This window comes from Triticum aestivum, chromosome 6B (assembly GCF_018294505.1).
Source record: "Triticum aestivum cultivar Chinese Spring chromosome 6B, IWGSC CS RefSeq v2.1, whole genome shotgun sequence".
NCBI lineage: Eukaryota > Viridiplantae > Streptophyta > Magnoliopsida > Poales > Poaceae > Triticum > Triticum aestivum.
The window spans coordinates 649859454-649931542 of NC_057810.1; positions in this window are offsets into that span (position 1 = coordinate 649859454).

Here is a 72089-nt window from a genome sequence, read left to right on the forward strand (position 1 = left end):
GAGGGCATTTCCGGCATTAAGCTTAGCTAAACTCTTTCAACTTTTTTGAACCAAGGTGATCTATGAAACCTCGGATATAATCCGGCATTGGAGCTCATATATAGTCTGGCGTTGGAGCTTGGACACAGTCCAGCGTTGGAGCTCGGATACATTCCAGTGTTGGAGCTTAGAAGCAGTCTGACGTTGGTGCTCGGCTGCAAAAGACACCTTGAATACAGTTGAGGTCGAACGCAAGAGGGCACTGCCGCCCGGGAACAACTTCAAACCCGAGGTGTGGCATTAAAATAACAAGGCATTGATAAAGACCGAGAACTTAAAGGGGCTCCTCGAATACCCGACGTGTAAACTCTTCGGATTTACTTCGGCGATTCTCCAGATCAAAAATGAGCAGATTTGTTGAACCAGTTTTCAAGACTGACGACCAAAGATGAAGAACAGTGTGGAAGAATCGAGGAGCGTCCCCAACTTGAAGACCGGTTCAGGGGGCTACTGACGGTGTCCTGGACTAGGGGGTACTCACCACGTCATCCCCCAATCAGTTAGATTGGGCCGAGGCCCCCCATGGCCATATACTCATGGGTCAGTTCAGAGAACCGAAATATACACAAGGAAGATTCTACAAGACTTGGTGATCAAGACAAGGACTCCTCCCCATTGGCATATTCAGCTAGGACTCTTGTTATCCTAGGCCTCTGGTACATTATATAAACCGAGGCCAGGCTAGTCGATAGATTATTATGACATTACTCATCATACCTCTAGGGTTTAGACCACAACATATGATCTCGGGGTAGATCAACTCTTGTAACCCCTATACTCATTAAAGTCAATCAAGCAGCATGTAGGATATTATCTCATCAAGAGAGCCCAAAGTTGGGTAAAATCCCATGTTCATGTTACCATCGATCCTAAGACGCACAGCTTGGGACCCCCTACCTGAGATCCGCCGGTTTTGACACCGACACCCCCACCCTCGTGGACGGTGGGTGTCCCCCTCAGGTATTTCTTCCACTGAATAATTATCATTAATTCCAAAAATGACTTTCTTGGAGTTTCAGGACTTTTGGAGCTGTGCAGAATGGGTCTCCAATATTTGCTCCTTTTCCAGCCCAGAATCCCAGCTGCCGGCATTCTCCCTCTTCATGTTAAACCTTGTAAAATAAGAGAGAATAGCCATAACTATTGTGACATAACAGCCCATAATGCAATAAATATTGAAATAAAAGCATGATGCAAAATGGATGTATCAACTCCCCGAAGCTTAGACCTCGCTTGTCCTCAAGCGGAAGCCGAAATCGAAAAATATGTTCACATGTTTAGAGATAGAGGTGTCGATAAAAATAAAATACGGATATGAGGGCATCATGATCATTCTTATAACAGAAACATATATATATTTTGTCATATGATTTCTTATGCTCAAGTAATAATCTATTCACAATGTCAAGTATGATTCAGAAACTTCATTGAGAACTAACAAACTATAATCTCAGTCATTGAAGCAATTGCTATTTATCATAACATCGGAAAGAGTCAATATAAGAGCTTTTCAGCAAGTCCACATACTCAACTGTCATTTAGTCTTCCACAATTGCTAACACTCACGCAATACTTATGGTTATGGAGTTTTAATCGGACACAGAGAAAGATAGGGGCTTATTGTGTTACCTCCCAACCTTTTACCTCAAGGGTAATGTCAACAATAATAGTTCATGCTAACTTACATCCAATTGGATATATATATATATCAGGATCTTTCCAACACGAGGTGCTTGCCAAAGGATAAAATGTAAAAGGGAAAGGTGAAGATCACCTTGACTCTTGCATAATGTATAAGACATAAAGTAAAAGATAGGCCCTTCGCAGAGGGAAGCAGAGGTTGTCATGTGCTTTTAGGGTTGGATTCACGAAATCTTAATGCAAAAGAATGTCACTTTATATTGCCACTTGTGATATGAACCTTTATTATGCAGTCTGTCGCTTTTATTACTTCCATATCACATGATCGTATAAAGCTTATTTTCTCCGCACTAATAAGTCATACATATTTAGAGAGCAATTTTTATTGCTTGCAACATGACAACTTACTTGAAGGATCTTACTCAATCCATAGGTAGGTATGGTGGACTCTCATGGCAAAACTGGGTTTAAGGATATTTGGAAGCACAAGTAGTATCTCTACTTGGTGCAAGGAATTTGGCTAGCATGAGGGGGAAATGCAAGCTCAACATGTTGGACGATCCATGCCAATATACTTTAACTAAGATGTGAGAAAACATAACCCATTACGTTGTCTTCCTTGTCCAATTTCAACTCTTTAGGATGTCATACTTTAATGAGTGCTCACAGTCACAAAAGATGTCCAAGATAGTATATTTATATGTGAAAACCTCTCTTTCTTTATTACTTCTATTAGTTGCAATGATGACCAAAACTATGTTTGCCAACTCTCAACAACTTTTAATCATCATACTCTTTATATGTGAAGTCATTACTATCCATAAGATCAATATGATCTCTTTTATTTCTTTTTATCTCTTTTATTGTCACATCCCTAATTCTGATCTGACCTATGCTAGTTTCCATGTGACCATCATGTTTAAATTCAAATGAAACTTGAATTGAGGAATTTACAAAAGCCTCAGAAAAACCTCTAAAAATAACCAACATGTAAAACTCATCAAATGAGTCCAAGAAAATGTTCCTGTTATTCTGTGAAACTATTGGCATGAGGTAAAATTCAAACCAATATCTTTGGAGTCACAGAAATTATTTATTTTGGGTCTTTGATTTAAATCAATAATATATTTGGGTTGGAATTATTTCTGCTATATAAGAAATGATGTTCAAATATTTTATAAGTTTTCATGTGACCTTGGACTAGCTCTTTGAGCTCACATAAAAATTTACAGAAAGTTCTAAAATGGTTTAGTTTCCAAACTAAATCAAAACAAAATAACAGAAATAGAAAAGAAAATAAAAGCAAGAGAGAGAGAAGAAACTTACCTAGCGCCACCAACCGGCCCATCCCACCACCGCTTCCCCCCATGTCGTCTTCCTCCCCCGCCAGAAGGATGGAGGCGCATGGCCGCCCCGCACCGGCCACCTCCTCCCTCCCTACCTGCCTGGCTCCTCCCCGGTGCTCCTAGACGATGCCACGGAGACACCACGCACCCCCTGGCCCCCTCTCACTCTCTCTCGTGCCTCTCCCCTCCTCTGATCTCTCTCCCTCTCATGCCGAGTGCAACCGTCGCCGCCGATCGATGTTGTCGTGGCCACCGTGCTTCACTCGCCTCCCCGTAGAGTCTCCGAGCTCTGCCATGATGTCATCATCCTCTCTATCCAGCCATGCCTCGCTGGAGGCCCTGCGTCGACGCCATCTTCATCATCTTCGTCGCCGGCCGCTGGAGATCCCTCTCGCCGCCCGCTCGCTCCGGTGCTTCCCCGAGCACTCCGAGGCCACCTCTACACTCGCTGTGAGCTCCTGCTGCTTCCCCCTCGCTCTCCCCCTCCGTTCCCAGCCCCTAGCTCCATCTTCCGACCGAGCCCGAGAGCTCACCGTCGCCGGCCATGGCACCGCCATAGCTAGAGCGCATCCACGACGCAACTGGGCCCACCCACGTGCTCTCCGAGTCCGCAGGACTCCGTAGCAACCCGCAGCTCATCCTTCCATGCACCAAAATGTCATTTGCGAGTGTGCCGTAGCTCGGGCGACTGCCAAGGTCGATGCTGGCAACAACTTCGGCCACGCCATGCCCAACCGCCACCACGACTCGATGCGCGAGTTCACCAGCAGCTCGAAGATGCCCTCAGCCGGCCATTTGGTCGCCGGAGGAGGATTTCCGACACGCTCCGCCGCGTCTGGCCTCGCTGGCGACTCAACACCGGCAGGTTTGACCCTGCCGACCTGGGTTTGACCCACTTTGACCCCGGCCGGGCCCCACCTGTGTCAATGACATGTGGGGCCATCAGTAACTGGATTAGTTAGATATTAGTTACTGCTAATCACCACTGTTAGGTGCTAATCCTGTCGCTAAACTAACCCTAAGCCACTGACATGTGGGCCCAGCCCTGCTGACATTTTTGTTAGGATTAGTTTAACCCTAATCAACTCAGTTAACTAACTGAGTCACTGACCAGTGGGCCCCACTGGTCAGGTTTGACCTGGGCTGGCGCCTTTGACTTGCTGATGTTACCCCAACGTCATGCTGATGCAGATAATCTTTTCTGGATTTATTTTAATTTAGAAATTCCAGAAATTTGTATAAACTTCAAAAATTCATAGTAATTCAACCGTAACTCCAAATGAAATAAATTATATATGAAAAATGATCAGAAAAATCCAATCTATCCATCTGTACTGGTTTCATGCATGTTAGAACAATTTATGACTACTGTTTAGGACAAATGGAATGAATGGCATTTAAATAACCACATGTGGAGTTTGAATTTGAATCTTGGATTCAAACCAACTCCATTTAACCTACTGCTAGATGCATTAGCTCAAACCACAACATATTGCCATGTCATGATCATGCATCATATTGTGCATTGCATTGAGTGTGTTTCTTCTTTGTTTGTCGGTGCTTGTCCCCTCTCAGTAGATGTGTACTGACGATGTGCTCGATGACACCGATGAAGAGCTATAGTATCTTCAGAAGTGCCACGCAAGCAAAACCCTCTTGTTCATTCTGATACAATTCCACTCTCCCGCTCCTGGTCTCTTTTACTACATTAGGACAACAATGACTCATGTGTTACTTGCTACGGTAGTTGAACCCCTTTCCTCTGCATGACCTGTCATTGCCACAGTAAATAGATGAAACCCACTAGCATGAGTAGGAGTTGTTTGAGCCCTGATGTGCCTACTCATTCATGCTTGTTTGTCATGCCTGCTATTGCCTAGAGTTGTGTCAGGTCTGATTCATCGGGGATGAATTGGAAAGTTGTGAACATGTCCTACTGTGTGTGAGCTAAGTGTGTGAACACAATTTGGTAAAGGTAGCGGTGAGAGGCCATGTAGGAGTACATTGTGGGTTGTCTCATTGAAACCGTCCTCAGGAACTGAGTTCTGTGTTTGTGATCCATGACCAGTTACTACCATGCATTGGAATGCTTAAGTGCCCCTTTCGACTTCTTCACCACCCTTGTCCTCTGTCCAGGAGTTGCAAGTAGTTTCTGGTATTTGTAGTATGCCGGAGGCCGTGGCAAGCGCTAACCCGAGGGGTGGGCTGTGATGCGGTAGGCACGTGGCTGGGTATTGCCAGGCGCCCGTTTGGTGTCACGGAACCCTGTACACATCATTTGGGGCCGTATGTGGAAACCTCAGCCGGACTCCCTGCGGATGGAACCTGAATTGGCGATAACCTGGACTAGAGACTTGAGTGTTTAGGTAGGCCGTGGCCGACACCCTCGCTGGGCTTCCGCTTGAAGGTTGTCGAGTACATGTCGTGTAAACGGCGGTAAGTGGTGAGAGCGTGTGTGTGAAGAAGTACACCCCTGCAGGGTTAACATCATCTATTCGAATAGCTGCGTCCGCGGTAAAGGACCTCTGGGTTGCCTATACAGTTCATAGACAAGTGAAAGTGGATACTCTAAAATACGCAAGATAAGCGTGAGTGCTATGGATGGCGTTCTCGTTGGGAGATAGGAGTGGATCCATAGTGGTGTATTGATATGGTGAATATGTGGACTTGTGTGCGCCACCTCAAAAGAGTTACTTGCAGTCGTAGTTCAGGATAGCCACCGAGTCAAAGCTGGCTTGATGCAATTAAACCCCACCATCCCCTTTGTTGATAATGATGCATATGTAGATAGTTCTGATGTATGTCTTGCTGGGTACATTTGTACTCACGTTTGCCTATTTTATGTTTTTGCAGAGAGACTTCAGTCTCACTAGTATTTCCGTGTGGACTTCGACGTTTAGCTTGTTACCTCAGCTACGATCTTGTGCCCTCGGCAGGATCTTGTAGATAGTCAGGCTTCTCAGCCTTTTTCATTTGTAGAAGTCTGTACTCAGACATGTTAAGCTTCTGCTTGTGCTTTGACTTGTATGCTCTGAATGTTGGGTCATGAGACCCATGTTTGTAATATCTCTCTCCTTGGAGCCTAATGAATAAATACTTGAGTTGTAGAGTCATGTTGTGATGCCATGTTGTATTTGCACATATCGAGCATATTGTGTGTATGTTATTGAAATGCTTGGTATGTGTGGGATCTGACTATCTAGTTGTTTATCCTTCGTAGCCTCTCTTACCGGGAAATGTCTCCTAGTGCTTCCACTTAGCCTTGGTAGCTTGCTACTGCTCCAGTACACTTAGGCTGCCGGCATGTGTCCTTCTTCGTTCCTGTGTCTGTCCCTTCGGGGAAATGTCATGCGGTGTCTACCGGAGACCTGTTAGCCTGCTACAGCCCGGTTTACTGGAGTCCTGCTAGCCCATTTGCTACAGCCCGGATTCACTCGCTGATGACCGACACGTTCGTTGCTGGGTCATGTATGCCTGTCCCTGTAAGTTAGTGCCACTTTGGGTTCATGACTAGCCATGTCAGCTCAGGCTCCTTGTCATATGGATGCTAGTGACACTATCATATATGTGTGCCAATAGGCGCAAACGGTCCCGGGCAAGCTAAGGCGACACCCGTGGGAATACCGTGCGTGAGGCCGCAAAGTGATTGTTGGGGAACGTTGCAGAAAATAAAAAATTTCTATGCTTCACCAAGATAAATCTATGGAGTCATCTAGCAACGAGAGAGAGGAGTGCATCTACATACCCTTGTAGATCGCGAGCGGAAGCGTTCAAGAGAACGGGGTTGAGGGAATCGTACTCGCCGTGATCCAAATCACCGAAGATCCTAGTGCCGAACGGACGGCACCTCCGCGTTCAACACAAGTACGGTTGGGGAAGACGTCTCCTCCTTCTTGATCCAGCAAGGGAGAAGGAGAGGTTGGTGGAGATCCAGCAGCACGACAGCGTGGTGGTGGAAGTAGCGAGGATTCTTGGCAGGGCTTCGCCAAGCTCAACGAGAGGGAGAGGTGTTGCGGGGGTGCGCAGCCCTCCCTCCCCCTCTTTATATAGGGGCCCTGGACGGGGCGCCGGCCCCCTAGAGATCCAATCTCAAGGGGGGGGGCAAAGGGGGGACTTTCCCCCCAAGTCAGGTGGGGCGCCCCCCACCCCTAGGGTTTCCAACCCTAGGCGCAGGGGGAAGCCCAAGGGGGGCGCACCAGCCCACCAGGGGCTGGTTCCCTTCTCACTTCAGCCCATGGGGCCCTCCGGGATAGGTGGCCCCACCCGGTGGACCCCCGAGACCCTTCCGGTGGTCCCGGTAAAATACTGGTGACCCCCGAAACTTTCCCGGTGGCCGAAACTGGACTTCCTATATACAAATATTCACCTCCGGACCATTCCGGAACTCCTCGTGATGTTCGAGATCTCATCCGGGACACCGAACAACTTTCAGGTTCCCGCATACTAATATCTCTACAACCCTAGCATCACTGAACCTTAAGTGTGTAGACCCTACGGGTTCGGGAATCACGCAGACATGACCAAGACAGCTCTCTGGCCAATAACCAATAGCGGGATCTGGATAACCATGTTGGTTACCACATGTTCCACGATGATCTCATCAAATGAACCACGATGTCGAGGATTCAAGTAATCTCTTATACAATTCCCTTTGTTAACCGGTATGTTACTTGCCCGAGATTCGATCGTCGGTATCCCAATACCTTGTTCAATCTCGTTACCGGCAAGTCACTTTACTCGTACCATAATGCATGATCCCGTGACCAACCACTTGGTCACATTGAGCTCATTACGATGATGCATTACCGAGTGGGCCCAGAGATACCTCTCCGTCATACAAAGTGACAAATCCCAGTATCGATCTGTGTCAACCGAACAGATACTTTCGGTGATACATGTAGTATACCTTTATAGTCACCCAGTTACGTTGTGATGTTTGGTACACCCAAAGCACTCCTACGGCATCCGGGAGTTACACGATCTCATGGTCTAAGGAAATGATACTTGACATTGGAAAATCTCTAGCAAACGAACTGCACGATCTTGTGCTATGCTTAGGATTGGGTCTTGTCCATCACATCATTCTCCTAATGATGTGATCCCGTTATCAATGACATCCAATGTCCATAGTCAGGAAACCATGACTATCTGTTGATCAACGAGCTAGTCAACTAGAGGCTCTCTAGGGACATGTTGTGGTCTATGTATTCACACATGTTTTACGATTTCCGGATAACACAATTATAGCATGAATAATAGACAATTATCATGAACAAGGAAATATAATAATAATCATTTTATTATTGCCTCTAGGGCACATTTCCAACAGTGATATGAGGTGTTACATGCTAGATTGGTGTGGCTTTGAGTCGGGGTCCTGACGGCTTTGGTATCAGAGCCTGACTACTTGTAGGATTACCAAGCCAGACTGGTCAAAGTTGAGTCTAGAAATGCTTTAGTTATATGTAGGCGAATTGATTATGGGATGGGAATGTAAGGCTCTTTTTACTCCTTTACCTTATGCCCTTCTGATATGAGTCATCCTATCTTTCCTACGGGGTTAAGGAACTAGGCTTTCCCTTCTTCCTACCAGGATCACATGTTACTAATCCGTAGACTTATAGAATTGTTGGATTTAAGCCTCAGTTCAGTTCCTACTACTTCCGTATGATAACTGTTGATCTCGAAACCTTGATATTGTGCTTCTGAGTGGCTATGCCACCATTTTTGTAGCATGTCTCCAATCTCTTTGAGCATTTACAACCGTTATGTTGTCCGAGTCATCCTAGGTTTCTAAACAATCGGATGCATTTGCAAAATCCTTTCCCTCTGGTTTCGATGTTTTTTGGTCAGATTAACCACACTAGTCAGTGGGTTGAGGTACTTTGCTGCCTCGATATACATGTTGGAGCTATTATTATGACCCTAGGTGTCTAGAGTATCACCTAGTAATCTAGCCATGTTTTGTGTTTCCAGTGTGATCATTCTGGCCTTCATTCTTGAAAGCATCATGTGATGCAATTTAGTTAGTAGGTATTGTATTCCTGGGTTTTTGAACGCGAGATCCACCCTACTCACCTCATGTTGATAGTGTTTGCTCGTTCCTTTAGGTTATTAGTAACCTTTGCATTAGTCCTCGAGGTTCGTGGTATTTCCTTCTTCCAAATACTATGAACCTCTTATGGCAGAAGTTCCTCGTTGAACCGAAAGATCACAACCAGAGTGCTCTTGACGATTTCTCGATTCTATGCTGTTACTCTGCCAGTTCTACCTTTTCTACATGGGTTATTTGGAAGAAATATGTTGAACTCGTTCGACATTCTAATCCATGCATCCACAACTCAGAAAATCATATGTTCTTCTGGGATTGTCCCTCTTTAGTTTTTTGTGGCCCTCGTCTATCAATTGATAGTCAAGAGTAGACGTGCACCTGTGTTATCAATGTGTATTACTCTTGTGGTCCATCTAGCCATTCTATTCCGGAATGACTAGGAGAAAAAAACTCCAGTACCTCTTCCATATCCAGGAATGAGTCAAAGTAGTTGTATTCCGCAGATCAACTGCCAATCCAGCTTTTGCTCTGTTCTACCCTGAAGTATTACCCACTTTATGTTAGGAATGTCATCAGAACTGCACCCTCTCTTATGAATTCTTGATGTAGTGATACTCTTCGCCATCATTATTCGTTCCTCGGTTCCGTGTTGTCGCAACCGGAATGCCGACAAGTGAATCGTGATGTGTGAAATCAATACCCCTAGCAACCATGTTGCTTAGTGGTTAATGGACGAAAATCTCATTCTTAGTGTGTTGGCTATGGAATCATCATTCTAAGATTGATCGTGCTACCTAGCTAGTCCTTATTTCCGGTGTACCCTCAGACCAATGAGTTAGGATTGTATCAATCCCTCGCTCTGTTGATCATATCGTCTTGCCCTAAAAAGCAAGATTGTTCTCGAGCTTAGTAACATGTGGTGGTTCGTGATTTTCTGAATGTCTTCTCGGAAATATCACCAGGTTGTCACCTGACCGCTATGTTAAGCTTGTGATCAAGTTGGATTCTCTATGCACCACACCTTCTCGAAGAATCTGTGTTGGATACCCCTGAGCTAGTTGGTTAAGCTAAACAACAACTTGGAGAGTTGGAAGATAAACGCTTACCTGACTTAGCTCATCTCCAAGGGATATCCTTGTGTGTGTGTGTTGAAGAAAGATAATATCTTCATTGATTGATCTTCATGATTAGTTGATGGACTTATCATCTTCACAAATCTTTGATTTGAGTGTGGGCTATCCTCAAATCAAATCAGAACCAATGATGTTCGTAATGTTGTCTTACTTGTGGATTTTCCACGAGCATACACCGTTATATCTTTTGGTTCTGACCAATGCTATCACTTGATCTCATAATTATGGAATTCCATTCATATGGAAATCACGATGACTTGTTGTTGAGCCCATCAGCAGCATTTTATCTCCTCCATAATTCGTGTTGAACATCCAACTAGTATTGGAAACTTCTATAAGCATTTCTTCATGCTAGCTCATGAAGCATATGTTCGGATGTAAGAAGTGACTTCCTCCAGTTCATGTGCATTTGATGCAAGTTGCTGCCGTGGATTCGAGAAAGTCAATGTTGCTTCCTTTGGAATCATCCCAAATCGGTCATGCATACGTGCGAAGTATTCTGTGGTTCGGAGACTTGCAACCTTCATTCTATATGTATTCCTAGCACACCAAGCCACTGATTGATTTGTTCAAGGAGAAGAAGTTCCTTCTTAAGAGCAAGACTTATGCAAGGACTTCAATATCCTCGATGATGGTTCCCCTCCTGAACTCGATAGTGTTTTATTATAAGACTACTGTGTGGTCATGCTTGTCTCGGACAACGTGTTCACATGTTGTAGCAAAACCAGCTCATGTTATTGAGCTTGCTATCGTAGTCCATTCCCTGAGAATCTCGCAATGTCATCTCGTCGATTTGTGTTGCAAACTTTCCTTTTGTTTCTAGACTTGATGAGTCTGGAATATTCTGACACCAACCAGATCTGAATCTCAGGCAGATATGATGATTGGAACGTTTCCCAAGAACTACAATATTCGTCTCTCTGTAACCCGGTAAAGTGGATGTCATGGCCAACACACCCAACTGGAAGACCCATTATTGTAGTATCTTGATTGAGGAAGTTGGCCACCTCCCCATGAGGATTTCATAGGATTTACTCCATAGTTATTCCTTATGGATTCTTGTGCTCCTGAAGTCCGACCTTTTACTTGATGTTCTGGGTACCAAACCATTTTAATTAATGGGTTGCACTAGCACATCAAGGAGAACATTAGAAGCGGAGTGCTAAATGTCTCTCGGTCGATCATCCAGATTTTGTCCCCTTGGCCTCGCTAAGGTGAAATTTGAGAAGGTGTTGTCCTCCTTGCATCTGCTTCCTCCACCAATACTCATCATGGTAGTATGTTGTGTTGCCAGGATCCTTGACATGGATGTTGGTAGAACCTTGACAAATATAGAAATGCTCAAGTTCTTGAGAGCACGCACAAGCACTAGGTGTTATCATCGGCACTAACTGGGATTGCTCCTAGTTTCCTCGATTATGCTATAAATTTTCAACAGTGGACTCACTCTCGTTTGCTGAGTTCTCTCTAGTTACTAGAATCATTCCCAGTATTTGCATTTGTTCCCAGCTTGCACCGCCATTGTGCCATCCTACGATGGACTACCCTTCACAGTAATTACTGATCGGGATCATCCTCAAAGTGGTCCTACCATGGGTTCCATCCATTTCCGATGATAAGCAAAATCATCCCTTGTGTTGTCTTCAACAAGGTAGTCCACATCATCCATTCTGGCCTGAGAATGTCATTCTTTCGGACTCCTTCAAATGATCGATTTTGATTTGCCTTAGGCTGGTATAAAGAGTTTCAATGATCTCTGAATCAAAGGTAATTCTTTTTTCCACTTAAGGGGATATATCTACGAGTCACCATCCCTAAGGTGTCTCGTTGTGGTATTATGGCAACTCAACTCCTCGCTACATTAACAATCGATTACCACCTACTTAAGTGTGGAATTGTTGTCTACCTAGTGAACCTTCGACATCTGTTCCACTCCATCCCTTTGGATGAATGCTTCGTATCTCAGCTCGAGAGATGTTCTTACCGCTCACTCCATGAGTTGATCTTGAATACTCGATCTTCGAGGAGATCATTTTCTGTAGATTCTCCTTCTATCATCATCGTGTTGGATGAAGACCTCGCAAGCCAAGACGTGAAGATCGATTTGAGTCAACAAATCAACACCCTCGAGAAGACAGTTGGATCATCAAGTTTGTGATACTTAGTGTCCCATTGTCTTCTTACCTCACGTCTTGAATCTCGGGACGAGATTCTTGTTTAGTGTGGGTGAGTTGTCACATCCCTAATTCTGGTCTGACCTATGCTAGTTTCCATGTGAGCATCATGTTTAAATTCAAATGAAACTTGAATCGAGGAATTTTCAAAAGCCTCAGAAAAACCGCTAAAAATAACCAACATTTAAAACTCATCAAATGAGTCCAAGAAAATGTTCCTATTATTCTGTGAAAATATTGGCACGAGGTAAATTTCAAACCAATATTTTTGGAGTCACAGAAATAAGTTAATTTGGGTCTTTGATTTAAATCAATAATATATTTGGGTTGGAATTATTTTTGCTATATAAGAAATGATGTTCAAATATTTTGTAAGTTTGCATGTGACCTTGGACTAGCTCTTTGAGCTCACATAAAAATTTACAGAAAGTTTTAAAATGATTTAGTTTCCAAACTAAATCAAAACAAAATAACAGAAATAGAAAAGAAAATAAGAGAGAGAGAGAGAGAGAAGTAACTTACCTGGCACCACCAACCGGCCCAGCACTGCAGCTGGCCGGCCCAGCCCACCACCGCTTCCCCCCTATCGTCTTCCTCCCCTGTCAGAAGGACGGAGGCACGTGGCCGCCCCGCGCAGGCCACCTCCTCCCTTCCTACCTACCTGGCTCCTCCCCGGTGCTCCTAGATGACGCCACGGAGATGCCACGCACCCCCTGGCCCCCTCTCACTCTCTCCCGTGCCTCTCCCCTCCCCTGGTCTCTCTTCCTCTCACGCCGAGCGCAACCATCCCCGCCGATCAATGTTGCCACGGCCACCGTGCTTCCCTCACCTCCCTGTCGAGTCTCTGAGCTCCGCCACGGCGTCGTCGTCCCCTCCGTCCAGCCACGCCTCGCCGGAGGCCCTGGGTCAATGCCATCTTCATCATCTTCGTCACCGGCCGCCGGAGATCCCTCTCGCTGCCCCGCTCGCTCCGGTGCTTCCCCGAGCACTCCGAGGCCACCTCTGCACTCGCTGTGAGATCCTGCTGCTTCCCCCTCGATCTCCCCCTCCATTCCCGTTGATACGTCTCCAACATATCTACTTTTCCAAACACTTTTGCCCTTGTTTTGGACTCTAACTTGCATGATTTGAATGAAACTAACCCGGACTGACGCTGTTTTCAGCAGAACTGCCATGATGTTGTTTTATGTGTAGAAAACAAAAGTTCTCGGAATGTCCTGAAAATCCACGGAGGCACTTTTTGGAAAACATAAAAAATACTGGAGAAAGAATCAAGACCAAGGGGCCCACACCCTGTCCACGAGGGTGGGGGCCGCGCCCTCCCCCCTGGGCGCGCCCCCTGTCTCGTGGGCCCCCTGAGGCTCCGCCGACCTGAACTCCAACTCCATATATTCCGTATCACGGAGAAAAAAATCAAAGAGAAAGTTTCATCGTGTTTTACGATATAGAGCTTCCGCCAAGCCCTAATCTCTCTCGGGAGGGCTGATCTGGAGTCCATTCGGGGCTCCGGAGAGGGGGATCCATCATCGTCGTCATCATCAACCATCCTCCATCACCAATTTCATGATGCTCACCGTCGTGCGTGAGTAATTCCATCGTAGGCTTGCTAGACGGTGATGGGTTGGATCAGATTTACCATGTAATCAAGTTAGTTTCGTTAGGGTTTGATCCCTAGTATCCACTATGTTCTGAGATTGATGTTGCTATGACTTTGCTATGCTTAATGGTTGTCACTAGGGCCCGAGTGCCATGATTTCATATCTGAACCTATTATGTTTTCATGAATATATGTGTGTTCTTGATCCTATCTTGCAAGTCTATAGTCACCTATTATGAGTTATGACACGACAACCCCAAAGTGACAATACTCGGGATACTTCTCGGTGATGACCATAGTTTGAGGAGTTCATGTATTCACTAGCTATGTGCTAATGCTTTGTTCCGGTTCTCTATTAAAAGGAGGCCTTAATATCCCTTAGTTTCCGCTAGGACCCCGCTGCCACGGGAGGGTAGGACAAAAGATGTCATGCAAGTTCTTTTCCATAAGCACGTATGACTATATTCGGAATACATACCTACATTACATTGATGAATTGGATCTAGTTATGTGTCACCCTATGTTATAGCTATTACATGAGGAACTGCATCCGACATAATTATACATCACTGATCCAATGCCTACGAGCTTTTCACATATTGTGCTTCACTTATTTACTCTTCTGTTGCTATTGTTACAGTCACTACAAAACCCAAAAACATTACTTTTGTTACCGTTACCTTTATTATCATATTACTTTGCTACTAAATACTCTGTTGCAGATACTAAGTTATCTAGGTGTGGTTGAATTGACAACTCAACTGCTAATACTCAAGAATATTCTTTGGCTCCCCTTGTGTCAAATCAATAAATTTGGGTTGAATACTTTACCCTCGAAAGCTGTTGCGATCCCCTACACTTGTGGATTATCACACCTTGATGTTTATCTTAGGGGCGTGTGGGGCCTAGAGCTACTGGCGCCCGATCTGGAGGTCGGCCGGGATTAAAGGGATGTCCTGGGGGCGCTGCCAAGCACGGCGGTGGTGTGAGGTCGAGGGGAGGGCGGGGCGGCGGAGGCAGGGGTCTGGGCCAGTGGTCGGTGGCGGTTCAAGAAAGATCGTCAATAGTGACTGGCAGGAGGTAGATGAAGGCCATCTGCCCGTTCCTTATAGATCGGACGGTTCATTAAAAAAATCGACTAGCCTATTTATTTTCAGTCGACTGTTATCTTGATATGACCACATGTGGTGGTGTATTGGAGGAGTACCTGCATTTCCTATGCTCATATATTACAAAATCATACATAGTAGAATCTAATTTTTTTGCCATGCAATGTTATAGAGCTATCATATGTCTCCTGTCAGTTATTTTCCAGCCACCTGCTATCTGCTACTTTTACAGTGCACTAGTTCTGCACACACTTCACCCATACTCTCACTATTGTGTTTTTATGCAAGGGTATTTCAGAGTCTGCCCCGAGAGAAGCAGAAAAGAAAAGAAAGAAGTCGCTATAGCTTTCTACGCGGGTAGGCACGACATGTTACAGCGCTATAAAGGGTGAAGTGTCGGCAGATGGAGACGGTAAACGTAGCTCTGGAGTTGATGACCTCGCTCGCAATGAACCACCATCCCAGGTGCTTTCTTTAACTTCGCGTTGTCATGTGGTTGCATGTTCCATATGGTGTCTAGCTTGTATTCGAAAGGCCGAAGTCGGTCTTTATTAAGATAAGGAAAGATATTTTTACATGAACCACCATCCCGTGAGCACTAGAAGACAAATAGCTAGTCAGGGCACTGGCCGAGCTAGTGACAAGCCCAGCAAAGACATGCATCACCTGGAAGCCAACTAAAGAGCCACGATGGTGGCAAAGCAGCTCGCCTCCCACCAGGCTCTCAGGTCCTAGATGATCATGCTCACCACTCCAGCTGGATGTCTAGCTTGTATTGCTTCCAATTTGGTTAAATTGCATTTGTTTAGCTTACACATTATACCTTTGAATATGACATGCCTTTCTGTTTTTGGTACATACTAGTACATCTGTGTAATAACCATGTTCTTACGTGAAACTAATGTTCTTGTGTATTCCTCATCAATCACATATGATGAGACACTCAGGCAAGTGGACTACTCCTGATTTAAAGAATACAGCGTCAGCCTCCCGACATGATTCTCAAGAAACAACAAGGCTAGATGAAGATAGTGAACATAGCTCTGTAGTTGATTACCGCATTTCCCCTACACTATCATCGCAGGTGCTTGCTCTAACTTGGTAGCGTGATATGTGGTTGCATGTTGCATATGGTGTCTAGATTGTAATTCTTCCAATCTGGTTAAACTGCATGTGCTATTCTGCTTAGCTTATACATTATACCTGTTAAAGTGACATGCTTTCCTGTATTTAGTACATAGTACATCTGTCTATTAAGCATGTCCTTATATAAAACTATTACCTTTTTGTATCCTGCATCAATCAATATGACGAGACACCTTTAGTATATGCAGCGCGATATTAGTTGCATCTTTCATATGATTTATAGCATGCGCTGCTTCTAATTTTTTGAAATTCCATTTATGATGGGACGCTTTTATCTTGGCAGAGTCATATTGGTTGCATCTTTCATGTGGTGTCTAGCTTGCATTGCTTCTTATTTGTTGGAATGGTTTTTGATTAGTTTACACAAATAGTTGTGAACATGCCATGCCATCCTGTTTTTCGTACATATTCCATCTTGGTATCATGTGTTTGCCTTACATCAAAGTAGTGATTGTCAGTATCATGCATGAATGAGTTCCGAAGAGAGAATTTTATTGCTTTTTCTTGTTGGTTTTACTTGACATTTCAAAATCAACAAAGCGGAAGGAAGGTAGCAAGGCAGCGGATAAAGGTGCTCCTTCCAAATGGAGGGCCTCTACAGTTTCTACTCCTCCATCCCCCAAGATGATTTCCAAGACAACACATGCATAGGCACTCAACGTAGTTGTGTTTATGATGAGCACGTCTCTCCTAGTGCACCATCACCAGTGCTCCCTCTAACTTGGCACTGTTATATGTGGTTGCATGTTATGTGTAATGTCTAGCTTGTATTGCTTCTAATTTTGTTGAATTCCATCTGCTTACTTTACACATTATACATGAATAAGACACGTGTTCCTGTTTCTAGAACATACAATATCTGTCTATCACACCATGTTCTTACATCAAATTACTACTGTTGTGTAACCCACAGCAATCACTTATCATAAGACATGTTTGACTTCAGAGTGTGATATAGGTTACATCTCGCATTCTTTTCTAGCTTGTACTACTAATTTGTTGAAATGGCACTTATGACAAAACAGTTTTAACTTGGTAGGGTGATATTCGTTGCATCTTTCATATGGTGTCTAGCTTTTATTGCTTCTAACTTGTTGAAATGCCTTATCCTTAGTTTACACATCACAAACTGTGAATATGCAATGTTGTGAATATGCAATGGCACTAATGACGAGAGACCTGTAACTTGGTAGTGTGATGTTGTTTGCATCTTGCATATGATTTATTTCTTGTACTGCTTCACATTTGTTTAAACGCCATTTATGATGAGACACTGTTAACTGGGCAGAGCGATATTTGTATCATCTTTCATATGGTGTCTACCTTCCATTGCATTGCTTCTAATTTAGTGAAATGTCTTCTACTTAGTTTACACATCATAGTTCTGGTTACCTCTTCCGTCCAGTTTTTCGTACATATTACATCCTCCTATCATGTGGTTGTCTAACATCAAAGTTCAGTTCGTGTGTATCACGCATCAATTTGTTCTAAAGAACTAAATTGTTATTCGTTTTTCTTGTTGGCTTGACTTAACATGGCATAGAGAAAGAGGAAGAAACACAGAATGGGAAGGAATGGGAAGCGGGAGAATCCTGAAGATTCTACTGGTACTGATGGTGCAATAGAAGGTCAAAATCCAGCGGAAAATTCTACAAATAGGGTATCCCATGCTACATGGGCTGCAGAAAAAGCCAAACAGAAACAAATAGCTGCCACCAAACAAGCAGAGACAACCCTAGTTCTTGCAACACCTTCCACAGTACTACCAGTTGCACGAGTTACTTGTGCATCAACTGAGCTAGCAACATGTTCCCAAGCTCCCTTTCCACCTGACACTACTACCCAAGCACTCTTGACACAAGATGAGTTGGCAAGATCAGATGAACCTTGTGAGCTTCAACAGCAAGAAGGTAGTTGCTGGAGTCAATTTACAGTTGCATGCTTATTTATATGTAGTCTCATAGTTTGATGTACACTAACACTTCCTATGTTTGTTTTTGGACTAGCACCTAGGCGCAAGAGGAAACACACATTAGGGATAATGCTTGATAGGTTAACTAAATCTAGAGGAGGAAGAATGGAGATCCATTTTGAGGCAGGTTTAAAAAGGCCCATGATGCTATAGAGTCAGCCAAGTTAGTATCAGAGGCAACGGTTGTCGTTAGGTGTCATGTACGTATCCTCCCAACATGGATTCAGTATAGGAATGACAAAGACGAAACCCAGTTCAACACCTTCCTCAACCATTTATCTATAAGTATGGTTATGTATGGAAACTAGTAATATCATCTTGCTCTGTCCCATACTTTCTAAGTTGCTGATAATGAGACTCCCATAATTTTCAACAGATGAGGTTCAAGTTGGATAGCCAAGATGATGCAACCAGACAAGCTTGCACCCATGTTTTCAAGTCTTCTCTGCGGCGGTATCGGTATAACTTGAGGAAAACTCACTTTGAAGGCAAGGCTAACAGTGAACTTTCCCAAACATCTCCAGTGAAAAATATATTGGATGAAGACAGGAGGGGCCTCGTTAAACACTGGTCTGATCCGAAGTATCAGGTACATTATATATATGTGACCAGATCACATGTTGAAGTCCTATTTACGCATGTGCCACACAAATCTATCTTCTTGTAGGTGAACTGTTCAAAGAATCAGGTCAACCATACGAAAGTGAAATTCCAACAGACGACAGGATCTCGTAGCTATATTGCACACTGCGAGGTTCTCTTAATTAGCTGTTGTTTCACTCCTTTTGCTGTATCATATTATCAGATCTATATTGACTTGTTCCATATGCAGAGGAAAGCCCGCAAGGACCAAAAAGTACCTGAACCAAGTGTTGTGGAAATCTTCAAGGACTGTCACACCAGCAAGAAGAAGGGCATGACTACATCAGTCAAAGCCGCTATTGTAAGTCCTTAATCCTCATGCCTTTTAACTACTACTTACTCTGACTTGTGCCTTGAACTGCATGGTTTGCAGCCAATGTCTATTAATCTTTTCAATTTTATACACAATTTCTTAGCGTATCATTGCACCTTACAAGGTTTAAAAGAGAGGAGTGATGTTCCTTTGATCTTGACCTGTAATCTAGTTCCATGCTGGACTTGCCCACACAACGTTACAATTGCCTATTTGTCTGTTCTCAGTTGTTTTGTGATATGAATGATGTCATACTATGCTTACCGTATTATAAACTTCGTCTCTTTATCCTTAGCCCTCAATACAATGTGAATAAATAGACAATACATTAGCGATGGTACATGGTCATATGTTTGGAACCTGGTTTTATTGTGTACTCCCTCCGTCCCAAAATAAGTGTCTCAACTTTGTACTAACTCTAGTACAAAGTTGTACTAAGCTTGAGACAATTATTTTGGGACGGAGGGAGTACTTTGCAATAAAATACAACTAATACTTTACATGGGTTCACCAGAATAAGTTCTGTATATAGACCAAAGCTATTTTGTTTGGTTTTGCTGGCTCCTTAATATCTTCTGTTTTGGTACTACTAATGTAAAAACTCAACTTTTCAACGAGCTATGGAAAAAAATGGTGGAACCGCCACCTTCTGAAGGTGGCGAGGCAACTATAACCGCAATCTCAGCTCTTGCTGCAGTGGGTTAGTACTTGTCCACTAACAGTGCCAAAAGCACGTTCCTGCGTAATACTAGGTTGGTTGTTAAGGCAATTGAGGGAGTCCTGGATTAGGGGGTATCCGGACAGCCGGACTATACACATCGACCGGACTATTGGAGCGTGAAGATACAAGACTCAAGACTCCGTCCCGTGTCCGGATGGGACTCTCCTTTGCATGGAAGACAAGCTTGGTGATCCGGATATTATATTTCCTTCCTTGTAACCGACTCCGTGTAAACCCTAGCCCTCTCCGGTGTCTATATAAACCGGAGAGGATGGTCCTTAGAAGGCCGATCACAATTACAATCATAATCATCATAGGCTAGCTTCTAGGGTTTAGCCTCTACGATCTCGTGGTAGATCTACTCTTGTACTACTCATATATTCAATATTAGTCAAGCAGGAAGTAGGGTTTTACCTCCATCGAGAGGGCCCAAACCTGGGTAAACATTGTGTCCCTTGCTTTCTGTTACCAACAGCCTAAGACGCACAGATCGGGACCCCCTACCCGAGATCCGCCGGTTTTGACACCGACATTGGTGCTTTCATTGAGAGTTCCTCTGTGTCGCTGCTGTGAGGCTCGATGGCGCCTTCAATTGTCAAGAACGTGGTCCAAGGCGAGACTTTTCTCCCTGGACAGATCTTTGTGTTCGGCGGCTTCGCACTGCGGGCCGATCCGCTTGGCCATCTGGAGCAGATCGACAGCTACGCTCCTGGCCACCAGGTCAGGTTCGGAAACCTGAACTATATGGCAGATATCCACGGAGACCTGATCTTCGACGGAATTTGGCCTATGCCAGGAGCGTTGGACAGTCACGATGAGCATGGCCTAGACCCGCTGTTGGACAGTGCTCGGGATATCACCCCTGCAGTATCCCCGGACCTAAATCCGGAGAAGACTGCGTGGCCCAAGGACGGGTGGATGGACCCTGCCCCGCAGGCCGCACACTCATCGGCGATAGAGCCGAACCCAGGCCTCACCTCTAGGGATGCCTGTCATTCCGGTCCCCCGGACTCGTATCCGGTTGTAGGTTCTAGTCCGCGCGCTCCTGAGCCCTCCGAGCCTGGTTGGGCTCCGATAATGGAGTTTACCGCCGCGGATGTCTTCCAGAACTCGCCCTTTGGCGACATGCTGAATTCATTAAAGTCTCTCTCTTTGTCAGGAGGCTCTCAGCCGAACTATGTCCGGCTCGAGTGGGAAGCTAGCTATGAAGGAATTCGTTGCCCACCCACCACCCACTTCATAGCCATGGTCGATGATTTGACCGACGTGCTTGACTTCGACTCCGAAGACATCGATGGTTTGGACGACGATGCAGGAGAAGAACAGGAACCACCACCCACGGGGCGGTGGATAGCCACCTCTTCATATGACATATATATGATGGACACGCCTAAGGAAACCAATGGCGATGAGGCAATGGAGGATAACCCCTCCAAGAAGAAAGCAAAGCAGGGGCGTCGCCAGCGCCGCTCCAAGCCCCGCCACAGCAATACCGGCACCGGAGACGAAAACAATCCGGACGGTGCCGAAGATGAATACAACCCCGATCAGCCCGCCTTTGGGTAGGCCGAGCAGGAGGATGGGCAGGATAGTCCAGATGAACAAGCGACGGACGAGTATCCGGAGGAGGACAACTACATGCCCCCCTCCAAAGACGAGATTAGCCTCGGCGACGATGAGTTCGGCGTGCCTGAGGATCCCGTGGAGCAGGAGCGCTTCAAGCGCTGGCTTATTGCCACTGCAAGGAGCCTGAAGAAGAAGCAGCAGCAGCTTCAAGCTGATCAAGACCTGCTCACAAACAGATGGACAGAAGTCCTGGCAGCCGAGGAATATGGACTCGAGCGCTACACGACTGACCGGCCACCTCATGGCCGGGATAAAACGACATATCAGCCCAAATACCAACCCGCACCCCCGCGCCAGTTTACTACGGCCCGGGGCAATACTCAGGACCTGCGACACAGATTGGACAACAACGCAGGACAACCAAGATCGATCTATGGATCACGGGGGCGCACTGCAGCACATGAAGATGACCGTCATACCGGACACACTAACAGTAAATCCGGTTGGGCCGAATGCAATCAACCAGACTTAGTCGGACTGCGTCGTGACATAGCCCATCATAGAGGTGCCGCACACCCCCTCTGCTTCACCGATGAAGTGATGGATCATGAATTCCCAGAAGGGTTCAAACCCGTAAACATCGAATCATACGATGGCACAACAGACCCCGCAGTATGGATTGAAGACTTCCTTCTCCACATTCACATGGCACGCGGAGACGATCTACACGCCATCAAGTATCTTCCCCTTAAGCTCAAAGGACCCGCCCGGCATTGGCTAAACAGCATGCCCGCAAATTCCATTGGCAGTTGGGAAAACCTGGAAGACGCATTCCTCGACAACTTCCAAGGCACATATGTGCGACCACCGGACGCCGATGACTTGAGCCACATTACTCAATAGCCCGGAGAATCAGCTAGGAAATTCTGGACTCGGTTCCGAACTAAAAAGAAACAAATAGTTGACTGTCCGGACGCCGAAGCCCCGGCGGCCTTTAAGCATAATATCCGCAACGAGTGGCTCGCACGACACCTCGGCCAGGAGAAACCCAAGTCCATGGCAGCTCTCATGACACTAATGACCCGCTTTTGTGTGAGCGAGGACAGCTGGTAGGCTCGCAGTAGCACTACGCCACATTCTGGCACTTCAGACGTCCGTGACAATAATGGCAAGGCACGGCTCAACAGACACAAGCGACGGAACAACGGCGACAACACCGAAGACAAGGCAGTCAACGCTGGATTCAGTGGATCCAAATCCGGTCAGCGGAAGAAACCATTCAAAAAAAATAATCAGGGACCATTCAATCTGGACCGCATACTGGAACGCCCGTGCCAAATTCATGGCACCCCAGATAAGCCAGCCAACCACACTAATAGAGACTGTTGGGTGTTCAAACAGGCCGGTAAAATAAACGCCGAAAACAAGGACAAGGGGCTGCACAGCGACGATGACGAAGAGCCCCGGTGTCCGAACACAGGGGGATAGAAGAAATTCCCCCCAGGTGAAAACGGTCAACATGATCTACGCCACTCACATTCCCAAGCGGGAACGGGACGTCTATGCGATGGAGCCAGTCATCCCCAAATTCAACCCATGGTCAGCTTCTCCGATCACCTTTGATCGTAGGGATCACCCTACCAGCATCCGTCATGGAGGCTCAGCCGCATTGGTTCTAGACCCAATCATAGACGGATTTCCCCTCACACGAGTCCTCATGGATGGAGGCAGCAGCCTGAACCTGCTTTATCAGGACACAGTGCGCAAAATGGGCATCGAACCTTCAAGGATCAAGCCCACCAAAACCACCTTCAAAGGTGTAATTCCTAGAGTAGATACCCGTTGTACGGGCTCTATAACATTGGAAGTGGTCTTCGGATCTCCGGATAACTTCCGAAACGAAGGGTTAATCTTCGACATCGTCCTTCTCTGTAGTGGTTACCACGCACTGCTCGGATGAACCGCATTCGCTAGTTCAATGCGGTACCACACTACGCATACCTCAAGATCAAGATGCCAGAACCACGCGGAGTCATAATAGTCAACAGAAATATGGACCGCTCTCTCCGTACATAAGAGCATATTGCAGCCCTCGCAGCGGAAGTACAATGCGGCCTCCTCCGACAAACCACCAATCCGGCGACGACAACCTCGAGCACCGTCAAGCGAGTCCGGAGCACCTGGCAACAGTATCACCAGGCACGCCAAGATCGCGACTAGCAGTCTGGCCTCCGCTCAAGCCCTATCAAAGCAGCATTCATGCTACCCGTACACAATTACGCACTCAAAATACCATGGGCACAGGCGGAGGGTCAGCAGTGACTCAGTCAACAGTGCGGTATCACCGCATACCTTCATAACCCCCCCTTTATCTTTCAGGACATTGCTTTATAGCAGCCTCTTCAGAAGAGCCGGATTGTCGGACTTACATACGAGAGAAAACCAAGGAGGTAACAGGCTCTGCGCACAAAAGGAAATACCCAGGTGGAATCTGTTCATGATCGTTATGCTTGTTTTATATACCTACATGCAGCCTGCCCTTGGATAGGACATGTTAAATAGTCCTATTTACTGCTGCTTAAATGCACCCATTGTAAACATACACTTAAACGTATTATTCATCAATGGGAGATCATATATAGCGTCAGCTTATTATTCCTATCTACACATTTTCCCCATAAATGTTTATTTACTATTGCATCTGTACACTTTGTTACGTTTATTTTTCCAGTGGCTTCCTATGGCGCCCCGCAATACGGCAAGCAAAGTCCGAACACTTTCAATAGTGCGGCACCCCGAACTTATAGCACTATATGCATCAGCTCTGAATCATGTCTTGGGTCCACAGTTGGGTTAGCCCGGCTCCCTTGTTTCGGTACCTTATGTTCCATTGTATCGGCTAAGGTAGCGCATGGAGAACTACTGCAATTGTGTCCCGGTTCTTCCGGACGAGCACCTCAGTACATAAAGCCAAAAACTGACTGACATGATGTGGTGAGAGCTGGTCGCTGTTCGAGAGGTCTTAAAATCCTTAAAGATTTTTTCCGTTTTAGCCGAGGAATCGGCCTCGTCCGACTTAGGCGTATATAGCGCCCTAGTTTGGCCTTCCAAACTCTAGGGGCTTCGCCGAAATTTAAAATTGTAGACTTCTATGGCTAAGTGAAGGTTATAAAGCCGCATAGTCTGATTGCCTTGTTCGCTGCGCTAGACACCTCCTTTAGGGACCACACATTTGGATAAAAGAGTGTCTGGGTTTTCCACGAACACCCCAGTACTAGTTACGTGGGGGCGGAAGCCGACGATTGGCCTACTTTCAGAATTTTATGAACAACCGCACAGAAGGTAATATTTTAAATCAAAAAGCGCTACATATCACAAGTAACTTCGTCCTTATATTACAAACATGACAGAAGTGAATTCATTCTAAAATTGTGTCCTTGGCACATTCATCAGCCACGAGACGAGCTCCCTTCATAACGCCTTCAAAATATCTCTCGGGACAACGATGCGCCTTGCCCTCCGGTGGCCCGTCCTTGACCAGCTTCTCCGCATCCAGCTTGCCCCAATGCACCTTCGCATGGGCGAAGGCGCTGCGGGCACCCTCAATTTAAACGGATCGTTTGATCACTTCAAGCCGCGGACAGGCATTCACCATCTGCTTGATAAGGCGAAGTAGCTGGTGGGCAGGGGTTCACCGGGCCACATCCAAACTATGAAATCCTTCATAGCCACTTCGGTCGCCCTGTGGAGTTCAACCAACTGCTTCAGTTGGTCACTCAAAGGCGTTGGATGTTCGGCCCCAGCATACTGGGACCAGAACAGCTTCTCCGTCGCGCTCCCCTCCTCGGCACGGTAGAACTCCGCGGCATCTGATACGCTGCATGGCAGATCTGCGAATGCCCCTAGACAACTCCGAATTCGGTTAAGTAAAAGAAATTCCTCCTCCACATGCTTGCTTTGCATAAAGAATTTCTTACCCGCCGCTATCTTTTTGGCCTCTTGTTCCTGTTGTGCCTTCTCGGTTTTGGCCTTGGCGTCTTTTATACTAGCAAGGGCCTTCGCAAGCTCGACCTCTTTCACCTTAAGCTCATGCTCCACGGACTCGAACTTCTTGTCGAGCTCCTGGAGCTCTTGCTGTACCTCGCCCACTCTAGCATCTTGCTTTTCACGCTCCTTGCGTTCCAAGGCCGCCTTGTGTTCGGCCTCGGACAACGCTTTCTTCAGAGACGCCACTTCGGTGGTGGCCCTTGTTACAAAATCACGACGCTTCATCATTAGAATAACCAATTTTATCTATCCTTCATAACATGAGAGAAAGGACTCGCTCACCTTTGTTCTCTTCGAGCTTCTTCCTCGTGAGGTTGAGTTCTCCATGCGCCTGGTCCAAATCCTGCTTTAGTCCGGCGATCTCGGCTGTGCGGACAGCAGCGGCAAGCAGCACAGCCTGCTTATTCACATTCACACTTATTGTTAGACTCCCGCGGATTATGATTAACCCTCCATTTGGTTTTTCTTTCCGAACACCAAACAGAGTATCAGGGGCTACTACCTATCGGGTGGTAATTTCACAGATTTTTATTACTTACCTCAAAACCTGTCAGGAGGCTGGTGCAAGCTTCGGTCAGTCCGCTCTTGGCGGACAAAACCTTCTGAATCGCCGCACTCATAAGAGTACAGTGCTCTTCATCCATGGAAGTGACTCGAAGCGCTTCCAGCAGAGAATCTGACGCCTCGGGCGTAGCGGAAGTCCTCGGCACAGACGGCTCGCCCTCCCTAACGAGGGGCTGCCTGCCTGAGTCCGGAACCACTGGAGTTTCCGGAACAGTGTTCGGCTGAGAGCCCGGCTTCCTGTGGCTCTCATCAACACGATCCACGGGGATCTTGAACCCCGCGTGTCAGATGTCTGGAATGCCAACTTCGGGCGCCTCCAGAGCCACCTCCCCCCGCTCTGGGAGCCTTTGGGACAACACCTCCGTGTCATCTGCAGGATGAGGAGTAGTGGCCGTCAGGAGCGAGTTCATCGCTGAATCGCTCAAGGACCCATCCGAAGACGATACCTCGGGATGGACCCTGGCCGGACTATATACAAGTTCGGCGTTATAACAAAACTAGGAAGCAAAATTACGATAAAGTGCGGATACTTACGATCGCACTAGGGGCTTCTTCCTGGGCAGCCACCCCTCCTCGCTATCGGCGGCGGTGGCTGAGTAGTCCGGTAGGGATGCCTTTCCCTTCTTGGATGTCCCAGCCTCCCCCTCTGGGCCGGCTGTCGGTGTCAAAACAGGCGGATCTCGGGTAGGGGGTCCCGAACTGTGCGTCTAGGCGGATGGTAACAGGAGACAAGGGACACGATGTTTTACCCAGGTTCGGGCCCTCTTGATGGAGGTAAAACCCTACGTCCTACTTGATTGATATTGATGATGTGGGTATTACAAGAGTAGATCTACCACGAGATCAAGGAGGCTAAACCCTAGAAGCTACCCTATGGTATGATTGTTGTTTGTCCTATGGACTAAAGCCATCCAGTTTATATAGACACCGGAGAGGGCTAGGGTTACACAGAGTCGGTTACAATGGTAGGAGATCTACATATCCGTATTGCCAAGGTTGCCCTCCACGCCAAGCAAAGTCCCATCCGGACACGGGACGAAGTCTTCAATCTTGTATCCTCATAGTCTTGGAGTCCGGATGATGATGATAGTTCGGCTATCCGGACACCCCCTGGTCCAGGACTCACTCAGTAGCCCCTGAACCAGGCTTCAATGACGACGAGTCTGGCGCGCATATTTTCTTCGGCATTGCAAGGCGGGTTCCTCCTCCGAATAATTTATAGAAGATTGTGAACACCAGGATAGTGTCCGGCTCTGCAAAATAAATTCCACATGCCACCGTAGAGAGAATAATATTTACACAAGTTCAATCTGCTGACATATTTTGCGGTATGACATCACACCACTACCAAGTCCTTACTCGAATCATTTTTATTGTACCACCTCAATGCGTTTAGCGAGGAGGTTACCTTGGCACGTCTTGTCGAAGCAGAGATCGTGTTCCCCTTATTCCAGGATTCCCATTAATACAGACGTGGGTAACCCAATCGCGCCATTGATTGCGGCGCTTGGGAGATAAGCGAGTTTTATCAGGCCGGTGGGGACGCATGGTTTCATCCACCCATATAAGGGGATAAAGATCCAACCCTTTTACCTACGCCTTCTTCCTCCTTTGCTTACCCATCTCCCCGAACTCGAGCTCCAGCGCCCAAGCCCGCACATCTCACCTCATCCTTCTCCAACTATGTCTGGAGCAGGAGGCAAGTGGATGGCCTCCTCCATTACGGAGGGGCACATCCAGAAGCTACGCAGCGCCGGATATCTGTCCAGCGACATCATGCACCGGCTCCCCGACGAGGGGGAGCTCATCCCCACCCCCAGGCCCCATGAGAGGGTAGTATTTCTTTCCCATTTCCTCCGCGGACTGGGCTTCCCAATCCACCCCTTTATCCGGGGTCTCATGTTCTACTACGGCCTGGATTTCCATGATCTGGCCCCGAATTTTATTCTCAACATGTCGGTGTTTATCGTCGTGTGTGAGGCCTTCCTCTGCATCCAGCCCCACTTTGGTTTGTGGCTCAAGACCTTCAGTATCAAGCCGAAGGTTGTGAAGGGCAGCCAAGCGGAGTGCGGAGGCGCCATGGTCGGCAAGATGCCCAACGTTACTTGGCTTGAGGGCACTTTCGTGGAAACCATTAAGGGGTGGCAATCGGGGTGGTTCTACATCACCGAGCCGCGTGACCCTGAATGGGCAGCGGCCCCCGAATTCAGATCTGGCATCCCCATACGGCTCACCTCCTGGAAAGAGAGCGGCCGGACATGGGGTGATTCGGAGGAGCTGACCGGACTCCAAGCGTGCATCCAAAAGCTATTGAGCAAGAAGCTCAAGCTTGTCAACATAGTCCAGGTCATGCTCATCCGCCAGATTCTCCCGTGCCAACGACGGGGCTTCAATATGTGGGAGTTCGATTCGGCGCAGCACTAGACTTTGAGCGGGCTCTTCGACACTATGTACGAAGATGCCTGGAGGGTGCTGTTTAAGGGCGCCGAGGCTCCCGCATCCGCTACCGAAGATCGCGGATTCAGCTCGCAGTGTCCGGCTAGCGAGGTAAGCGATTTTTCCCTTTATGGGACACTTGTTTTCTATAGTTTGACTCTATGCGGGATCTAAACTCCCCCTCCTTTGACAGGACTGGCTGAAGAATGCTGAACAGACTATCTGTCCGGCCCCATTGCCAGAGGACCCAGCAGACACCCGCTTAACGGGGCTGCTGGCTCCGGCACCCCACGTGGTGCCGGAGAAGAAGGCCAAGAAGAAGGCCACGGGCACTCGGAAGAGTTCCCATTTTCAGGTGTCATCGGATGATGACTCCAAGGCAAACTCCTCCCACAAAGGCGAGGAGGAGAAGAAGGCCTCTCCCCCAGCGGGGGGAGGAAAGAAAAGGAAGGCCGAAGGGTCCAAGAAGGGAAGGACTCTTCCCCCGGACTGCTCTGCCAACGCCGGCGATGACGACGAGGATTGGCCCCCAAGGGCCAAGCCCCTGGCGAGATCGTAAGTATCCGGATTCCCGAATAACTTCATGATTTTTCTTTTTCATCACATGGTGTCCTTCTAATGCCGCATACAACCCTGCAGTCCGCCCAAGGATGACTTTCCCGCTTCGTCGAGCGGGTCCTTGGGTGCGTCGGATATGGATTCCCTTCCGACCGCCTCCACCCCTCATGATACGGATGATGCCGAGGTGGGATCCCGGGAAGGGACCCGCCAGGAGGAGGAGGCCCCGGAGGTGCCGCGGGGCAACCTCCCGGACTTTGCACCGGACTCGGCCCCTGAACCCGTAGTGGCTCTAGAGTCCGGCGGGCGGCCCCTTCATAAGAAGGGCAAGAACGTGATGCCGGCGGCCTCTGTCCAACCGGAGGTGCTGGATAGCTTGCTGGAGGAGCTCAACGGCGCCTCCATCGAAGAGGAACACCACACCTTCATGAGTGCGGTGATTCAGAAGGTTCAGCTCGCCAAGAGCGGGCTGACCGAAGCCTGCAGCAGCCTTCTAACAGGCTTTGAGGTAAGAATTTTGATATATGTAAACTAGTACCGCATAGACAGTAGCCCCTGATGCTCGGTTCGGTATTCGGAAAGAAATGTCGGATTGAGGATCTAAAAAGATATAAGCAGGAGTCATAAAAAATATGTCAATATGGGATTGCAGGCTGTGGTGCTGACCTCTGCTGCACTGACTGCGGAGGTTAATTCTTTGAAGCAGAGCCTTGAGCGGTCCGAGAACGAGCTCGGTCGTACCAAGAAGCAGCTCGAGGACAAGGAAGGTGAGTAACACCTTATTAAAATTGCACCTTACAGAAAAGGATTTGGTTGCAAGAAGAATGACAAGGATAACATGGGTATTGCAGGGGCCACGAACGAGGTGGCGACCCTGAAGGAGGCGGTGTCCGCGGCCGAACGTAATGTGGCCACGGAGTGCACCGAGCGAGAGAAGCAGGAGGCGCGGGTGGCGGAGGTAAAACAAGAGCTCTAGGCTGTCGTGGAAAAACATGAGAGTCTGGAGCATGACACGGAGACTCGAGAGTCCGAGCTTGCATCGGCTCTTGAGAGTGCCAAAGCCGCTAAGGCTGAAGCCTACAAGGCCCTCCAAGAAATCGAGGCGTTGAAGAAAATAGCAGCGGGTAAGGCATTTTTCATGCAAAGTAAGCATGTGAGTGTGAATTACCTATCACTTTCCCGAATTCGGAGCTCTCCAGGAGCGTTCGCATATCTGCCCCGCAGCGTGTCCGATGTTGCCGCTTTCTATAGGGACAAGGAGGGGAGCTCGACGGACAAGGTCTTCTAGTCTCAGTATGCTGAGGCCGGACATCCGGTGCCCCTTAGCGACCAGCTGAAGCAGCTGGTCGAGCTCCACAAGGTGGCCGAACAGGCCATGAAGGGCCTCATAGTTTGGCTGTGGCCTAAGGAGGCCATGCCTGGGAGCTACTTCGGCCTGGTGCGGCGGCTGGTGGATGCGTGTCCATGGGTTGAAGTCATCAAGCACTCCGCCTGCATTGAAGGTGCCAGTCGGGCCCTTGCCCGCGCAAAGGTGCACTGGGGCAAGATGGATGCTTAGAAGCTTGTGACGGACGCACCACCACTGGGCAAGGAGTATCGCACGCCCGAGATGTATTATAAGAGTGTCCTGAAGGGTGCCCGCATTATTGCGGGTGATTGCTCCAAAGATGTAATATTTTAGTAGACTCGCATTTTGTTATCCTGTGCGCTGAAAACTTTGTTCATATGCGCTAAGCAACGCTTGTTAATTTAAAATATTACCTTCTGTGCGGCTGTTTATCAAATCTGAGAGATGGAAAGTCATCGGCTTCAGCCCCCATGCCACGAGTGCTGGGGTGTTCGGGATGAATTTGAGCATTCTTGTTCCCATTTTTGGGTCCATCTAGGGAGGCGCTCAACACAATGAACAAGGCAACCGGACTTATAATGCTTGAACACTCTCACTTAGCCATAGAATTCTATAATTTTAAATTTCGGTGAAGCCCCTAGTGTTCGGAAGGCCGAATTTGGGGCGCTATCCACGCCTGGGCCGGACAGATCCGGCTCCTCGCTCTAAGCGGCATAAGTCTTTAGGGACTCGCAAAAAACCTCTCGAACAGCGACCGGCTCTCGCCTCATCATGACAGTCAGTTTTAGCTTTCTCCACTAAGGCGCTTGCCCAGCTCAACTGGGGCGCAATCGCAGTGGTTCTCCCAGTGCTACTTTAGTCGATACAACGGAACATAAGGTACCAAAACATGGGAGCCGGGCAAACCCAACTATTGACCCAAGACATGATTCAGAGCCGATGCATATAATGCTATAAGTTCGGGGTGCCGCACTTGTGAAAGTGTTCGGACTTATCACACCATGATGCGGGAAACATAAGCCCCTGGTGTATTTGGCCGTACCAAACTGTACGGATGCGACATGTCATAAATGAACATATGGTGCGATAAGAAAGAAATGCAATTGTAAGCAAAAAGGTGTTGCATTGTTTATTCAAGAAATACTGCTGTGAATGCAGAACGATACAAATGGTGCGATAAGCAAGGGATGTTACTATTAAACATTTCCCCCTCCAGGGGTAGGCTGCGGAGTGGTGTATAAAACAAATTTAGTGCTCGTAATGGAGACCACCTGGATATTCGTCGTAGCCTTTCTCCTGCCCTGGCTGTTGCATCGTGAGTTCGGCAGGTCTACTGCCGGACAACACCTCTGATGAACGGAGTCCTGTGGATAAAAAAAGAGAAAATAAAAAAGAACGACACACTTCAGAGCCCCTGGTGTGGTTAAGCCGCATTTTGGGCCTATCGTGGTCGTGCCCCTCTCCCTATGCCCATGGTATCTCCAGAGCGTAATGATGTACGCGAAGGACCCGTCTTGAAATTTTGCAGGGGCTGGGGTTGGGGCCGCATTGCTACACGTGCTCGGAATGTGCCAGGTGGTCTTGTTGTAGGTTACTCCGGGCGCGTTTAGCCGTGTCCGGTCGCTTAACGGCCGGACTTGAGAATTGCCTTAAGAGGCTGGACTGTACTTCTGCCGCAAGAGCCGCTGTATGTTCCTCCGTTCGGAGAGAGCGTTTGGTGTTTCCGTTGACCGTGATGACTCCCCGAGGGCCTAGCATCTTGAGCTTAAGGTATGCGTAGTGCGGTACCGCATTGAACTTTGCAAACGCGGTACGTCCGAGCAGAGCATGATAGCCGCTGCGGAACGAAACTATGTCGAAGATTAACTCCTCGCTTCAGAAGTTATCCGGGGATCCGAAGACCACTTCCAGTGTAACTAAGCCTGTACAATTGGCCTCTACACCTGGTATGATGCCTTTAAAGGTCGTTTTTGTAGGTTTGATCCTTGAGGGGTCTATGCCCATTTTGCACACTGTATCCTGATAAAGCAGGTTCAGGTTGCTACCGCCGTCCATCAGGACTCTGGTGAGGTGAAATCCATCGACGATTGGGTCTAACACTAATGCGGTGAATCCGCCGTGGCGGATGCTGGTGGGGTGGTCCCTTTGATCAAAAGTGCTCGGGCAGGAGGACCATGGATTGAACTTCGGGGCGACTGGCTCCATCGCGTATACATCCCTGAGTGCACGCTTCCGCTCCCTTTTGGGTATGTGGGTTGCGTATATCATGTTCACCGTCCGCACTTGTGGGGGGAAACCCTTCTGTCCTCTATTGCTCGGCGGTCGGGTCTCTTCCTCGTCATCGCTATGTAGCCCCTTGTCGTTGTTTTCGGCAATTAACTTGCCTGCCTGCTTGAATACCCAACAGTCCCTGTTAGTGTGGTTAGCTGGCTTTTCAGGGGTGCCGTGTATCTGGCACGAGCGGTCGAGTATTTGTTACAAATTGGACGGACCCAGAGTAGTTCTTTTGAATGTCTTTTTCCGCTGACCGGGTTTAGAGCCTCTGAATCCGGCATTGACTGCCGTATCCTCACTATTGTCGCCGTTAATGCGGCGTTTGTTTTTGTTGCGACGCGGCCTGCCATTGCGGTACTTGATATCCGGACTGCCGGAATTTTTGCTGAGGTTGTTGCTGCGTGCTAGCCAGCTGTCCTCACCCGCGCAGAAGCGGGTCATGAGTGATGTGAGGGCTGCCATGGATTTCGGCTTTTCCTGTCCCAGGTGCCAGGCAAGCCACTCGTCGCGGATGTTATGTTTGAAGGCCGCAAGGGCCTCCGCATCCGGACAGTCAACGATTTGATTTTTCTTGGTTAAGAACCGTGTCCAGAATTGTCTGACCGATTCGTCTGGCTGCTGAATTATATGGCTTAGGTCGTCAGCATCTGGTGGTCGCACATACGTGCCCTGGAAGTTATCGAGGAATGCGGCTTCCAGGTCTTCCCAACTCCCAAGTGACTCTGCTGGCAAGCTGTTAAGCCAATGTCGGGCTGGTCCTTTAAGCTTGAGTGGGAGGTATTTGATGGCGTGAAGATCATCACCGCGGGCCATGTGGATATGAAGGAGATAGTCTTCGATCCAAACCGCGGGGTCTGTTGTGCCATCGTAAGATTCAATATTCATGGGTTTAAACCCTTCGGGGATTTGATGATCCATTACTTCATCTGTGAAGCATAGTGGGTGTGCGGCGCCTCTGTATTGGGCGATATCACGACGGAGTTCAAAAGAGCTTTGTCTACTGTGTTCGGCCCGGCCGGACTTACTGTGTCCGGTGCGACGGTTGTCGTCACGTATCATGGGGCGCCCACGCGATTCATAGATCGGTCTTGATTGTCTTGCCTTATCCTCCAATATATCTCGCAAGTCCAGAGCGTTCCCCTGTGGCCTTGTGCTTTTCGAGCGATGCCGGGGTACGGTTCTATTGGAGGGCCTAGAGGCCTCTCTATCGCGGCCACGGGGTGGTCGGTCAGTGTCGTGGATTTGTCACGGCAGATGTCCTAGCGAAAGGACTTAGTCGTGGAGCCATCGCTATGAGTTTACCTGAAGGGGTTTAAAGGGGACACAAAGACATGAGGGTTTTATACTAGTTCAGCCCCTTCGATGAAGGTAAAAGCCTACGTCTAGTTGTGATGGAATTGATATGATCTCGATGGCTAGGGAGCAAACAAGCTTCGCCTAGGCTTGAGTTGTGGTCGTCTGTCCTGAACCGCCACCGGGTCGTCCCCTTATATACACGGGTGACGCCCGTCGGTCCATAGAGTCCTAACCGGTTCATACTCGTATTCCGGTTGCTATCTCCCTGTTCCTTACTTACAATACAAGTCATACATCAGGCCGGTTTACGGCTACATGCTCTAACCGACTACAGGCCTTGGGCCTTCATCTGTTTACGCCACTAATGTAGTTAACCCGGCCCAAGTAGGCCGGTTTACGCCTAGTGGTAATATCCCCAACATTAGGCCCCAGATTGATTTGAACTGGTTCATGTCAATCCTTCACACCATCTTGCGTCTTGGATATCTTCTGTTTAATTGGCAAATCTCCATGTCGTCATTATTTTTAGTTACTGTAAACCGGCATGACGTCATCAGTTTTGGTTACTGTAAACCGGCATGACGTCATTATGAAGTTCATAACACCCTCTTAATGACAGCTCCTGGATTCGCGCGTTTGACCTAGCTCTGTTGCCTTATAAATAAGACCGAAGGGTCATTTCCTTTCTCTTCCCCTTCGTCCCTTCTTCTTCTTCTTCCTCACGTCGCCGGCTTTGCAGCTCCGCCACCACCGTCGACCTTTGCCTCGTCTCGGGCCGCTGCATCAACCTGAACGTACCAGAGTGCTGCGGCGTCTTTCCGCATCTTCTCCGTTCCCGGTAAGTCCTCTCTCCTTCTTAACCTAGATCTGTTCTTAGGGTTCCATGTTCTTGCTATGTTCATTGTGCGTTCATAGCTGTTCTCTGACCTAGAATGCATCTGTGGACTCTTGCCGTGCTTAGTAGCGATCCCTTTAGCATCCGCCTGCTATTTCTCCTCCAAGCGCATAGATCTCCCGCACATATCCGCTCAATGGTTCACTTCTGTTTTTGCCTTAGTCTTTGAAATATTTCCTGTTTTTATGAGCTTGCTGTAGATCCGCGGCTGTAACATGATTTTGTGAAACTTGTTTCTGCATAACTAGTTATCCATAGTTTCAATTGCTTCCGATGCTTAGGCCAGGCGATTTAACTTCACCATAGAGAAAAGATTGCTAAACCGGTATATATGTCATTAGTCCCCTGGTTGAACCGCCAGAATCCATCTGATGCTGTGTTGTAGAGGACCGGATTATTGGTACTGCCTCCGGTTTACCGTAATCAGATCAACAGCTTTTTATCCGGCATGTCCTTGAACCGGATCACTTATTTCTTGTAGATCTCGTCATGGCCAAACAAGTGTACGAGTGCAACTGGGTTCCCTCCCGTGTCACAGAATCACAGCTGAATGATCTAGTCCTGATCGGCGCTTTGGATAACAAAGATACGATTCACTGGAAGGTTCCTGGAGATGAATGTCCTCCTACGCCCCAGGAAGGAGAGGTCGTGGTCTTCGCAGATCACATGGCCCGGGGCTTCAAACCGCCCGGCTCCAAATTTTATCGGGATGTGTTAGCCAACTTTCAATTCCGTCCACAGGATATTGGCCCCAACTCCGTCACCAATCTATGTCACTTTCAAGTACTTTCTGAGGCATATCTTCAAGAGGAGCCTTCAGTCGAGTTATTTAGAGATCTCTTTCATCTGAACCGCCGTACTGAATTCACTGACGGCCCTAATACTGAACTTGGCGGTATGGCCATTCAGAAAAGGAAAGAAATCACCTATCCCCACGTCAAACTCCATACTCACCCCAAGGAATGGAACGCAACTTGGTTTTATTGCAAGGATACCTCTCCTGACAATGAAAATCCCTTGCCTAGCTTCCGTCCGGAACGACTCAGCAATACTCACCCCTTTCCACAAAGGCTAAGCGCCAAGGAGATAATTAAATACGCTCCTCAACTATCCAAGCTCCGGGCCTTCATGGCCAATGGTTTAACAAGAATAGACCTTGCACGCTGCTGGATATCATGGAGCATTTTGCCTCTAAGCCGGCGCCCAAATTTGATGTGCGAGTATACTGATAGTGTCGATGACCCACTCCGACACACTAAAATCCAGCTCCCTGATGACGAAGTCACAGAATCTGTGAAATGCTGAATGAACCGGAGCACCTCTGTGCTCAAACCGGTCTGCCTCCTTACTGCACCACCACCAAACCGCCAGCGGTAATATTTTAATTGCTCTATTGTTGAACCGGTTACTATTTTATATGCTCAACATTTAATTACTGCTGATCCAGGGTGATAATCCATTTTGGAGCAAGAAACTTCCTCAAGAAAAAACGGAAAAGGCAGGACGGCCAACCCGGCCCAAGACCAAGGTTATCAAGAAGCCAGCTCATAAGAGAAAAACCACCGCTTCATCTGACCCAGCCATTGACGATGATGTGGGTATTCCGGATCTTGAGGTAGAACTGCATTCACTTGGCTTGCTTTTTACATGCCTTATTGATGATAATGCTTGTCAGGATGACGCTAAAGCCAGCAATGCGGGTTTTGTTGAGGTAACCATTCTCTCTTCCGATTCAGAAATCCTGCCTTTGCCAAAATTTCGCCGGGCAAACCGGAAAGTTAAATTTTCTCATCCTTTTGCTTATCTGGATTCCCAATTTCTTATGAAGACCCAGCAACACGAAGCTCGCCGCACAACCTGGCACAGTGGCCAGGTAGTTACCTCTACCGGTTTACCAAACAGTCCGGTTCGAAAACGCTGCTTCGAGGTCTCCGACCTTTTTATTGATTTAAATCCTAAAGCGGGTTTCTTCCGTCAACCTCTTAATCCATCCGACTCTGATTACCAGGTCACTTCTCATTCATCGTCTGGTGAATCATCGGCCACCCAGCTACCACCTTTGAAAACAGTTGCTGGGTAAGTTAAACCGAACATATGCTTCCAGTATACTGCGCAATGGCTTACACTTTTCCTTGACTTTTTATTTTTCTTTCAGGGCTAAACTGAAACCAAGCAAGAAGGCCCGCCTGGATAAAGCAGCTGAAGAAGATGTGGCCCCAGAACATGACCAAGCACCTGATCATGAAGTGTTTACTTGTGAAGATATCCCCAATGATCCTCCTCTGCAAGATGACGTTATTCCTGAAGAAGTTCCTATTCATATTCCAGCCTCTGCTGATCCGCCTGCCAGCTCTGTCCAGATTGAGAAATCCCACACTCCTGCTGACAAACCGGCCGCAGCAACCCAAACCGGCGAGTCAAAAGATGATGATGTTGTGATTACCGGCGTAGGCCTCTCTGCACCTGGGAATCCTGCCACCCTTACCAGGCATACCATCAAAGAGGATTCTTCCCCTTTGAACAAAGGAAAATGGGATGTGGAATTAGAGACATACGCCAATCTGAATGCTCAAGATCTTCACTCTGGCTATTTAAACCGGCTTTATACTAGTCGTGACTGTGAAGCTGGCTTGGTCAAAATGATGAGGGATAAATTTAAGGTAAATTCCTTCTTTCCTTTCTGCCATTGCATTCATCCTTGTAGCCCCCAAGGGCCGGCTTGTGACCTTGGTCAAACCGGGACTTGATCCTGAACATTTTTGAAATCCGTCGGCATAACCCTCGAGGGCCGGTCTAACTTAGCATAAGTAAACCGGGGCTAAAAAATAAAAAGCTGTCCTTAGAACATAACTTGATCAAATAGCCATTAGCCCCCAAGTGCCAAGTTGAATACTTGTATTGAGCTTGGGACTTTGTAATCTAGCAATATACAAAAAACTGAAGGTGCATTAGCCCCCAAGTATCAGGCATATAACTTTTGTTATGTGGTTGATACTTCCATTTCTTGGATCGTCTGTGCAAAGCTTAAAATGCCATCTGTATGCAGGCTGAATTGAAAATCAAGGAGGACTAGATTGCCGATTTGCAGGAGGCCCTAAAGACCCAGCAGGCTGAAACAGATAAGGCAAAACAAGAATTGACCAGCGCTTTGAGCACTGCTGAACGGCTGAAAGAAGGCTTCAAGAAAGAGCGGGCTGACTGGGCCACTGAGAAGGCCGGTTTAACCAAAAGAGCAGAAAACGCTGAAGCGGCCCTTAAACCGGTGGTGGATGAACTGACGGCCGTACAGCAGCAAATACACTCTATGACTGCTGCAATCTTTGGTAAGCTCCTTGCAACTTCTGTGATAAATTTGAATCTGCTGTATTGTAAATCCGGTTTGAGACCATTCCAATTTTGTTTGTAGGCACACGTATTGGGCACTTAGGAAATAATGTGTGGAAGAAATTGAAAGCTGCCTACACCTTGGTGGAACAATTGTATACCGGAGCCCAATGGATCATCACCACAGCTTCTTACAACAACCCGGCGCCCTCTTTAATCCAGGACACTCTTAGCAAGCTGTCAATGCTTCCAGCCCGGATTGAGGAGCTGAAAAAATCCGCTGCCCGAACCGGAGCCATCAATGCCTTAATCCGGGCAAAGGCATGGGTGCCCGACTTTGATCCTGTGGAAGCAGCTCAAGGCTATCCCAGTCTGAAAGAAGACAGCTCTGAATTCAACGAAGAGGATTTATGGGCCATAAACCGTGCAGTGCGCCCGCTGGCTTGCCAGCTAGCTGAAGAGGCAGATTTGACGCATTATCAAGCGGAATATAATAATCAAAACAAGTGAGTGCCGGCCCCAACTATTGAAGCGGAGAATCTGATTCCTCCAACCCGTAAGCACACTTACGCCCCTGATATCGAACCGTCTTCCCTGATCCATGAAGAGGCTGTTTCCAAGCTTTAATGGGAATCGACTGGACCACTGCTGATTTCCAGCCAATGGGTAGAGACGAGGAAGCTGAAGCGGCGGAGGATGAGGAGCAGGCTTGAACCGGAAGCCGATTTGAAGAGCTATTTGCAACATCCTTCCACAAAACAATGATTTTGTTTGAGCACCATGCCGCCTTGTAATAGGATAGTTAAAACTTCTGTCTGGAATATGCCTTCGTGCATAAGTACTGGAGCTTTTGCTTGAAAAACTTTAATTCATATTTCCTGCCATGTTTGATCATAAAGCTGGCTTCAGCCAAGCCTGAAGCGGTGGTTTTCTAAACCATTACCGTCAAAAAGGGAGAAAGTAGCGCCCGTACAGACCGTACTAACTTAATACGAGCCCCCTGGTTACTCCATGATGTTAACAGGGAAAAGGTAAACCAGGCAGACTCCTCCGGATTAAAAGGGGGATCAAAAATCATTGGCTGAACCGGAAAAAATATGCTTGTTGACACAAAGAAATCCAACAAAAGCAAAGAATGAACAAACCATGAAAACAACATGGAAGCAAAAGTAATGATAAAAAACCATTTGCAAAAGTATGCTATACTGAGCTGTTCAGATGGTATTACCATGGTCGGACAGGATCAAGGCCCCCAATAGGAGTGACAATGATTCAAATCAGCCAGGTCCCCAAATGACTCGTGGCATATATGCCAGATCAAGAGGTGTGGCAATGGTTCGGGCCCGACCATGCCCCCAAGTGATTTTGTGGCCTTAGGCCGACCAAGAGGCGTGACTGGTTCAGACTTGACCAAGTCCCCAAATGATCTGGTGGCTGTCGCCTATCAAAGGGTGTTCGTTGGTTCAGACATGACCAAGGCCCCCAGTGATATATAAAAGACAAATGTCAAGGGGTAAACCGGAGGCTGCTTTAAACAGAATCACTCCGTGTAACCTCGCATGATGAGAAAGACAGAAACCCTGCTTTAGCTGAGGCTCCGGTTTGATATATCAAAGATAATATATACATTGTCATGATATGTACATAGATAGAGCCGATGGCTCAAGTATAGTAAGGCCGAAGATGAGCTATATTCCACAGTCTGTTGGTATCCTCTTCTGATGTATGTGAGTCTTGATGTCCTCGAATATCAATCAGATAGTACGACCCGTTGTGCAAATTCTTGCTGACCACGAAAGGTCCCTCCCAAGGTGGGGATAACTTGTGCATATCCGTTTGATCTTGGATGAGTCGAAGCACCAAATCTCCTTCTTGAAAAGTTCTGGTTCTAACCCGGCGACTGTGATAGCGATGAAGATCTTGCTGGTAAATCGCCAAACGGGCAGCCGCTATATCACGCTCCTCGTCCAATAGGTCCAAAGCATCTTGTCGTGTTGTCTCATTGTCCGCTTCAACATAAGCTGCCACACGAGGCGAATCGTGTCGGATGTCACTAGGGAGAACTGCCTCTGCTCCATAGACCATGAAAAATGGCGTGTATCCTGTGGACCGGTTTGGCGTAGTATTGATACTCCATAATACAGATGGTAGCTCTTCAACCCAACATCCTGGTGTTCTTTGCAATGGGACCAAAAGCCGGGGTTTGATGCCTCGTAAGATTTCCTGATTAGCTCGTTCTGCCTGTCCATTGGACTGGGGGTGTGCTACTGATGACACGTCAAGTCGGATGTGCTCACGTTCACAGAACTCCTTCATAGCACCCTTGGATAAATTGGTACCATTGTCAGTAATGATACTGTGTGGGAAACCAAACCGGAAAATCACCTTCTTGATGAACTGCACCGCTGTTGCTGCATCACACTTGCTGACAGGCTCCGCTTCAACCCACTTGGTAAATTTGTCAACTGCCACCAAAAGGTGGGTTTTCTTATCCTTGGATCTTTTAAAAGGCCCAACCATATCCAGCCCCCAAGTTGCAAATGGCCATGTTATTGGGATCATCCTTAATTCTTGAGCCGACACATGAGCACGCCTTGAAAATTTCTGACATCCATCGCACCGTTTAACCAAGTCCTCCGCATCAGCGTGCGCTGTCAACCAGTAGAACCCGTGACGAAACGCCTTTGCCACCAGAGACTTTGAACCGGCGTGGTGTCCACAATCCCCTTCATGGATTTCTCTTAAGATTTCATAGCCTTCCTCAAGAGAAACACAACGTTGAAACGCCCCTGATACACTGCAATGATGTAATTCACCATTGACAATCGTCATAGACTTGGATCGCCGGACTATCTGCCTGGCCAGAATCTCATCCTCTGGTAACTCCCCCCGGTTCATGTACGCAAGATAAGGAACTGTCCAATCCGGAATAACATGCAGGGCTGCCACCAATTGAGCCTCCGGATCAGGGATAGCCAAATCCACCTCACCTAGGATCTTGACTGACGGGTTGTGCAACATGTCCAAAAAGACGTTAGGCGGGACCGGTTTACGTTGAGAGCCCAACCGGCTTAAAGCATCCGCCGCTTCATTCTTCCGACGGTCCACATGATCCACTTGATAACCCTTGAAACAACCTGCAATATTATCCACTTCCCGACGATATGCAGCCATGAGCGGGTCCTTAGAATCCCAAGTGCCAGACACCTGTTGAGCCACTAGGTCCGAGTCACCAAAGCACTTAACCCGGCTTAAATTCATCTCTTTAGCCATCCGGAGGCCATGGAGCAAGGCTTCGTACTCAGCTGCATTATTAGTACAAGGGAACATTAAGCGGAGAACATAACAAAACTTATCACCTCGCGGGGAAGTTAATACGACTCCAGCCCCCGAGCCTTCCAATTGCCTGGATCCGTCAAAATGAATAGTCCAATATGTGTGATCCGGCTTCTCCTCTGGCGCTTGTAATTCCGTCCAATCATTGATGAAATCAACAAGTGCTTGAGACTTCACTGCCGTCCGAGGCACGTACTTCAGTCCGTGTGGCCCCAGCTCTATAGCCCACTTGGCAATCCGGCCAGTCGCCTCCCGATTCTGTATAATATCACCCAAGGGAGCTGAACTGACCACTGTGATGGGGTGCCCTTGAAAATACTGTTTCAACTTCCGACTGGCCATAAAAATACCATAGACCAACTTCTGCCAATGCGGATACCTTTGCTTGGATTCAATAAGCACCTCGCTGATATAATAAACCGGCCGCTGAACCGGTTATTCCTTGCCTGCCTCTTTGCGTTCCACCACAATAGCCACGCTAACTGCCCGAGCATTGGCCGCTACGTATAACAATAGTGGCTCCTTGTCGACCGGAGCTGCAAGAACAGGCGGATTGGCTAACTGCCGCTTCAGGTCCTCAAATGCCTCATCAGCAGCTGGACTCCAGACGAAATTGTCCGTCTTCCTCAGCATTTGGTACAAAGGGATAGCCTTCTCCCCGAGGCGGCTGATAAACCGGCTCAGCGCAGTGATTCGGCCTGCCAAACGCTGAACATCGTTGATACACTTCGGTTTAGCTAGGGAGGTAATAGCCGTAATCTTCTCCGGATTAGCCTCAATTCCTCTGTTAGACACCAAGAAACCCAGTAACCTGCCCGCCAGAACACCAAAAACACACTTGGCTGGATTGAGCATCATCCTGTAAGTTCGCAAGTTGTCAAAGGTCTCCTTCAAATCATCCACCAGCGTCTCCTTCTGTCTTGATTTTACTACAATATCATCCACATAGGCGTGCACATTGCGGCCGATCTGCTCATGCAGGCAATTCTGTACACACCGTTGATAGGTGGCTTGGGCACTCTTAAGCCCGAAGGGCATAGATACATAGCAGAAGGCTCCAAAGGGAGTAATAAATGCTGTTTTCTCCTGGTCCTTAACCGCCATCTTGATCCGATGATATCCAGAGTATGCATCCAAAAAACTCAAACGCTCACAACCCACCGTGGAATCAATGATCTGGTCAATACGGGGGAGGGCAAAAGGATCTGCCAGACAGGCTTTGTTAAGATATGTGTAATCCACACACATACGCCAAGTGCCGTTTTTCTTAAGAACCATCACCGGATTAGCAAGCCACTCTGGATGGAAGACTTCAATAATAAAACCAGCTGCTAAAAGCCTGGCCACTTCCTCTCCAATGGCTTTGCGTCTTTCTTCGTTAAACCGGCGGAGGAACTGTTTCACCGGTTTATACCTAGGATCCACATTAAGAGTGTGCTCAGCGAGTTCCCTCGGTACACCTGGCATGTCAGACGGCTTCCATGCAAAAATGTCCCGATTCTCACGGATGAACTCGATGAGCGCGCTTTCCTATTTGGGATCCAGGTTGGCACTGATAGTGAACTACTTGGACGAATCGCCGGGCACGAAGTCAACAAGCTTGGTCTCAGCTGTCGATTTGAACTTCAGATCTGAATCATGCTCTGTAGTTGGCTTCTTTAAAGGGTCATATCCGCCGGATCAACATTGTCCTTATAATACATCAACTCCTCCGTGGCACAGACTGGCTCTGCATAAGCCGCATCACCCTCTTCACATTCCAAAGCGATCCTACGGTTCCCGTGAACTGTTATCGTCCCCTTGTAACCCGACATCTTGAGCTGTAAATAGATATAACAAGGCCGCGCCATGAACTTGGCATAAGCCGGCCGCCCAAACAGGGCGTGATACGGGCTCCAGATCTTCACCACTTCGAAGTTTAATTTTTCCGACCGAGAGTCGTGCTCGTCCCCAAAAGCCACATCTAGGGTTATCTTGCCAACAGGATATGCAGATTTGCCTGGCACAACACCATGGAATACCATATTCGACGGTCTGAGATCCTTGTCTGTTAGTCCCATGCGCCAGAATGTCTCATAGTATAGTATGTTAATACTGCTTCCTCCATCGATGAGCACCTTGGTGAACTTATAACCCCCCACCTGAGGGTCCACTACTAATGTTAACTGGCCCGGATTATCAACCCGGGGCAGGTGATCTTCTCTGCTCCACACGATGGGCTGCTCTGACCAGCGTAAGTAACGCGGTAAGGCCGGTTCAACAGAATTCACTGCTCGCTTGTGGAGTTTTCGGTCGTGCTTATCCAAGCCAGTTGTGAAGACATGGTATTGCCCATTGCTCAACTGCTTTGGCTGGCTCTGATAACCTGACTGCTGCTGCTGGCCGTTCTGATTATTCTGTCTATTGTGACCGCCCTGATTGAAACCTGAACCGGAAGCTCCATCGTGACCCGGGCCGTGTAAACCGGATCCTGAACCGCCACCTGACCCATGGTCATACCGGAAGGCATTAGAGTTTTTAAACTCCCGCATAATATAACAATCCTTCCAAAGGTGGTTAGCCGGTGTCTCCTTCGTCCCGTGCTTTGGGCAAGGCTGATTCAACAAATAATTCAAACGGCTTGCGTTAGGATTGGGGGTCCCATTACGATCTGCCGCTTTACCTCTACGCCGCTGCCCCCTGTCCTGTGCGTTAGCGTTGGCCAGAAAATCCATGCTACCCTCCGCCTTGCGTTTGCCTCCGTTTCCATGACCCGCCGGTTTGTACTGCTGCTGTTTAGAGTTGCTATTCTTCCTTCCCTTCCCTGTTTCATCATCATCAGGTTCGGGATCCTTGGTACTGTCCGAATCGGCATACTTTACTAAAGCAGCCATGAGGGTTCCCATGTCATTACAGAACCGCTTCATGCGTCCCAATTTCAATTTCAGAGGCTCAAACCGGCAGTTGCCTTCCAGAGTTAAGATCGCAGAGTCAGCATTAATCCTGTCAGATGAGTGCAAAATTTCCGAAACGCGGCGCACCCAACGGGTCGTTGATTCTCCTTCCTCCTGGACACAAGCCGCCAGGTCTACTATGGACTTGGGCTGCTTGCATGTATCCTTAAAATTCTGTATAAACCGGGCCCGCAGCTGGGCCCATGAGCTGATAGAATTGGGTGGCAGGCTCTTTAACCAAGTACGAGCCGTGCCCTCAAGCATCACGGTGAAGTATTTCGCACATGCGGCCTCATCCACGTCCAGCATCTCCATGGCCATCTCATAACTCTCTACCCATGCTTCAGGGGGTAAATCAGCGGTGTAATTCGGCACCTTGCGTGGACCCTTGAAATCTTTGGGCAGGCGCACATTACGTAAAGCTGGGATTAAGCAAGGCACTCCCAAAGCGGATGTGATCCCTGGTCCGGCAAAGGTTGTAGAACGAACCGGTGTAAATTGGCCCGCATTATCCTGCGCTGCTAACTCGGCCTCCCTTTGTGCCCGGGCCCGGTCCACCACATCCTGAGCATCTCGAATACCACCTGCCGGGTCATTACCGCGGGCCGCTTCACGGCCTCGCGCATTGCTTGATATGGCCGGTTCCTCCATGCGCCTGCTATAGCTCCGGCCTAGGCGGGGCGTAGAATGAATCCGATCACGGCTGTATGAGTATGCCTCCTACTGAATCAGCGCAGTCCGGAGAAGCTCCTTAACCCGGCGTGTCTCTATCGCTTGCGGAGAATCCCCTTCGACTGGGATGGCCTCTAACCGTGCAGCGGCCGCAACAAGGTTGTCCATAGGATTAGAATAATGACCTGGGGGCGTCTGGACCGGCAGAAGATTCATAATGTTCTGCTGAAGGGGTTCCATCAGGCGAGGTTGGACCGGCTCCCCTAGTCCTGGTGCCTCGATCCGGTTTGTCTCCGGGTACTGCGGCGGATTACTGGGCCCAGCCCCTGGAGTGTGAAAGAGATTTCGGGGGTCAAACCCTGACGGCAGGCGTGATCTGTGCTTCCGCTTCAAAACCTCCTGTGATGCATTCTGGTCAAGCATGAGTTTATAGGCCTGGGCGTCCAAAGCGGCCCGTTCTGCAGTCATCCTGTCTTTTTCTGCTGCCAGATCCGCTTTGGCTTGCACGATCTGCTCTTTCACCTTTGCGATTTCTGCATTATGGGCCTCCTGATCCGCCGGATCGTCCTCTGCCATAAGCGCAGCTAGTGCATCAAACAGATCAGTCAGAACTTGAACCGGCGGGCGCACAAGGCCTCCTGCCCCTGCTGCGTCTGCCGCTGCAGATCCGGAGAGCATTGCTGCGGCGGTCGAAGAGTGATTCGCCGCCTGTGTGCCGGCCATGAATATTCCAACCCGGTTGACCTGGCCTGGGGGGTCTGGAATACTGTCGCCATCGGAACAGCCCCTAATCTGGTCGATAGAGGAGCGATCGGCCAACCACGCTGGTGGGCGCCAACTGTCGTGGATTTGTCACGGCAGATGTCCTAGCGAAAGGACTTAGTCGTGGAGCCATCGCTATGAGTTTACCTGAAGGGGTTTAAAGCGGACACAAAGACACGAGGGTTTTATACTAGTTCGGCCCCTTCGATGAAGGTAAAAGCCTACGTCTAGTTGTGATGGAATTGATATGATCTCGATGGCTAGGGAGCAAACAAGCTTCGCCTAGGCTCGAGTTGTGGTCGTCTTGCAACTGGTATAGCGATTCGGTATCTCCCGTCGAGGACTCGTTATCAGAATAGACGACGGTCTCATTACCGTGTTCTGACTCGTCCTCACGCTCACCTTCGTGGACGACTCCAACGAAGACACACTTCACGGCCGGTTTAACCCGGGTAGATCTCGCACGCTGAGCCTTCTCGATGAGGTTGGTGAAGATGTCCTGCTCAGGCCCAGGCTCACTGATTTTGCCAATGAAAACGTGTATGCCACCAAAGGGGACCCGGTACCCGTACTCGATTGACTCGGCCTCGGGACCCCATCCTACGTCGTCGATGTAGATCCTGCCCCGACGACTCTTGGTCATCCGGCCCACAACATAGCCTTTGATTCCCTTGAGCTTGCCCTCCAAGATCGTCAAACCATCGTGCGATAGCCCCACGGTGGGCGCCAACTGTCGTGGATTTGTCACGGCAGATGTCCTAGCGAAAGGACTTAGTCATGGAGCCATCGCTATGAGTTTTCCTGAAGGGGTTTAAAGCGGACACAAAGACACGAGGGTTTTATACTAGTTCGGCCCCTTCGATGAAGGTAAAAGCCTACGTCTAGTTGTGATGGAATTGATATGATCTCGATGGCTAGGGAGTAAACAAGCTTCGCCTAGGCTCGAGTTGTGGTCGTCTGTCCTGAACCGCCACCGGGTCGTCCCCTTATATACACGGGTGACGCCCGTCGGTCCATAGAGTCCTAACCGGTTCATACTCGTATTCCGGTTGCTATCTCCCTGTTCCTTACTTACAATACAAGTCATACATCAGGCCGGTTTACGGCTACATGCTCTAACCGACTACAGGCCTTGGGCCTTCATCTGTTTACGCCACTAATGAAGTTAACCCGGCCCAAGTAGGCCGGTTTATGCCTAGTGGTAATATCCCCAACAGTCAGCCATGTTGTCTACTGGTGATGCAGGTCCATATGCCTCCTCCTCTAATCGGGGGAGCAGCTTGCGTTTAGGGTAGCTTTTGGAGGGGCGTTCGAGCTCATGCTCTTCGGCCGCAAGGACTTCAGTCCATCTGTCGACTAGCAGATCTTGATCAGCTCTAAGCTGTTGCTGCTTTTTCTTGAGGTTGTTTTCTGTGGCCATAAGCCTGCGTTTAAAACGCTCTTGTTTGACGGGATCCTCAGCCACGACGAATTCGTCATCGTCGAGGCTTGCCTCGTCTCCGGGGGGAGGCATGTAATCCTCTACTTCTTCGTCTGCCGCTCTCTCATGAGGGCTGGCGTCTCCGTCCTCCTGTGCTGAATTTTGCTGGAGGGGGTTGTCTTCGGCACTGTCTGGGGTGTTATTATCTCCAGTGCCAAAATCTTCATTCTTGCTGTGGTGGGATTTAGAGCGGCGCCGCTGACGCTGGCGCTTGGGCTGTTTTTTGGAGGGGTCATCCTCCGCTGTTCCTTCGCCATTCCCATCCTTTGGGATATCCACCATGTATATGTCATATGAGAAGGTGGCTTTCCAGTGCCCCGTAGGCGCTGGTTGTTGGTCATCTCTGGCATCGTCGTCCATACCGTCGATGTCTTCGGAGTCGAAGTCTAGCATGTCAGTTAGATCGTCGACAGTGGCTACTAAGTGGGTTGTGGGTGGGCTTTGAATTTCTTCGTCGTCCGCATCCCAACCGTCCTGGCCGCAGTCCGGCCAGGGCTCTCCTGATAACGAGAGATACTTCAGCGAACTCAAGATGTCACCGAAAGGTGAGTGTTGAAAGATGTCCACAGCGGTGAATTCCATGATCGGCGCCCAATCGGATTCGATTGGAGGGGGCGCGGGAGGTTCGGAGTCCGGCGAGGAGTCCGGCACCTCGGAGTCACGAGCTTCATGAGGGACAAGGTCAGTGTTCGGCTCTATCACCGTAGAGGTTGCAGACCCTGAGGCGGTGTCTAGCCACATGTCCTCGATCTGCGCAACCGGCTCCGAATTGAGGATCGGAGCGGACTCGTGTGCGGCCTCCAGGGCATTGTCCGGCTGCAGAGCTAAGTCATTCCCATCGTGACAGTGCGGCGCGCTCGGCTGTGGCTCGAATCCATCGAAGATCAAGTCTCCGCGGATGTCAGCCGTGAAGTTCAAACTTCCATATCTGACCTGACGGCCAGGGGCATAGCTTTCGATCTACTCCAGATGGCCAAGCGAATTGGCCCGCAGTGCAAAGCCGCCGAATATGGAGATCTGTCCGGGGAGAAAGGTCTCACCCTGGACTGTGTCATTGTTGATGATCGAAGAAGCCATCGAGCCTATCGGTGACGACACAGAGGAACTCTCAATGAAAGCACCAATATCGGTGTCAAAACCGGCGGATCTCGGGTAGGGGGTCCCGAACTGTGCGTCTAGGCAGATGGTAACAGGAGACAAGGGACACGATGTTTTACCCAGGTTCGGGCCCTCTTGATGGAGGTAAAACCCTACGTCCTGCTTGATTGATATTGATGATGTGGGTATTACAAGAGTAGATCTACCACGAGATCAAGGAGGCTAAACCCTATAAGCTAGCCTATGGTATGATTGTTGTTTGTCCTATGGACTAAAGCCATCCGGTTTATATAGACACCGGAGAGGGCTAGGGTTACACAGAGTCGGTTACAATGGTAGGAGATCTACATATCCGTATTGCCAAGCTTGCCCTCCATGCCAAGGAAAGTCCCATCCGGACACGGGACAAAGTCTTCAATCTTGTATCTTCATAGTCTTGGAGTCCGGCCGATGATGATAGTTCAGCTATCCGGACACCCCCTAGTCCAGGACTCCCTTAGCGGCTTTCCTCTTTTTTCCCCAGTATGGGGAGGTAGAGTTTCTTCTTGTTACCCCCGCCTCCGCGGGAGGAATCTGCCTCGTCGTCGTCGGACGACGAGGGTATGACGGCCTTGCACCGGGGTGGCTGTCCTGGCCCCCTGGTCCACCCTCTCAGGCCCCCCATCCGCTCCGGATGAGGTGGCCTCTTCTTCTTCTTCTGCTTCCCCTTCGGGGGAGGAGTGTGCCTCGTCGTCTTCGAACAAGGCCTCCGGTACAACTTTATGCCGGAGACCCTTCCTGGTCCTCGGGGCCTTCTTCTCGACCTTCTTCTCCAGTGCCTTGTAGGGCGCCGGAACTAGCATCTCCGTCAGGAGAGCATTGTCCGGACCTTCGGGCAGCGGACCCAGACAGTCAATCCGCTCCGCTATCTCCACATAATCCCGATCAAATATGCACAATTACTTAGGAGTCCCCCACGAATACATTAAACTGAATCCGGTGGTAGTCAGAAAACTCACCAGACGAGGAAGCCGTGCGGCATGAAGTCCACGGTCCTCGGATATGGGAGGAGGTACTTCGGAGGCCTTTAACTGCGCCTTCCACGCGTCTTTGTGCTTCATGCCATAGAGCTTTCGAAGCGTCTGGTGTTCGGACGGGACGAACTCCCATAGATTAAACACCTGCCTTTGGCACGGAAGAATCCGGCGAACGAGCATGACCTGGATCACGTTGACAAGCTTGATGTTCTTGTCCTTCATATTCTTGATACAGTTTTGGAGTCCGGTTAGCTTCGCAGGTTCGCCCCAGGCCAGGCCCTTCTTTTCCCAGGAGGTGAGCCGCATGGGGGTTCCGGATCGGAATTCGGGGGCCGCCACCTAGTTGGCGTCGCGCGGCTCGGTGATGTAGAACCACCTCGATTACCACCTTTTTATGGTCTCCGCGAAGGAGCCGTCAAGCCAGGTGACGTTACGCATCTTGCCCACCATGGCCCCTCCACACTCCGCTTGCTGGCTGCTCATGATCTTCGGCTTCATGTAGAAGATTTGCAGCCATAAGCCAAAGTGAGGCTGGATACAGAGGAAGGCCTCGCATACGACGATAAACGCCGAGATGTTGAGAATGAAGTTTGGGGCTAGATCATGGAAATCTAACCCGTAGTAGACATGAGCCCGCGGACGAAGGGATGAAGCGGAAATCCCAGTCCACGGATGAAGTGGGCGAGAAACACGATCCTCTCGTGGGGCCCTGGGGTTGGGACCTGCCTGTCGTCCGGTAGCCGGGGCGCTATGTCTGCGGCCAAGTATCCGGCGGCTCGAAGATTCGCGATATGCTTCTCCTTCATGGTGGAAGCCATCCACTTGCCTCCTGCTCTGGACATATTCAGCTGTGCGGAGAAGACTTGGACTAGGGCACTGGAGCTCGAGTAAGCAAGGAGAAGTGAAGGAGGAGGAGAGCATGGGCGAAAATGGGGATCCTTTATCCCTTTATAGAGGGGACGAGAGCGGTGCGCCTCCTCACTTGCCCGTTGAGAATCGCTTACTTCCCAAGCACCATGATTGATGGCACGGTGGGATTACCCATACCCGTATTGATGAGAATCCCGTGATAAGGGGACATGATCTCTGCTTTGACAAGACGTGAAAAGGAAACTGCCTCGCAATACGCACTGTGGCTGGTTGTGGGAAAACGGTTCGAATAATGACTCGACCGTAATGACATATCACGTCATCTAAAAAGTTGTCAGCTGAAGTATCATTCTCTCTACGGTGGTATGTAAAGATCATTTTTGCAGATCTAGACACGGTCCACATGTTCGATAATAACTTTTGAGTATTCGGAGAAGGAACCCGCCTTGCAATGCCAAAAACAAGACTGTGCGCCGGACACATCGTCATTGAAGCCTGGTTCAGGGGCTACTAAGGGAGTCCTGGATTAGGGGGTATCCGGACAGCCGGACTATACACAGCGTCCGGACTATTGGAGCATGAAGATACAAGACTCAAGACTCCGTCCCGTGTCCGGATGGGACTCTCCTTTGCGTGGAAGACAAGCTTGGTGATCCAGATATTATATTTCATTCCTTATAACCGACTCCGTGTAAACCCTAGCCCTCTCTCGTGTCTATATAAACCGGAGAGGATGGTCCTTAGAAGGCCGATCACAATTACAATCATAATCATCATAGGCTAGCTTCTAGGGTTTGGCCTCTACGATCTCGTGGTAGATCTACTCTTGTAGTACTCATATCTTCAATATTAATCAAGCAGGAAGTAGGGTTTTACCTCCATCGAGAGGGCCCGAACCTGGGTAAACATTGTGTCCCTTACTTCCTGTTACCATCAGCCTAAGACGCACAGATCGGGACCCCTACCAGAGATCCGCCGGTTTTGACACCGACAGCAATCTCGTCCAAAATGCCTCAGGATCAAGATATCCAAGCTCAAAACAATGTTTTATCTACACTCCAGACACAAGTCCGTTCCCTAACAGAGACCCTTTGTGAAACAAGGAGATACATTGTTCGATGTCGTCAAGATATGCATGGTTTTGAAGCCAAACTATCCGACATTTGCTATGTTGTTCAGGAGCCTAGGAGAAATGAAGGCGAAGGTTATGGTGCTCCATCGCACAATACAACATGAAAACATAACATTCAGGTCAAATGAACTGAGCTTCTGAACTTCTGGTGGTGCATTTATCTGCTAGACTGTTAACTTTTATGCCAACCTTCCTTTTGTTTTATAGTTGTAATTTGTTTTGATGCGATACAAAATTTATTCTTAACGTGCAGCCACCGGCTGAAGAAAATAGCAAGCCATTTTTGTATAGTGTAGGTGTTCCCTATATTTGCACTGGTGGCGATCTTTGATGCCAAGTGGATGTAATTTGTGCAACCGCCTTAATAGCCTAGTGTTAGTTTCGGCCTTATTTATTTCCTAGTCTTCTTTTTCCCTGGTTTGCTAGTGGCCGCAACAACCATGGTCCATATACGGACTGTGTTAACCTTGACCCTGCTACGGGCCATAGGATCCATGGGTCTCCTACGGGCCGTCTATAAATGGGCCTCCAACAGGGCCGTAAAATCGGTGGGCCTCGGGTCGTCGGATAAATGGGTCTACATGGGTCGTAAACGGGCATAAATGGTATCGGCCCAGCATGGTAACGAGCAATTAACAGGCTGGAGGACGACAAAGGCTTAATTCTGTCGCAGGCATAACGGGTCGTTAATGGGCCGGAATATAGGACGAGCTGGAAACGGCGCAACGGGTTACCAAGCCAGAAACGGGCCGATTCTTGCAATGGGCCAAATTTGTCCCATTAGGGGAATATGCGAGTAACGGGCTGGAAGTAATCGAGGGCCGGAAAGGAGCCTAAGAACGTATGGGCCATCAATAGGCTGAAAGCTAACACGGGCTGGAAACGGTCCATGTGAATCACAGGCCGTTAATGGGTACAAAGAAATTTACTATTAATTATGGGCTAGAGTCATTGTGGGCCTCTAAAGGGCTTAAAGATACGAAGGCCACAAATGGGCCTAAAGACGTTGTGGGCCATACATGGGCTGAAAGTGAAACGGGCTGGTGTTATATTCGACGACCCACATGACGTTGTTGGGCCGATTTCCGTTAGGGCCTAACGGGCCGTGAGTTACCGGGCCGTAAAATGGGCTATTTGCAAAGAGACCGTTAACAGGCTTTTCATGGTCTAGCCCGTTAACTTTTGACCAAGTCAAACGGGCCGGCTTTCTAAGCTAAATGGGCCAGTGGTGGGCCATCGCACGTGTCGACATATCATAGGTGCCTATCTGACCCACTGACGAGCTGACACGTGTTTCATCCGGCCAATAAGAATTTTACACATGGAAATTTCCCATTGGTCCGGACTGTTAACGGGTTATCAGATCCAAAACCCGACCCGATAGCTTAACGGCGTTCCGTTACGGTGGATGCCACATGTTGGTCACCCTTGACGAAAGCACTTATGTGACGCGCGATTTATCGTCATGGAAGTGGACACTTCCGTGATGATAATTTTGGTAATGTCATGGAACACTTCTACGACAGAACAAGTATGACTATCTTGATTTTGTCATAAAATTGTCATGGATGTACATGCATGACAAAAAACGCGACCTACTGTGAAAAACACGTATCATCACGGAAGTGTATTTTTTTGTAGTGGTAACTACTCACAAATGATAAACATGCTCAAGATCAGAGGGGTATTGAATAGAATAATGGATCTAAACATATAATCTTCCACCAAATAAACCATATAGTAATCAACTACAAGATGTAATCAACACTAAGTCACCCACGGGCACCAATCTATAGTTTTGATACAAAGATTGAACGCAAGAGATGAACTAGGGTTTGAGAGGAGTTAGTGCTTTGAAGATGTTGATGAAGATGGCCCTCCCCAAGATGGGAGAGTTTTTGGTGGTGATGATGACGATGATTTCCCCTTCCAGGAGGGAAATTCCCCCGGCAGAATCGCTCCACCAGAGAGCAAAAGTGCTCCTGCCCAAGTTCCACCTCGAGGCGGTGGCACTTTGTCCCGAATGTACTCCCCTTTATTTTTCTAGGTCAAAATGACTTATATACCAGAAGATGGGCATCAGACGTGGGCCGAGGAGGGCACAACCAACCAGGTGGGGCCCCTCTGGTAGTTATTTGCTCCAATATTCCTCAAATATTACATAAAAATTCTCCGTGAAGGTTTAGCTTGTTTGGAGTTGTGCAGAATAGGTAGCCCGACGTAGCTTCTTGGTGTGTACCTTGCAAGTTATGAGAGAAAAGTCATTAGAATTACTCCAAAAAGCATTATTATGGATAAAAACATTATAAATAACAGTAAGAAAACATGATGCAAAATGGACGTATCAGGCCCGGGGCGCCTGCTTCAACGGGAGAGCAAGCACACATGGTCTGGATGTGCGACAGCGACGAAGCCGGTGGGCTGTGATAACCCACAAGTATAGGGGATCGCAATAGTTTTCGAGGATAGATTATTCAACCCAAATTTATTAATTCGACACAAGGGGAGCCATAGAATATTCTCAAGTATTAGCAGTTGAGTTGTCAATTTAACCACACCTGGATAACTTAGTATCTGCATCAAGGTATTTATTAGCAAAGTAGTATGGAAGTAACGGTAACAGTGGCAAAAGTAACAGTAGCAGTTTTGTAGTAATTGTAACAGTAGCAACGGTAAAGTAAATAAGCAAAGCACAATATGTGAAAAGCTCGTAGGTATTGGATCAGTGATGGATAATTATGTCGGATGTGATTCCTCATGTAATAGTTATAACATAGGGTGACACAGAACTAGCTCCAGTTCATCAATGTAATGTAGGCATGTATTCCGAATATAGTCATACGTGCTTATGGAAAAGAACTTGCATGACATCTTTTGTCCTACCCTCCCATGGCAGCAGGGTCCTAATGGAAACTAAGGGATATTAAGGCCTCGTTTTAATAGAGTACCGGACCAAAGCATTAACACATAGTCAATACATGAACTCCTCAAACTATGGTCATCATCGAGAAGTATCCCGATTATTGTCACTTCGGGGTTGTCTGATCATAACACATAAAAGGTGACTATAGACTTGCAAGATAGGATCAAGAACTCACATATATTCATGAAAACATAATAGCTTTAGATCTGAAATCATGGCACTCGGGCCCTAGTGACAAGCATTAAGCATAGCAAAGTCATAGCAACATCAATCTCAGAACATAGTGGATACTAGGGATCAAACCCTAACAAAACTAACTTGATTACATGGTAAATCTCATCCATCCCATCACCGTCCAGCAAGCCTACGATGGAATTACTCATGCACGGCGGTGAGCATCAAGAAATTGGTGATGGAGGATGGTTGATGATGACGACGACGACGAATCCCCCTCTCCGGAGCCTCGAACGGACTCCAGATCAGCCCTCCCGAGAGAGATTAGGGCTTGGTGGCGGCTCCGTATCATAAAACGCGATGAATCTTTCTCTCTGGTTTCTTTCTCCACGAAAGCAAATATATGGAGTTGGAGTTGAGGTCGGTGGACGTCCAGGGGGCCCACAAGGTAGGGGACGCGCCCAAGGGAAGGGGCGCCCCCCCACCCTCATGGATAGAGTGTGGGCCTTCTGACTCTAATTCTTTCGCTGGTATTTTTTATTAATTTTGAAAAGTTGCTCCATGGATTTTCAGGTCATTCCGAGAACTTTTATTTCTGCACAAAAATAACACCATGGCAGTTCTGCTGAAAATAGCGTTAGTCCGGGTTAGTTCTATTCAAATCTTGCAAGTTAGAGTCCAAAACAAGGGCAAAAGTGTTTGGAAAAGTAGGTATGACGGAGACGTATCAACTTCCTCAAGCTTGAACCTTTGCTTGTCCTTAAGCAATTCAGTTGACAAACTGAAAGTGATAAAGAAAAACTTGTACAAACTCTGTTTGCTCTTGTTGTTGTAAATATGTAAAGTCGGCATTCAAGTTTTCAGCAAAGATTATGAACTAACCATATTCACAATAACACATAGGTCTCTTGTTTACTCATATCAATGGCATAATCAACTAGCGAGCAATAATAATAAATCTCAGATGACAACACTTTCTCAAAACTATCATGATACGATATAACAAGATGGTATCTTGCTAGCCCTTTCTAAGACCTCAAAACATAAATGCAGAGCACCTTTAAAGATCAAGGACTGACTAAACATTGTAATTGATGGTAAAAGAGATCCAGTCATAGTCATAACCAATATAAACTAATAGTAATGCATGCAAATGACAACGGTTCTCTCCAGCGGGTGCTTTTTAATAAGAGGGTGATGACTCAACATAAAAGTATATAGAGAGGCCCTTCGCAGAGGGAAGGAGGGATTTGTAGAGGTGCCAGATCTCGATTTTAAAATAGAGATGAATAACACTTTGAGCGGTATACTTTCACTGTCAACATAACAACTATGAGATCTCGATATCTTCCATGCTACACACATTATTAGGCGGTTCCCAAACAGAATGGTAAAGTTTATACTCCCCCACCACCAACAAGCATCAATCCATGGCTTTCCCGAAACAACGGGTGCCTCCAACTAGCAACAATCCTGGGGGAGTTTTGTTTAATTATTTTGATTTGATTTGAGCATGGGACTGGGCATCCCGGTTACCAGCCATTTTCTCGTGAATGAGGAGTGGAGTCCACTCCTCTTGAGAATAACCCACCTAGCATGGAAGATACAGACAACCCTAGTTGATACATGAGCTGCTCGAGCATACAAAACAGAACTTCATTTGAAGGTTTGGAGTTTGGCACATACAAATTTACTTGGAATGACACATAGATACCGCATATAGGAAGGTATGGTGGACTCATATGGAATAACTTTGTGGTTTATGGAGTTTGGATGCACAAGCAGTATTCCCGCTTAGTACAGGTGAAGGCTAGCAAAAGACTCGGAAGCGACCAACTAAGAGAGCGACAACAGTCATGAACATGCATTAAAATTAATCAACACCGAGTGCAAGCATGAGTAGGATATAAACCACCATGAACATAAATATCGCGAAGGCTATGTTGATTTTGTTTCAACTACGTGCGTGAACATGTGCCCAGTCGAGTCACTCAATTCATTCAAAGGAGGATACCACCCTATCATACCACATCACAACCATTTTAATAGCATGTTGGCACGCAAGGTAAACCATTATAAACTCATAGCTAATTAAGCATGGCATAAGCAACTATAATCTCTAATTGTCATTGCAAACATGTTTATTCATAATAGGTTGAATCAGGAATGATGAACTAATCATATTTACAAAAACAAGAGAGGTCAAGTTCATACCAGCTTCTCTCATCTCAATCAGACCATCATATATTGTCATTATTGCCTTTCACTTGCACGACCGAACGGTGTGGATAATAATAATAGTGCACGTGCATTGGACTAAGTTGGAACCTACATGCATTCAATTCAAGGGAGGAGACGAGGTAATATGGGCTCTTGCATAAATCAACAATCATGCATATGAGAGCCACTAAACATTTTCATTATGGTTTTCTCCTCTCGACCCCCAAAAGAAAGAAAAGAAATAAAACTATTTACACGGGAAAGCTCCCAACAAGTAAAAAGAAGAACGAGAAATCTTTTGGGGTTTTCTTTTAATTACTACTACAAGCATGGAAAATAAACTAACTATTTTTTTTCTTAAAGTTTATCAAACACACAAGAAGAAAGCTAGAAAAAGAAATTAAACTAGCATGGATAGTACAATGAAAAAGTATGAGTACCGACAACGAGAATGAGTGTGTGAACATGAATGTAATGTCTGTGAGAAATACGTACTCCCCCAATCTTAGGCTTTTGGCCTAAGTTGATCTATGGCCATGGGTAGCCTGGCTGATATCCGAAGTTGTAACTGGGGTCGTACTGAGATGCAGCAGCCAATGCCTTCTGGGCTACAGCACGGCGGCGAGTTGCCTCCGTCCTCCTCTCGTACTCATTTGCCTCCTCCCTGGTGATAACATATCTTCCTTTTGCCTGATAATCAAAAAGGGTAGGAGCAGGGAGATTAACATGGACAACGTGACGTCTGTCAAAGATAAGTCGATACTGGAGGAATTGTTCATTCCTCTCAAGAAAATGATGAATAGCCATAGCATTATAATCTAAATAAGCTGGAGGCAACTCCCTACCATCCTCATGTACAGGTATACCAAGATAATTAGCCACATGGGTCGCATAAATCTCCCGAAACAAATCTCCAACTAAACCATTATTATGCAACCTACGTGCAACAATTGCCCCCAAGTTGTATTCTTTATCACCTAATACAACACTCTTGAGAACACAAAGATCAGGAACACACATGTGACATGCTTCATCCTTATCGTTAATGCATCTACCAATGAAGAGAGCAAAATAATGTATAGCAGGAAAATGAATGCTCCCTATGGTAGCTTGTGCTATTTCCCTTGATTCTCCCACGGTGATACTAGCAAGAAAGTCTTCATATTCAGATTTACGGGGTTCATTAACATTGCCCCACTGCGGGAGTTTGCAAGCAGTAGTGAAATCTTCTAGGTCCATGGTATATGATTGATCATAAATATCAAACAGGACACTTGGAGAATTACGCGAAGATGTAAATTTAAACCTTCTTACAAATGAATCAGTCAAATAGTAGTACTTAGGACACTTATCTTGCATGAAGTCCTCAAGATCGGCATTACAGACATAGGCATCAAATTCATCCTTGATGCCTGCATTAACCAAAAACTCTTCTGACGGCCATTCACAAGGCTGCACGTCGGCTTCCCTTGGTGGTTCATCGTCCTACTCACGCATTGCGAGCCTGGGTCCTTTCTTTCTTGAAGAACCCCCTTGGTACATTTTCCTGGACATATTTCTTACTCTGAAAAATTTCTGAAATTTTTAGTAACTCAAAATAGAAGTGAATCAACCTCAACAAAACTGATAGCAACTACTCCCACAAGTGCCTAGAGCCTATATCATGCATTAGAATTACTTGGGACCTCATAAATTTGACATGCAAGCTCAAGAACAGGGTCACCTAGGCAGCAAAAATTTGCAATGAATAAAGCACTAGAACAAAAACTAATTAGACCATTGTAGGAGTCACATACCAAGGAATAATCCCCCAAAGTAGTTTTGTGAATGGAGCTTTGAGCAAGGAGATCAAAAATGGCAGCAAAGTGAGCTAGAACTCATGCTTGAGCTGGATGGTGGTTTTTTGGGAGGAAGATGAAGTGTGTGGGTGCAGGAATAAGTCGAGGGGGCCATCGTGGGCCCATGAGGCAGGGGGCGCACCCTGGACCCTTGTGGCCAGGTGCCAGCTCCCCCTGCTGTGTTCTCAGTGACAAATATTCTCAAATATTCCAGAAACAAATCATACTAAATTTGCAGGGCATTTGGAGAACTTTTATTTTTGGGTATTTTTTTATTGCAAGGTAATTTGGAAAACAGATAGATAATACTATTTTTGCATTATTTAATCTAAAATACAGAAAGTAAAAGGAGGGTACAGCAGGTTGTGCCTTGTAATTTCATCCATCTCATGATCATCAAAAGAAATCCACTAACAAGGTTGATCAAGTCTTGTTAACAAACTCATTCCGAATAACATGGAACCGGAGAAATTCTGAATAACACTAGGTTACCTCAATGGGGATATGAACATCCCCAATAATAAGAATATCATATTTCTTTTTGACAGTAGGAGGAGAAAATTCAAAACCTCCAATAATAATAGTTGGACTTTTTCCAATAGAATTGATACTGTGAACTTGAGGTTGTTTCCTCGGGAAGTGTACGGTATGCTCATTACCATTAACATGAAAAGTGACATTGCCTTTGTTGCAATCAATAACAGCCCCTGCAGTATTCAAAAAGGGTATACCAAGGATAATTGACATACTATCATCCTCGGGAATATCAAGAATAACAAAGTCCGTTAAGATAGTGACATTTGCAACCACAACAGGCACATCCTCACAAATACCGACAGGTATAGAAGTTGATTCAGCCATTTGCAAGGATATTTCAGTAGGTATCAACTTTATTCAATTCAAGTCTACGATATAAAGAGAGAGGCATAACACTAACACCGGCTCCAAGATCACATAAAGCAGTTTTAACATAGTTTCTTTTAATGGAGCATGGTATAGTTGGTACTCCTGGATCTCCAAGTTTCTTTGGTATTCCACCCTTAAAAGTATAATTAGCAAGCATGGTGGAAATTTCAGCTTCCGGTATCTTTCTTTTATATGTAATAATATCTTTCATGTATTTAGCATAAGGATTAACTTTAAGCATATCAATTAAGCGCATACATAGGAAGATAGGTCTAATCATTTCAGCAAAGCGCTCAAAATCCTCATCATCCTTTTTCTTGGATGGCTTAGGAGGAAAAGGCATTGGTTTGTGAACCCATGGTTCTCTTCCTTTACCGTGCTTCCTAGCAGTAAAGTTTCTCTTATCATAACATTGATTCTTTGATTGTGGGTTATCAAGATCAACAGCAGGTTTAATCTCTACATCATTATTATTGCTAGGTTGAGCATGAACATGAACATTATCATTAACATTATCACTAGGTTCATGTTCATCACCAGATTGTGTTTCAGCATCAGAAATAGAAATATCATTGGGATTCTTAGGTGTGTCTACAACAGGTTCACTAGAGGCATGCAAAGTCCTAACATTTTTGTTTTTCTTCTTTTTAGAAGGACTAGGTGCATCTAAATTATTTCTCTGAGAATCTTGCTCAATTCTCTTAGGGTGGCCTTCAGGATACAAAGGTTCCTTTGTCATTTTACCAGTTCTAGTAGCCACTCTAACAGCAAAATCATGTTTATTATTTAATTCATCGAGCAAATCACTTTGAGCTTTAAGTACTTGTTCTTCTTGAGCGGTAACCATAGAAGCATTTTTACTAATGAGTTTAAGTTCACCTTTAACTCTAGCCATACAATCACTCAAGCGTCCAATCATGTAAGCATTACTCTTTAATTCTCTACCAACATAAGCATTGAAATTTTCTTGTCTAGCCATAAAGTCATCAAATTCATCTAAACATTGGCTAGGAAACTTAGTAGACGGGACTACAACTTTATCATATCTATAGAGGGAATTTACCTTTACTACCTGTGTCGGGTTATCAAGACCATGCGTTTCTTCAATAGGTGGTATATTAAGACCATGTATTTCTTCAACATGAGGTAAATTCTTAACATCTTCAACTTTAATACCTTTTTATTTCATAGATTTCTTTGCCTCTTGCATATCTTCAGGACTGAGAAATAGAACTCCCCTCTTCTTCGGAGTTGGTTTAGGAATTGGCACAGGAGTTGGCTCTGGAAGAGTCCAATTATTATCATTAGTCAATATATTATTCAATAGCAATTCAACTTGATCGACTGTTCTTTCCCTGAAAACACAACCAGCACAACTATCCAAGTGGTCCTTGGAAGCATCGGTTAGTCCATTGTAAAAGATATCAAGTATTTCATTTTTCTTAAGAGGATCATCAGGCAAAGCATTAAGTAATCAAAGAAGCCTTCCCCAAGCTTGTGGGACACTCTCTTCTTCAATTTGCACAAAATTATATATTTCCCTCAAGGCAGCTTGTTTCTTATGAGCAGGGAAATATTTAACAGAGAAGTAATAAATCATATCCTGGGGACTACACACACAACCAGGATTAAGAGAATTAAACCAAGTTTTAGCATCACCCTTTAATGAGAATGGAAATATCTTAAGGATATAATAGTAGCAAGATTTCTCATCATTAGTGAACAGGGTGTCTATATCATTTAACTTAATAAGATGTGCCACAACAGTTTAAGATTCATAGCCATAAAAGGATTAGATTCTACCAAAGTAATTATCTCAGGATCGATAAAGAATTCATAATCCTTATCCGTAACAAAGGTAGGTGAAGTAGCAAAAGCAGGGTCATATTTCATTCTAGCATTCAGAGTTTTCTGTTTCAGTTTAGCTAATAACTTCTTAAGATCAGATCTATCAATGCAAGAAAATCTCTAGCAGTTTCTTCATCCATAACATAACCCTTAGGAATAACAGGTAATTCATATTTAGGGGGAGAACCTTCATCATCACTATCTTCAATAATTTCATTTTCAATAATTTCATTCTCTCTAGCCCTAGCTAGTTGTTCATCAAGAAATTCACCTAATGGCACAGTAGTATCAAGCACATAAGTAGTTTCATCATAAGTATCATGCACAGCAGAAGTGGCATCATCAATAACATGTGACATATCAGAATTCATAGCAGAACAGGTTTAGGTGTCGCAAGCTTACTCATAACAGAAGGAAAATCTAGTGCAGAGCTAGATGGCAGTTCCTTACCTCCCCTCGTAGTTGAGGGATAAATCTTAGTTCTTTCGTCTTTCAAGTTCCTCATAGTGACCAGCAGATATAAATCCCAAGTGACTCAAAGAATAGAGCTATGCTCCCCGGCAACGGCGCCAGAAAATAGTCTTGATAACCCACAAGTATAGGGGATCGCAATAGTTTTCGAGGGTAGAGTATTCAACCCAAATATATTTATTCAACACAAGGTTAGCCAAAGAACATTCTCAAGTATTAGTAGTTGAGTTGTCAATTCAACCACACCTCGATAACTTAGTATCTGCAGCAAAGTATTTAGTAGCAAAGTAGTATGGAAGTAACGGTAATAGTGGAAAAATTAACTGTAGCAGTTTTGTAGTAATTGTAACAGTAGCAACGGTAAAGTAAATAAGCAAAGCACAATATGTGAAAAGCTCGTAGGCATTGGATCAGTGATGGATAATTATGTCGGATGTGATTCCTCATGTAATAGTTATAACATAGGGTGACACAGAACTAGCTCTAGTTCATCAATGTAATGTAGGTATGTATTCTGAATATAGTCATACATGCTTATGGAAAAGAACTTGCATGACATCTTTTGTCCTACCCTCCCGTGGCAGCGGGGTCCTAATGGAAACTAAGGGATATTAAGGCCTCCTTTTAACAGAGTACCGGACCAAACCATTAACACATAGTGAATACATGAACTCCTCATGCTACGATCATCACCGAGAAGTATCCCGATTATTGTCACTTCGGGGTTGTCGGGTCATAACACATAATAGTTGACTATAGAATTGCAAGATAGGATCAAGAACTCACAAATATTCATGAAAACATAATAGGTTCAGATCTGAAATCATGGCACTCGGGCCCTAGTGACAAGCATTAAGCATAACAAAGTCATAGCAACATCAATCTCAGAACATATTGGATACTAGGGATCAAACCCTAACAAAACTAACTTGATTAGATGGTAAATCTCATCCAACCCATCACCGTCCAACAAGCCTACAATGGAATTACTCACGCACGGCGGTGAGCATCATGAAATTGGTGATGGAGGATGGTTGATGATGACGACGGCGACAAATCCCCCTCTCCAGAGCCTCGAACAGACTCTAGATCAGCCCACCCGAGAGAGATTAGGGCTTGGCGGCGGCTCAGTATCGTAAAACGCGATGAATCTTTCTCTCTAATTTTTTTTCTCCATGAAAGCAAATATATGGAGTTGGAGTTGAGGTCGGTGGATGTCTAGGGGGCCCACGAGGCAGGGGGCGCGCCAAGGAGGAGGGGGCTCGCCTCCCACACTCGTGGACAGGGTGTGGCCCCCCTGACTCTAATTCTTTCGCCAGTATTTTTTATTAATTCTGAAAAGTTGCTCCGTGGATTTTCAGGTCATTCCGAGAACTTTTATTTCTGCACAAAAATAACACCATGGCAGTTCTACTGAAAACAGCGTGAGTCCGGGTTAGTTCTATTCAAATCATGCAAGTTAGAGTCCAAAACAAGGGAAAAGTGTTTGGAGAAGTCGATACGATGGAGACGTATCAGGCTGCTCATAGAACACCTGCTCAGCAAGGTGGCCATGCAAGAAGGCGTTGGAAACATGCAACTAATGCACGAGCTAGGCTCGGGAGACGTCTAACTGAAGCACGGTGCGGATCGTGCCTGGTTTGACAACCCGGGCAAAAGTGTCGGTGAAGTCCACGCCCGCACGTTGCCGAAAGCCCCGAACTACCCAACAAGCTTTGTATCGCTCGATAGTGCCATCCGGGCGAGTCTTGTGCCGAAAGACCAACTTGCCCGTGATGATGTTGGCATGAGGCAGCCAAGGGATGAGCTGCCAGGTGTGGTTTCGCTGGAGAGGGTCAAACTCTTCTTGCATCGTAGTGAGCCAATGAGGATCCCGGAGGGCGGCTCGAGCTGACGATGGGAGAGGGGACGGCTCAAAAACACAAGCAGTGAGAAGATACTCATCATTGTTATACCGCGTGCTCGGGTGAAGAGTGCCAACCCAAGAGCAAGTCATTAGGCGGGGTAGCGGGGCCAGAGCAGCGGCGGGTGATGATGACGAAGAGCCCGCCACCTCCGAGGCCGCGGGCAAGGCTACGGTGGCTGCCAGGGGCGTCGCGGGCGCCGGGGATGCCGGGGGCGCCATGGTCGGGGAAGCCGACCCGAGGAGGGGCGCGGACCTTGAGGCAGCCAGACAGGATGGAACTCGACCCATGGCGCGAGGGGCGCCCTCAAAGCCGGGAGGCGGGCCAAGAGATGCTCTCGGGCAGCCATCACCTGGAAAGCTCACCATAGAAACACCGAGAGCGGGCAAGGCCGCAACGTCTGAAGGTACCTGCTGAAACAGAATGACCATCTCATCAAAGTAAACGTGCCGGGAAGTGATCACCCGATGTGAGATAGCATCATAGCAGCGGTAACCTTAGGTGTTGGGTGGATAGCCGAGAAAGATGCAGGCCAAGGACCTAGGAGCGAGCTTATGCAGAGTAGTGGAAGTGATGCTAGGGTAGCACAACCAACCGAAGATGCGTAGCTCATCGTAGGAGGGTGGCGTGCCGAACAATAGGTGATGAGGTGCAAAATTCCCGCAAGTGCGACATGGACGGATGTTGATGAGTTGTGATGTGGTGGCAAGCGCGTCAGGCCAGAAACATGATGGCATGTTGGCATGAAAGAGAAGCATGCGGACACAGTCATTAAGAGTGCGAAGCACGCGCTCAGCGCGGCCATTCTGTTGCAAAGTGTACGGGCAAGTGAGACGAAAGATCGTTCCATGTGTGGCGAGGAGGTTGCGGATGGCAAGATTATCTAAGTCCTTCCCGTTGTCTGTTTGCAATGCATGGACGGGATGCCCAAACTGCATTGAAACATAAGAGTAGAAAGCGGTGAGAGTGGCAACAGCATCCTACTTTCGCCGCAATGGGAAGGTCCACACATAGTGTGAAAAATCATCAAGTACAACAAGATAATAAAGATGGCCCATGTTACTTGCAACAGGAGAGGTCCAAACATCACTATGAATTAACTCAAACGGGTATTATGCAACATATGAATAAATACTAAATGGAAGACGAAAATGTTTGCCGAGGCAACAAGCATGACAAGTGTGATTGACAATCTTATTACATGTGAAGGAAAAACTCCGAAGAATATGACGAAGGGTGGCGGTGTTGGGATTTCCTTGGCGAGCATGCCAAAGGTCCACTCCTACAGAAAGCGCCATGGGTGCAGTGACGGAGGAAGTGAATCAGTGGACTGGGTAGAGCTCGTCGGGGTTGTCACATCGGTGGAGCACCATCCAGGTACGGGCATCCTTAACAAAAAAGCAAAACATGTCAAATTCAACGGTGATGGTATTTTCACATGTAAGAGAACGAATGGAAACAAGCTTTCTAATGATGTCTGGAGAGACAAGTACATTAGAGAGATATAATGGCATGGAGTTAGATGGAAAGGCAGCATGACCAACATGAGTAATGGGCATGGAGGAACCGTCGCCCACGATAATGCAAGCAACAGTGTGAACAGGGTGAGCGGCGAGAAGGTTACCGGGGTTGGCGGCCATGTGAGCCATGCCTCCGGTGTCCATGTACTAACCTCCACCGCCAGTGTACTGTTGCGGCGTGGGGGCGGTGTGGAGAGCCGCTAGGAGCGCAGGGTCCTAGGGCGCCGGTGGGAGTGCTGGAGCCGACGGCTGCGGCTGTGGTGGAGGCACCGCGAGGAGCGGGGGGTACCCACCGGCTGAAGGCAACCCATAGGGCGCAGAGGGTCCATAGGGCAGCACGGGTGCGTACGACCGAGGAGCCGCATGAAGCGCCTGATGAGGAGCCGGGCGGGTGCCGAATAAGCCGGGCGGGTGCCGAATAAGCCGGGGACGGGGGCGCACGGTATAGGCATGGAGTACACATGAAAAACCCCCATCTAGGGGTTCTGGCCGGCTTGCCAGGGCGCCGGCGGGAGCGACTGCTGCTGCTAACGGGGGGGCCCGCCTTGGGTGGCCGACTGCTACTATTGTGGCTTGCAGCCACCATGGCCACGGCGGGTGCCGGCTGCTGGGTCGGCTGCTGCTGCGGGTAAGGAAACCCGGGCGATGGTGCCGCCTGGAAGGAGCCTGGACCGGGCCACGGCTGAGAGGCCGGGGCGGTGGGCGGGGCACCGCCACAAGTGCCGGCGGTGAGGGCCGTGTGCATGGCGCGAGTGGGCGACATCCTGTAAGTGCATCTAGTGCCACCCCTAGTTTGGTTTTGGAGTATTGACGACAAACGTGGTTGAGGGACTAATGTGTTTGTGATAATTGCAGGATAACACAGGTAGTAGTCCCTCCTTGATTCGGTTTACCTACTGGAGATGACCCCTCAAAATGTATGAAGACATTGAAGATAGTGGTGTTACGTGAAGACATTCGCACTGAAGACTATGACAGGAGAAGACATTGACTGAAGACTATGGAGCGCAAAGACTTAGTAGTTTCGTTGTTTCTTTTCTTCTTTGTTGAGTCATAGGAACCACCGCACTGTTAAGTGGGGTCCAAGTGAACAAAGTCAGAGTGACTGAAGTGATGCTCAACCAAAATCCTATGTCTTCGAGCGAAGACAATGAGAGCAAATCTTATCCAGAGTCGGATAAGTCAGCTTTACTTGTAGCCCAAGTCAAGCTATTGCATGTGTTTGAAATCTAACCGTTGTGACATGTGTCATTTCCTTAGTGACCCGGGTCATTTTGGACAAATCAGGTCGGGTTGCCTAGTGGCTATAAATAGCCCACCCCCTACACCATAAATTGGTGGCTGCTCAGAGTTAGATACGGCTTTTGTCGTTTGAGAGCAACCCACCTCCGAACCCTTTGAGAGAGAGAATCCTTGCGAGGACAAATCCCAAACCACCCAGAGCCCAGAGAGTGTTTGGCATCACTGAAGTCTTTATGTTCGTGTGATCTGAAGACTTGTTACACTTGAGGACTGTGAGTCCTCCAGCCGGTTAGGTGTCACGTTCTGAGCATCCTAGAGTCATTGTGGATTGCCGGTGAACGAAGTCTGTGAAGGTTTGGAAGTCTACCTTGAAGACTTACCAGAGTGATTGGGCGAGGACTGTGTGTCCTTAGCTCAAGGGGAATAAGGTGAAGACACGGTCTTCTGAGTTCAATCTCAGCCTCCCTAACTAGACGTACAGTTGTCACAGCAACTGGAACTGGTCGAACAAATCCTTGTCTTCACAACACACTGGTTCTATCTCTTACTCTCCTTACTTACAATTTGTCTTTGTGAAGTCATTGCCTGATTGCTCTGCCTGTTTGACTTCACTGTGTGACTACTTGTTCTGATTGGCTTCATACTATCTTCCATCCTGATCCTACTACCAAGCTGTTATCAGTCATCATGCTTTAGCTTCATACTTGTTTTACTATGGTGTGTCTAGTGTAGTTCATCTTCTGCTGCATGTTTATAGGTCTAGTTTTCATGTTTGTCTTCGAAACTCTCATGTTTTGAAGGCTTTCATGAAAATTGCCTATTCACCCCCCTCTAGTCAATAACTAGCACTTTCAATTGGTATCAGAGCAAGGTACTCCCTTGTTCTGTGTGATTCGGTTTAACCACCTGGAGTTTTTAGCTATGTCGACTACAGGATTGAGGAACGTATCTTGCCCCACCTTTGATGGTCATGAGTATCCTCGGTGGAAGGCCATGATGAAGAAACGACTCATGGCTATGGACAGCAAACTGTGGACCGTCACTGAGATTTGTCTTACCGATCTATGCAAGATGGCGGAGGCTGATGCAAGTACACTCTACTGAACCTTACGGCGAAGGATGTCATCTGCTCCTGTCTGTCCCGAAATCAGTTCAGGAACGTCATGCACCTCAATCACGTGAAGCTAATCTGGGACCGACTTTCTGAGGTCTATGAAGGTCATCGTACTCGTCCTGATCCTTGGTTTGAGGATTACAAGGAGTCCCTCAAAGAGATGACCTTTGCACCTGAATCGTCATCATCTTCACCATGCCTCATGGCAAGGGGTGCCAAGGTAACCGAATGCTACCTTTCTGAATCTAGTGATGATGAATCAGGTGATGAATTTGGCCCCAGCTATGTCAAACTTGCTTCCCTCGCTACTAAACAACAAAGAGCCTTGGAAAAGGTTCAACATATGCTTAGTAAGAGCGATGATATGTTGGGTGAAGAAATGGATCAGTCAAAAGCATTGGCTGAGAGTCTTCAGACACTTCATTCCAAGTTTGACGCCCTTCAAGATCAACATAATACTCTCTTGTCTGATCACGAGAAGCTTTCTTTTGAATGTCTTCAAAGAAAGCAAGATCTTGAAAAGCTAAGAGTAGATTATTAACATCTTCAGAAGGAGCGCGATTCATTACTTGCTCAACAAATCAGCATTACGCAGGAAGAATTTGTTCCACCATGTTTAAAATATATTGAGCGTGATAACGCTTTTTCTGTTGTTGGATGTTCTACTGCTCCTGTTGCAATATCTTCAACTGTTAATGTGGTAAGTAACCCCTTTGTTGAGGATACCACTACTATTGCTGATGAGAATGCCAGGTTGAAGACACTGATTGAGACGGGGATGTACATAAGCCTCAAAGGGCATCAAACATTATGTGATGTCCTCAAAAAGCAGATTCTAAACCGAAACCCTAGAAAAGAGGGTATTGGGTTCGAGAGGAAAATGAATGTTGATGGGTCGTACTGGAAGCCTGAGCAGTACCCCAAAACCACATGGGTTGCTGCAAAGGAACCGTTAGTAGATCCATCCACCTTATCTGGTTTCACTTGCGCTAACCCTATTATCATTGATGAATCCTTTGATGCAAACTATAAACTGTTTAAGGATCAGAATGGTGAAGTGTTTGCCAGGTACATTGGTACTAACTGCAGCAATGGACCACCTATGAAGAAGATATGGGTACCTAAACAGTGTATTGAGAATCTTCCTGTGAATGTCCTCCTGACACCACCAAGGAAGAAGACAAACCCCAGACCTATGGATTCATATGGCCCTAAGGATTCATACAGATACAGGACTCACCTGAGTCACCCTAACGCCAATGTTTTGCAGGGAAACCATACTCAGACTTATTAATATGAGCGTGTGTCTTCAAACCGCTATGTTCATAGAACTAAGAACTTTTCTGCTTATTCATATGAGTATCGTTCTTCTCCTGCAAGGCTATTTGTTAGGGCTCCAAAGCCAAAATTCTCAGATGTTGCACTTAGAATCATTGCTTCTAAGCCACCCCTGAAGATGTGGGTGGTTAAGAAGAATTAACTTTCTTTTGCAGGGAAAGGTCTCCAGCCGGAAATCAAAGGCGTCCGATGCTATTACTGGAGACCTAAAACACATTATGGGACGCAAGATAAAATACCCAAATGGTCTTACTATGTATTTCGTATCTGAATCGCTTGCCATTGATACTATCAGTCCTAACCTTGATCTAAGCTTTGATAATCCTCTTGTGCATCAAATATTTATGCTTCACAACTCTCTTGGTGAAGCCTATCCCCCAAACTGCACTGTAGGCCTCGACACCTCGTGCTTCAGAATGGATTATGGACAGTGGATGCACTAATCACATGAGTGGTGATCGAAGTCTTCTGATGGATTCAATGTTGTGTCCATCAGACAAGAGCCACATCACATTTGCTGACACTGGTAAAAGCAAGGTATTGGGCCTAGGTAGAGTTGCAATCTCAAGGGATCAGCACATGGACAAAGTGATGCTTGTTGAATCCCTTGGTTTCAACTTAATGTCTGTCTCAATGCTTTGTGACTTAAACATGATTATGCTATTTGGAAAATATCGCTGCCTTGTACTGATGGAATCTGACAAGTCTCTAGTCTTTGAAGGATATCGAAAAGATGATCTGTATATGGTAGATTTCTCAGCAGGTCCACAGATGGCCGTATGTCTTCTTGCAAAAGCTTCAGAATGCTGGCTTTGGCATCGAAGGCTAGGGCATGCTGGCATGAGGAACTTGCACACTCTCGCGAAGAAGAAGCATGTTGCGGGCATCGAAGACGTCAACTTCAAGAAGGATCATTTGTGTGGCGCCTACGAAGCTGGAAAGATGACAAGAGCCAAGCATTCCTCAAAGACTATCATGACCACGTCTCAACCCTTCGAGCTGCTGCACATGGACTTATTTGGCCCTACTCACTATTCCACTCTCAATGCTACTGCCTGCCTCTGTGGCTTCATCATTGTTGATGATTACTCTCGATACACTTGGGTGCATATAATCCTCTACAAGACTGAAGTGCAGGATGTCTTCAGACACTTTGCCAACCGTGCCATGACGAACTACGGTGTCAAGATCAAGCACAGCAGAAGCGACAACGGCACTGAGTTCAAGAACACCGGCCTCGACCTCTACCTGGATACCATGGGTATCACTCATGAGTTCTCTGCTCCTTACACACCTCAACAGAATGGCATCGCCGAGCGCAAGAACAGAACTCTTATTGAGATGGCTCGACCGATGCTTGATGATTACAAGACTCAACGAAAGTTCTGGCCTGAAGCCATTGACACTGCATGCCACGTCATCAACCGTGTTTATCTTCACAAGCTTCTGAAGAAAACTTCCTATGAGCTCCTAACTGGTAAGAAGCCAAACGTAAGTTACCTCAGAGTATTTGGTGCTAGGTGCTGGATCAAGAATCCTCATCACACTTCAAAATTTGCACTGAAAGCACATGAAGGTTTTATGCTTGGTTACGGAAAGGATTTGCACTCCTACAGAGTTTTCAACCTCTTTCACTATAAAGTGGTTGAAACTGTGGATGTGCGGTTCGATGACACTAACGGCTCACAAAGAGAGCACATGCCAAATGTGCTAGATGAGTTATCCCCTAATGAGTCAATCAAGCAAATGGGAACTGGCGAAATCATACCCTCTGAGAGTCTGTGTGAAGAGGAACTTGTCATTTCTGCACCTGATCAACCCGAAGACAATGCTCAGCCTGAAGACAATTCCCCTAATGATGACAATGATCAGCAAGAGCAAAATCTTTGTCCTGCTCATCCTAGTGTTGCAAATGAAGTACAGATTGAGAAGATGATTGATAGCCTCAATGCACCTGGTCCACTCACTCATTCAAGAGCCACACAAAGAGCAACACAACTCACCTATTTCTGTGGACACTTTGCATTCGTCTCAATCTCATAACCCACGAAAGTGACTGAAGCCTTCATGGAACCTGAATGGATTCAAGCCATGCAAGAAGAGCTCCAACAGTTTGAGTTGAACAATGTGTGGGAACTGTTCAAGCGTTATGATCCTCGGAAGCACAATATCATTGGCACCAAATGGATATATCGCAACAAGCAAGATGAACATGGTCAAGTGGTCAGAAACAAAGCTCGTCTAGTTGCTCAAGGCTACGCTCAAGTGGAAGGGATTGACTTTGATGAAACTTTTGCTCCTATGGCAAGGCTTGAAGCTATTCGCATACTTCTTGCCTATGCAAATCATCACAACATTCTCCTATATCAAATGGATGTGAAGAGTGCTTTTCTCAATGGAAAGATAGAAGAAGAAGTATATGTTGCACAACCTCCTCGCTTTGAAGATCCAAAACATCCTGATATGGTGTACAAACTCAACAAGGCACTGTATGGCCTCAAACAAGCCCCCTCACGCTTGGTATGATATGCTCAAGGACTTCCTGAAGAGCAAAGACTTCAAACCTGGTTCACTGGACCCTAATCTCTTCACGAAGACTTATGACGGTGAACTGTTTGTGTGCCAAATATATGTGGTTGACATTATCTTCGGCTGCACCAACAAGAAATACAGTGATGAGTTTGGTCATATGATGCAAGAGCAATATCAGATGTCCATGATGGGTGAACTGAAGTTCTTTCTGGGTCTCCAAATCCATCAGCAATGCAATGGCATCTTCATCTCTCAAGAAAAATATCTCAAAGATTGCCTGAAGAAGTTTGGAATGCAAGACTGCAAAGGATACACGACGCCAATGCCAACCAAAAGTCATCTGGGTCCCGACGACAATGGTAAAGAATTAGACCAAAAGGTATACCGCTCCATGATTGGTTCTTTGCTTTATTTATGTGCATCTAGGCTAGATATAATGCTTAGTGTTTGCATGTGTGCCCGATTCCAAGCGGCACCAAAGGAATCGCATCACTTAGCTGTGAAGCGAATACTTCATAATTTGGCTTACACCCCAACACTAGGATTATGGTATCCAAAGGGCTCAGA